Genomic DNA, 64,309 nt, shown 5'->3' with positions numbered 1-64,309 from the left:
GCATATCTCAATATTTATATCAGTATTTTCTTTCGGTCCACTCTTTCTTTACTTCCTCCACAAAAGTTAAACATTTTCCAAAAATCTGTACAACTATCTCAAATAAAAGGGGTGGAAGTAGTCGATACCGTCCAAATCTGGCACGTCGTAATAATTATGTCAGACTTGGGTCATATGCGAAATAGTAAATATTGACCCACTCCTTCGGGTAAACATTTTGAATACTTAATCAAAATATATTTTATTATCAGATAAGCAGAGGGTATATACAAAGACCAAAAATGGTAAAGACTAGACAAAATGCATTTTGAGCAAAGGGTTTGTGTCTACAATACATAGAGTAACAGCTCATGGCAGAGACATGTTAATATAAAAACCACAATAACAGAAACAGATAAAAAATAAAAATTTGAGAAATCCAACATTTTGGTTTCAAAATTCTATTTCATGGACCATTCCGAAAATTTGCACATTGCCTTAGCGGTTTAAACCAGTTAACATTGGTAACTATGTTGTTATGATATCGTAACAACAGAGTTATTTTCACAGGGTTACCATATCTTGACCCTGTCTTGTCCTATCTTTACACTTCTATGTCTTTGGTATATATCTGTCGACAAAAACCGACTGATTTTTTATCCTGTTTTTGAAAATTTCGGCTATATTCAAAACATAAACAGCTCGGATTGGTGTTTTTTCTTTCAATGTCTTTTTTGTTTTTTTTGAAATATAAAAACAGGTCGTCAATGTGCCCCCAATCTTACAATAATAGATTTTCCAAACATTATCGATTTTTGGTCGGAAATTGGTCAAGCAAATCGAAACGTTACTATCTGACTAACTAAGAAAACATTTCTCAATTCTGTACAACGACAACACTCTCTTCCCCTTTATATCATGGCTCAAACCTTTGAGACAACTTTGTTTTGGTTTCAATGTAAATAAACTATGATCGGTTACAGTCGTAGAAAAAAAGTAGCGTAAAAATGTAAAATATATTTCTACACCACGATATCAAGTGAATCAAATTGTTATACCACAAAAAATATAAGAAAATTTACAATTTATCAATTTCCATGTGTTAAATAAAGAAAGAAGTACAATGATCTTTGTTCACATATTACTACTAAGCCTCTTTACGGCGTGTATCCCCCCATCGTTTTGGGTGGGAGCAATGGAAACACCGACACACCGAACGTTAAGAGAGCTTAACAGAGAACAATCGATGCCACAATGGCATGTTAAATTTAATCCATCCAACATAACTGCTCATATGAAAACTGTTGTTAACATAGCAGTTGAAATAAGGGGTAAGTTACAAATTGAATTCTAAAAATATATATTTTTAAATTAAAATGTTCTTTTCTTTGCAGATATTGAAGTGACAGATTTGAAGGATATATCATTTCAATTTTTTGCTGACAATGAACGTTTGGCTGTGGTCAAAAAAGAGATTTCGGGGTCAGAAATTGATGTAAATTCTCGAAGCTGGAGCGGATATATAACTGTTGATTTGAAATTGTTGGGGTTTACAAAAATCTATGTTAAAATGTTGAATCACAAAAGGAATACAGCGGAATTAAGTAATGAATCCCTGCCATTGACAATTGTGAGGAAAGCCCGACTAATAGATCACATATTTACTGGATCTGTGGCATTATTGGTATCATTACTTTACATTAACTTTGGAGCTGCAATGGACTTAAAGGTCTTAAGGAAATTGCTCATAAAACCCGTGGTAAGTCCGAATAACAATAAATGAAATAATAACTAGTTAATATTATCCTTATTTTCCAGGGACCCCTAATTGGTTTTGTTACACAATTTATACTTATGCCTCTATCTAGCTATGTAATTGCAGTTTTTCTATTCCCCAATAGTATTGAAATGCAGTTGGGTCTATTTTTCACCGGAGTTTCACCCAGTGGTGGAGCATCCAATATGTGGACTGTCATCTTGGGTGGAAATATTAATTTGTCACTCCTTATGACAAGCATAAGTAATGTAGCTGCATTTGCTATGATACCCCTCTGGATATTCTCATTGGGTCGGATAATTTTTTCACGAGGTAATATGACAATACCCTATAACAAAATAGCCACATTTGCAGTGGCTCTCGTAATACCGCTAGCCTTGGGAGTGGCAATACAAAAATACTCACCCAAATGGAGCAAGGTTTTGATACGTCTTCTGGAACCGATTTCCAAATGTCTTATACTATTTATAATCATATTTGCAATGGTGACCAATTTTTATCTATTCGAATTGTTTTCGTGGAGGGTAAGGCAAAACAAAAACATTTAAGGAAATTATGAAAACTTATTTTGATTTTCTATTTTCAGATTGTTTTGGCTGGTGCACTGCTACCTTGGTTGGGTTACTGTTTGGCCTGGTATTTTGCACGCAGCCTTAAACAAGAAAATGCCGATGCCCTTACCATTGCCATTGAGACGGGCATACAAAATACGGGAATTGCAATATTTCTTCTTCGTAGCCTACCACAACCTCAGGCTGATTTAACCACAGTGGTACCCGTATCGGTGGCAATAATGACACCATTTCCTTTACTGGGATTATATTTTTACAGAAAGTACAAGGGGAAAAAGCCTATAAAGTACAGTACATTAAATGAATCTGATGAACACATACGAACTTTATAAAGTAAAAATAATGCAAAATTACAAAAAAAAAAACTTAAAAAGCATCAAACAGTTTGGCTAACAGATGTATACCCTCAGCCAATGTGCAGTCGTTTATTTAAATATATTTTGACTTACACTATGATAATTCAAACTGTTAGCTCTTAATGGGGGAATTTCCGAAGCAGTGGGCCAATGTTGTCCATTTCGTATCGGGCCTAAATAAATACGATATACAGGGTGAGATGAAAAAACTGCAACCAACTTTAGACTGCTGTCATTTCTAAGCCACTCGTCCGACAGTTGTTAAAATTATTCCAGTGACAGCTCATTCTATTGTTTACAAGCGTACAAAAGCATTTTGATGAGACTTGATAATGTGATTTCTTTATATTTGGCTGGAAAACCACAAGTAGCTATCGTTAGAGCACTCCAGTATTTAAATGTAAATAAATCTTTTGTGTCTCGTACCATCGCTCGTTACCATAGCGTAGCCAGAAATAGTTCAAAAAGTAAAGAAGCGACTTGATCGAAACCCGCGTCGCAGTGGCCGAAAATTGGCTTGTGAGCTGAACATATCGCAATATTCCATTCGGCAATTATTGAAAAATGAGCTCAGGTAAAGCCTTTGAAATTCCAAAAAGTGAAAGAAAATAGACTCAAAAGAGCTAAAGAGTAGCTTCGTTTGGCCGAAAGTGGTGAACTGTTTTCTGAGAAAACATTCGTTGTCCAGCAGTTTGTAAACAAACAAAATGATCGTCTTTACTTGCCAAAGAGGTCAGCTAAAAATGTGCACCTTCGGTTGGCCACTAGAACTCAAGCGCCAGCCGTGGTGGTGGTGTGGGTCTCGTATTAATCGACCGTGGCATCAGAATAAATGCCGAATATTATCGCGAAAATATTCTGGAGGGTGTATTAAAGCCTTGGGCACACAAACATTTTGGCCGCAGACCTTGGACATTCCAACAGGACTCAGCACCCACCACCAATGGTTACAAAATGAGGTTCCTTGCTTCATTTCTAGTGCACAATGGCCACAAAAATCTTCGGATACCAATCCGCTGAACTATTGTTTCTGGAGTATTTTGGAAAGCAAGGTTGGCACTAAAAAATACCAAAGAGTCGATCTCTTCAAGCAAGCGCTTTACCAGGAATGGTCCAAAATACCGGAGAGCAACATTCGGGCAGCGTTTGACAGTTTCATTGGCCGTTTGAAGGCCATAATTCTTGGCATTTTAACAAATCTAAACTTATTCTAAAATTTGATAATATTTCCGACATTTTTTGCTTTTATTCAATAAAATTTAAAAAAATGTCAAAATTATGGAGTTTGATTTTGTTGCAGTTTTTTTTATCTCACCCTGTACTATATATATGCGCCATGATAGAAGAATACAGGTAGATGCATCAACGCTTTGGAATATTGATATGTCAAAAAATTTCAAATGCTCTTTCAAATATAAATAGATTTTTATATGTTTTCTTATACGACGTCATTCGGAAGCTATAATAATTCGTGTTTTTCAACAATTTTTGCAAATTTAAATAATTTTTCATTCAACATTTTCAATTTCAAAATTGGTTGGACAGTTCCCAGCAGCTGTGTCGATGCGTCTACCTTTATTCTTCTACCATGATATATACCAAATGGGGTCTTCGACAAATATTTGGAAGTGTGAGAAACCGAATGAAAATTTTATATATTGTATAAAAATGAAACAAATATTTTTTGGGATAATTTATCGACTTAAGTGGCCAACAAAATGTCTACTTTTAAGGGTGACATGCTAAGAAGCTACGACTTCCACACAATTGATAGAAGCATCATTATTTTGCAATGGAAATGTTTTGCTGGGGTTTGTTTAACATTTACAATCCATAACAGAGGCATTCCGTGCGCTCAGAGAGATAATTTGTATTTTCTATACTATGTATACATGATGTTAACTTTCTCAATCTCATGTTACTCAGCCCCCCAAAGACTGATGAACAACTGATCTACTCACAAGAGACCACAGTTTAATCTCAATTGTAAAAACATTCGGTCGGGTTTTCGTTTCGTGTTTTTTTTTTTTTTTTTTTGTTTTGATGCAATAATTTGTTAATTGGAAAGTGTAATTTTAGGAATTTTATACAATTAATTTGTTATTATTTTGCAAAAATAATATTTTTTAAAATATGTGTGATAAGAATAAACCAAATTTTATGTGAAAATAATGTAACAGTAACTGAAAATAACCAAAAGAAAAGTGCAACAAAAAATATTTTAAGAAAGAGTGCTAGTCGTTCAATAACAAAAAAACGCAACAACGCACTAAACGAATATCGGCAATGCAATTTCCGAAAGATGCACTTCGCATTGTGGGGGTTATCTTGATAGCTCACTTGCCGGTATATCTGGCAAATGGAAGAGTGGGAAATGCAGAAAACGTCGGAGCCACTTTAAATGCATTGGACGCTTCGAGCGCCGTAGTGGAACCAAAATGGCATGTCAATTTCAATCCCCCCAATATGACGGCACACATGGATACGAGTGTTGAAATACAGGTTAACATAACAAGTGAGTTTCTCATTAAATTCTTCCGAAACAAACAAATGGGGAATGTACGTACGTGTATGCAGGCACAATTACTACACAATTTATCTTGGATGACTAAAGAGTTCTCGCCCTGGGCTTAGGAAATTGTAAAATAGACAATACGTCAGTCCAAAAAAGCGTTAAAATTATTTTATCGTGAAAACAAACAGATTAAAGAAAAGAGATAAAAAATATTCAGAAAAAATTGATAAAATGATGGTCCAGGCGATACTGTAGCACCGCAATGTTTTGTATGAATTGTGCATTTTGATGTTTTTGTACACAAAAATAATAAAATATGACAAAATGATGAAAAATAGATGGAGCGATTCAAATAGAGCTAAAGTTCGATCGGTACGAACTTTTATTGGCTCCACGATGGGGAAATGAAAACACCAGTTCTAAATTATTTTGCGATATTTTCATTTTTTGTTTGGTTTAAAACCCCCAGAAAGAAAAGATTGGAACATATGTTCGAATATATAAGTTCCGAATTTTTTTTATAAGATATTTTTTGGTTTTAACGGATTGGATCAAATTTTCGCACGGGTTCCGGGTTCGCACAGATCCATATACAGTTCCCTATGTCGGTGACTAATATTTCGAGGTATTCTCTAATTTTTGCCCCAATTATACTTATAATACCCCAACACATAGTGTTTTAGGGTATAATGAAACCATGAGACAACACACCTTTTGATGGAACCATTGATCATAGTTTCTTGAGTTTTCTGCTTGGTGTAGGGGAAATGAGCATTTATAAGTGCATTGTTTCTCACTTAGACAAATATTTTGTTTTGCTATTCAGGCGTGTAAAATGAACATGCACATGTTGTTACTAAATGTTATGGCCGAAAGCTTAGCTCTCGGAAGTTGTATGTAACATTAATTTTATTAAATAAAACTGAAAAACTACAAAAAATATTTTAACTACAAAAAAGTAAAAAAGCAGCTAAGTTCCAACTTTTAATAACCTCCACCACTTGGAAGGAATTTTAAAAAGTTAAAAATAATATACAAATACGAAAACATAGACCTCTACATTCACTTATATACCAGAGAAGGCTGTTGCCTATTACGAAATCAAATCACCAAGATAATTCGGTTGAAAAAAACCTAGCTAATGGTAAAAAAATTCCGAATATAGAGAGGTACAGTTATATGGGATCTATACGAAGGTGTGAACCTGTATAGACAATTTTCTCTTATAGGATGTAATTCCCATAACAAACTCCAAATACCAAATTTGAAATAATTCCGATGAAAATGTGTCACAAATCATCGAAATAGTGAATATCTAGAGGCACAGTATAATATAATAATACCAAATAATACCAAAACATGGATCTATTTAGACAAGGATGTTTCCTACATATTGGGAACAAAAACCGCCAATTTACAGCAATTTAAATAAAACTATTTAAAACAAGTAAAAAAGCTGTAAGTTCGGCCGGGCCGATCTTTGAATACCCTCCACCATTTGGAACGACTTTGGCCATTTTCAAAAACATAAAATCCGTCAAAAATTCTGTTAAAATCTTAAAAATACCGAAAGTAGCCGTTATATTATGGTCTATACGACGACGCGGACCTGCATAGGCAAATTTCGTCATAAACCATTGCAATATTTAAATGCGATATTGAAAAAAAAAATCGGTGAATAATGTAGCTAAAATCATCAAAATACCGATTATCGGGAGGTGACGTGATATGGGGGCTATACGAAGACGTGAACCTGCACAGACACTATTCTGTCATAGGCTGTATTACCCATTACGAACTTCAAATACCAAATTTGAAACAATTCCGGTGAATAATGTAGCTAAAATCATCAAAGTACCGAATATTGGGAGGTACCGTTATATGGGGGCTATATGAAGACGTGGACCTGCACAGACAATTTTCTGTCATAGGCTGCAGTATCCGTTACGAACTTCAAATACCAAATTTGAAATAATTCCGGTGAATAATGTCGCTAAAATCACCAAAATACCGAAAAAGGAGAGGTACCATTATAGGGGGGCTATACCAAAAAGGTAGACCTACATGACCCATTTTCAATACCAAAAGTCCTGCAGACATAATACACATTTGATTAAATGTTATCAACCTACTTCATTTCGTTCGGAAGCTAGAGTGATTTTCGCAGACGGATAGATGGACGGACATCGCTAAATCGACATATGCTGATCAAGAATATATATATACTTTGTGGGGTCTAAAATGTATATTTCGAGCTGTTACAAACGGAATGACAAACTTAATATAACCTCCATACTAAGATGGAGGGTATAAAAATCCTAACTCACAAAAAATTTGGTTTCTCTTTCGCCAATTTCAGATATTAATGCGGCGAACTTAGACGATGTGGTCTTTCGTTTTCACAGTGACAACAGTGATTTGGCACAAGTGGACGATGTGGTGCAGGGCTCCCAGATTGATCCTCTTACCCATACATGGCAAGGAAATATTACAATACGCACGATATTTTTGGGTTTTACAAACATCCATGTACATATGATCAACGAGAAGGAGAACACAACGGAAATCAGCAGCGAATCTTTCCCATTGATAATAATACGAAAACAACGCGTAATTGATCATGTATTTACGGGATCAGTTGCCTTGCTGGTGTCTTTGTTGTACATAAACTTTGGTGCTGCCTTGGATATGTCGGTACTAAAGGGGCTGATTGTGAAGCCAGTGGTATGATAAGATCAGTGATTTTTCTTTGGTATATGTGTTTTTATCTTTGTTTCTCTTTCTCCTTTCCAGGGTCCATCAATTGGCTTCGTTTCCCAGTTCGTGTTAATGCCGCTCATCAGCTATGCCGTGGGTTATTTTGTTTTTCCGGATAGTGTTGAAATGCAATTGGGTCTATTCTTTACCGGTGTCTCACCCAGTGGTGGTGCTTCCAACATTTGGTCCGTCATCTTGGGTGGTAACATAAATTTATCCGTCCTGATGACTACCGTTAGCAATATTGCCGCCTTTGGCATGATGCCACTGTGGATTTTTACACTGGGCCATTTGATATTTGCACGCGGTAATATGGCAATACCCTATAAAAATATTGCAACATTTGCTGTAGCCTTAGTGGTACCATTGGCCATAGGTTTGGGTATACAAAAATGTTCGCAACGTTTGACCAGAATATTGGTGCGTTTCCTTAAACCCATCTCAACGTGCCTCATATTGTTTATAATCATATTTGCAATTGTAACGAATTTGTATATGTTTAAATTGTTTTCGTGGCAGGTAAGTTAATAATATGTGTAATTTGCACTCACGTCAGAAAGTATATTTTTATACCCTCTACCATAGTATGGAGGATATATTAAGTTTGTCATTCCGTTTGTAACACCTCGAAATATTCATTTTAGACACCACAAAGTATATATATTATTGATCAGCATAAAATTCTATGTCGATTTAGCGGTGTCCGTCCCTCTGTCCGTCTGTGAATATCACTCTAGCTTCCGAACGATACAACGGTAACTCCCGATATTCGATATTTTGATGATTTTAGCGGCTTAATTCACCCGAATTGTTTCAAATTTCGTATTTCAAGTTCGTAATGGATACTACAGCCTGAGACAGAAAATGTCCGTGCAGGTCCACGTCTTCGTATAGCACCCATATAAAGGCACCTCCCGATATTCGGTATTTTGATGATTTTAGCGACATTTTTCACCGGAATTGTTTCAAATTTGGTATTTGAAGTTCGTAATGGATACTACGGCCTGTGACAGTAAACTGTCTGTGCAGATCCATGTCTTCGTATAGCCTCCATATAACGGCACCTCCCGATATTCGGTGTTTTGATAATTTTAGCCACATTATTCACCCGAATTTTTTCAAATTTGGTATTTGGAGTTCGTAATGGATATTACAGGCTATGACAGAAAGTTGTCTGTGTAGCTCCACGCCTTCGTATAGCCCCCATTTAACGGCACCTCCCAATATTCGGTATTTTGATGATTTTTGTGACAGTATTCACCGGAATGGTTTCAAATTTGGTATTGAAAGTTCGTAATGGATACTACAGAGTATGACAGAAAATTGTCTGTGAAGGTCCACGTGTTCGTATAGCCCCCCATATAACGGCACCTCCCGATATTTGGTATTTTGATGATTTTAGCGACATTATTCACCGGAATTGTTTCAAATTTCGTATTCGACGCTTGTATGGATATTACAACCTATGCCTAAGAATTTTGTATGCAGGTCAACGTCTTCCTATAGCCCCATATAACGGTATCTTTAGATATTCGGTATTTTGATGATTTTGGCGACATTATTCACCGGAATTGTTTCAAATTTCATATTCAACGCTTGTCATGGATATTACAACCTATGCCTAAGAATTTTGTATGTAGGTCAACGGTATCGGTACCTCCCGATATTTGGTATTTTGATCATTTTAGCGACATTATTAAACGGAATTGTTTCAAATTTTGTATTTGAAGTTTGTAATGGATACTACGACCAATGTCCAAAAATTTCGTCCATATCTTCGTATAGCCTCCGTATATAGCTATAACGCTAATTTTCGTAATTTTTTCCTTCCAAATGGTAGAGGGTACTCAAAAAAATTCGGCCCGGCCGATGTTTTTTTTGTTTACTTTTAAAATATTTTCAAAAAAATTGCGAAATTTACTTACAGATAATATTGGCCGGTTTATTATTACCCTGGAGTGGTTACGTGTTTGCCTGGATATTTGCGAAAACTTTAAAACAAAATCCTGCCGATGCTTTAACAATTGCCATTGAAACTGGCATACAAAATACCGGTATAGCCATATTCCTCTTACGTAGTCTGCCCCAACCGCAAGCTGATCTAACAACCGTTGTTCCCGTAGCTGTGGCAATAATGACACCATTTCCTTTGTTGGCACTGTATCTGTATAATAAATGTACTGGGTTCGATGTCAAAAACGGTACAATTCTAACTAATGAAATTCCAGAACATAGCAATGATCGAATCTCAGAAAGTAGTTGAGTACTTGTAGCACATAGTTTTGTGGTTTTACATATAAATTCATGAATATATTGTAATATATCTTCCATTGGGTTCTTCCAAAACAAAATTGTAAATTATATTTAAATTTATACATACCTTTTTAATTTGTTACTATTGTTTTGTTTTTTTTTTTTTTCTTTTAATAAATATTGTATTTATTTGTTTATTTCATTTGAGTTGAGTTCATGGATTTTTCTTTGCTTTCTTGCCTCTTGTTCTAGGCACTTGTTGCTTGTAAAATCTTCAATAGACATTGTGTGGTGCTACCCTCTAAATTAAGTTTTCTCAATTCTTTGATATAGCCCACATAATTTGTGGGTCTTTGTGCTAGACTATTTAAGAGATTTGGAGTTAGTGAATAGTAAATGACAACGGCTACCAATTTCGCCAAATCTTGTTGCGTCAGGTTGGCCACAATGTGAGATTCAAAATCTCTGGCTGTAATAAATTGCCTTAAAGGCGTTGATAACTTATGACGGCATGTTTCCATAAATGTTTGAAATTGCTCAAGAAATGATGATATAAGCTCCTTGGGAAATAATATATGAGGATGTGAATACTGTTCTAAATAGCAATTCAGCAATTTCAATTGCCAAATATCATAGAATGTGGGCTCCTTGGTGTTGAATTTCAGGACGTGCTGCAATAAACAAATAAATTTTAATTTTCTTTAAATCCGCACTAAAGTAAAACAAACTTACATTGTAGATTGCCAAATAAATGGGCAAAACATGCATTTTATCCTTTACGACGGCATTATAGAATAGCATGGTTAAATGTTGTTTCAATGCCAATTCATCATTTGTAGATTCCGGTTCATCCAGGTGCAAGAAACGATCTGTAAACCCAATAACATAGGGTTCATTGGAAAAACGTTCCAAAGTTTTTGGATCAATTTCCCAACAGATATATTGTTCTGTAGTTAATGTCTGGGAGAATAGACTTTTCAAACGATCGGGATCTTCCAGGTGGGACAGGCAACCGGAACGTTTTTTAATCTCAATACAGGCAGAATTTTCCAGGGCTTTCCTAAAAAAATATACAAAAAGGAATATGAAACTTATGCAATAATAAAAATTTAAATTATGACTTACACCAACTGATCCCAGTTACGATTCTTTTCAAACGAAACTGGCCAATAATTGGGATCATCCACAACGACTTTTTGCAATGAGCTTAACTCGGGCAACATACAAGGAGCCATGGGCAAGCGGCGCAATTCCTTGGCACCCACTTCCAAGACCGAAATATTACATAAACACAGCTTTTGGGTATCAATATCACGGGGTAAAAATAGACGTGGCTCCACGGCCAAAACATACAAATGACGGAAGGCCTGTAAATGGTATCTGAAATAAAAAATATAAAATAAATACTATCGCTATCAAATCTTTCAAAAACACTTACCTATTATCATTACTGTGCGTTGGAAACTTAGGAAACAGGGCACACACCAAAGCTGCCACCGCTTCGGGCGTTTTTGAAATGGTAAAGCGGCCAGCACCCAAAAACAGAAAGCCCAGTGACATATGTATGGCCATGTGTGAACCATAGGTGACATGTGGATGTGCCGAACCAATACGAGATCTCAAATAACGTATAATACGTAATATTTCCAAATCACCAGAACCGGAAAATACCAATGAAATGGCCAAGAGAATGACCATGAGACTATTCTCAATTGTGGTACGCCCGGCAAATTCGCCAACATATTTGCCCGGGAATCCTAAGAAAAGTTTAATGGCACGTCGTAAAGTTTTAAAGGCCACCGGATTCTCTGTGCCAGCATATTTTAAACCAATGCAAAAGGCAGCACCCGCAATGATGTTACAGTAGGCTTGGCTGAAAGGATATATCACTTAAGTTAAATATGTATTTTTAAATTTGAAATAAAGAATGAATAAATTGAGTTCAATTTAGAGTCATTTTAATCCAATTAAAAAGAAACTCTAGATTTTATTACATTAGCCTAAATGGTAATCTTCAAATAAAACAATTCGAAACGAATTTGGCAATTTTCAAATAAAATAAAATCCGTTAAATATTCTGTAAAAAACTTAAAAATGTCATTATATTAGGGTCTATAGTATTATGACGGACTACAAATACCAAATTTGAAACAAATCCGGTGAATAATGTCGCTAAAATCATCAAAATACAGAATAAAGGGAGGTACCGTTAAATGGGGGCTATACGAAGACGTGGACCTGCACAGACAATTTTCTGTCATTGGCTGTAGTATCCATTATGGACTTTAAATACCAAATTTGAAACAATTCCGATGAATAATGTCGCAAAATCAAGCACAGACAATTTTCTGCTTAAGGCTGTAGTATCCATTAGGAAATGCAAGTGCCAAATTTGAACCAATTCCCGTGGATAATGTCGCTAAAATTACCAAAATACCGAATATCGGGAGGTACCATAATATGGGGGCCATATGAAGACGTGGACCTGAATACAAAATTTTTAGGCATAGGTTGTAGTATCTATTATGAACTTCAAATACGAAATTTGAAATATTTCCGGTGAATAATGTCGCTAAAATCATCAAAATACCGAATATAGGGAGGTACCATTATAAGGGAGCTATACGAAGACGTGGACCTGCACAGACAATTTTCTGTCATAGGCTGAAGTATCCATTACGGACTTCAAATAAAAATAAAATGATGGTACAGACGATACTGTAGCACCGCAATGTTTTGTATGAATTGTGCATTTTGATGTTTTTGTACACAAAAATAATAAAATATGACAAAATGATGAAAAATAGATGGAGCGATTCAAATAGAGCTAAAGTTCGATCGGTACGAACTTTTATTGGCTCCACGATGGGGAAATGAAAACACCAGTTCTAAATTATTTTGCGATATTTTCATTTTTTGTTTGGTTTAAAACCCCCAGAAAGAAAAGATTGGAACATATGTTCGAATATATAAGTTCCGAATTTTTTTTATAAGATATTTTTTGGTTTTAACGGATTGGATCAAATTTTCGCACGGGTTCCGGGTTCGCACAGATCCATATACAGTTCCCTATGTCGGTGACTAATATTTCGAGGTATTCTCTAATTTTTGCCCCAATTATACTTATAATACCCCAACACATAGTGTTTTAGGGTATAATGAAACCATGAGACAACACACCTTTTGATGGAACCATTGATCATAGTTTCTTGAGTTTTCTGCTTGGTGTAGGTGAAATGAGCATTTATAAGTGCATTGTTTCTCACTTAGACAAATATTTTGTTTTGCTATTCAGGCGTGTAAAATGAACATGCACATGTTGTTACTAAATGTTTTTGTGCAATACATTATTCAATAATAATATAGAGTAAATATATGGCCGAAAGCTTAGCTCTCGGAAGTTGTATGTAACATTAATTTTATTAAATAAAACTGAAAAACTACAAAAAATATTTTAACTACAAAAAAGTAAAAAAGCAGCTAAGTTCCAACTTTTAATAACCTCCACCACTTGGAAGGAATTTTAAAAAGTTAAAAATAATATACAAATACGAAAACATAGACCTCTACATTCACTTATATACCAGAGAAGGCTGTTGCCTATTACGAAATCAAATCACCAAGATAATTCGGTTGAAAAAAACCTAGCTAATGGTAAAAAAATTCCGAATATAGAGAGGTACAGTTATATGGGATCTATACGAAGGTGTGAACCTGTATAGACAATTTTCTCTTATAGGATGTAATTCCCATAACAAACTCCAAATACCAAATTTGAAATAATTCCGATGAAAATGTGTCACAAATCATCGAAATAGTGAATATCTAGAGGCACAGTATAATATAATAATACCAAATAATACCAAAACATGGATCTATTTAGACAAGGATGTTTCCTACATATTGGGAACAAAAACCGCCAATTTACAGCAATTTAAATAAAACTATTTAAAACAAGTAAAAAAGCTGTAAGTTCGGCCGGGCCGATCTTTGAATACCCTCCACCATTCGGAACGAATTTGGCAATTTTCAAAAAAAATAAAATCCGTTAAAAATTCTGTAAAAAACTTAAAAATACCGTATATAGCCGTTATATTAGGGTCTGTAGTATTATGACGGACTTCAAATACTAAATTTGAAACAAATCCGGTGAATAATGTCGCTAGAATCATCAAAATACCGAATAAAGGCATGTACCGTTAAATGAGGCTATACGAAGACGTGGACCTGCACGGACAATCTTCTGTCTTAGGCTGTAGTATCCATTACGAACTTCAAATACCAAATTTGAAACAAGCACAGACAATTTTCTTGTTTAGTATCCATTATGAAATGCAAGTGCCAAATTTGAAGCAATTCCGGTGGATAATGTCGCTAAAATTACCAAAATACCAAATATCGGGAGGTACCATAATTTGGGGTCTTTACTAAAACGGGGACCTGCACATTTTTAGGCATACGTTATAGTATCCATTACGAATTTCGAATACGAAATTTGAAATATTTCCGTTGAATTATGTCGCTAAAATCATCAAAATACCGAATGTAGGGAGGTACCATTATAAGGGAGCTATACGAAGACGTGGACCTGCACAATTTTTAGTCATAGGCTGTAGTATCCATTACGAACTTCAAATACCAAATTTGAAACAAATCCGTTGAATTGTGTCACTAAAATCATCAAAATACCGAATATCGGGAGGTACCATTATATGGCTGCTTTACCATGGCATATTTTCAATACCAAAGGTCCTGCAGACATAATATACATTTGAACAAAATTTTGTCAACCTACTTCATTTCGATCGGAAGCTAGAGTGATTTCCACAGACAGATAGCCAAACAGACGGACGGACATCGCTAAATCGACATAGAATTTTATGCTGATGAAGGACATATATACTTTGTGGGGTCTAAAATGTATATTTCGAGGTATTGCAAACGGAATGACAAACTTAATGCACCCTCCATACTATGGTTGATGGTATAAAAAATCCTTAGGCCAAAAATCCTTAGTTCAATTCATTTTGAATGTAGTTCAAAATGTTTAACATTTCTAAACTAAAAACCCAACTTACGTTATAGCTTCATGATCAATATCCTCATTATCGTTGACTTGGGCACCCTTTTCAACATCGAACCGTAAATTGACCGGGAATTGATTGTGTAGCCACTCCTCATCTGGTTGTATTTCAGACCACATTATCAAACCATGAGCAATGGTGCGCAATAGCAACAAATCCGGCCTTACTAAATCCAAAAGATAACGGGTATTTGGTGGATTCATCCATTCGGCAACGGCTTTATTATCGGTATTATAGAACATTAAACCTAATGCCAGCGTAGCTCCAGGTGCTGTTACATCAATATTTACTTGATCCCCTTCTCTTACTTGAAACGAGGGCAGTTTATATTTTTCCTTTTGTGAACCGGTAAGATTTCTTTTATTACCACCCACCATGTAATAATGTAAAGTATCCGGTAATTGAAGATCTCGTAGGCCTGCCGGAGATTCTCCTTGTCCCAGGGTAACTAAACCTAATGCCAGACCAGCTGTTAAGGCATATGATTCTCTTTCCACGCTATTTTCCATTTCGGGGCCTGGAGGGCGTCCAACTTCTTGCAGCAGCACCTCAGCTATATGGCGTTTGGCAGTGCCCTGATACAACAAACCAATACCCATCAAAGATGCCACTTGTATATTTTGTGGTATATCCAATTCTAAGGCGGTGGCTGGCAGTAAAGCCTCTATGTGTACACTAAGTAATTTTGTGGTGGTATTATTCATGGTACCACGATGTGTGGCCGATATACCCAGAAGTAAGCCAACACTGGTCATTTCATCACACTTCACCAAATACTCATAGATACTCATAAACGACAAGGTTTTTAGGTGACCATTTAATCCCAACGCCATAAGAAATCCTGCATGTTCTGTTGAAATATCCGCCTGACCTTTGGGTTTATTATATACAATCCATGTTGAGTCTACATCTCGGGCATTGGGTGATATTTTTAGGCCAGCTGCAACACCATTATGAAATGTGGGCCACAAACTCATATTGGCGGGGAATTCAATTTGTTGCATTTCCACAGTGGCTCCTTTGATGGGTTCTTTGCCCGTCAGGCACAACTTGGGAATGGGCATTGATTCTGTTGGTGTGGGTATAGAAGTCCTCAGAGTAAACATTCCACGACCCATGGGCAATGTCATTGTCCTTGTACACAAAGAAAACAGCTGTTTTTCCTGCTCTTCAATAAATTCATGATCTGAGGTGCCAGGAGATTGTGTTATATCAATTATAACTGGCTCCGAAGACGATAATAGTCGACGCACCTCAGCCACACGCATATCATCGGGAAAACGTAGACTCAACAGTTTTGTATCAATATTATCCATACCATCATCCAAAGCAGCATCCATTTGAGATATCCCATTCTTAGATGGTGGACAGCGAGCTGAGAGAGAATCTTCCGTATCGATATTGACTTTTTGCAAATAACCTGAATTGGGTGTTTGGAAATTTTGATTCTGTAATTTAGCATGTGCGACTAAGTCGGAACGTAAAATCAGCTCATATGTTGTAGGCGAACAGCCAATGGGGGGTTCCAGCCGTGAATATTCCAGGCATTCGGCAATGCACAGATGAATGGCCACTGGCAAACGTTCAATATCTTTGCGGGTTATTTCTAAAAATTGTTTTAAAATTTTATATTCAACTTCAAACCGTATTCAACTAATTCTGCCTAAACATACCCATATTGATTAGCATTTGTATAACCTGCTCCGAACGTGAAACATTAACCGATATAAATCGTTTTGGTTTTTTGGGGAAATATGATTGTACCGATTCGGCAAAATCCAATGGTTTTATCCACTTCTTGATTTTGCCATGACCATGCATGATTAATGAAATAACCTGGGAAAAATTACCAAATTAAAAACTATCATTTCTTTAAATAGAAGTTTAAGTACCTGCAACACATTACGGCTCAAGTCATTGATACCATCTACATAATTGAAAGGCATATTATCCTTGTCTTTTAATATAAATTCAATTTGTTGGAATACATTTGGAGCTGGGACGGTTAACAGTTCCTTGTGTAACATTTGAGATCCATGCTGTTCAGTTAAGATACAAGCCTTGGCCGCATTGCGAACTAAACACGGGAAATCGAGGGAGTAGTGGAAAGTATAGGATTGCAATTGCATATCAAAAGCTAATTGATGTAGAAACTACAAAGAAAAACATAATACATGAAAGTTCTCATTGCGAATTGCTATTTTTTTTTAATTTACCTTTGCCAATGGTTTCAAATGCTGATGCATGGAATCATCCAATTTAAAATCTTCATAGAGCAAATGAAAACTATAGAAAATAGCTGGTATGGTATTGAACAAAATTGCAGTTGTATCTATATTATTGCAGGTTTGCTGTTGACGTTCTCCACTGCAATTTAGGCCAGTCTCTACGCCATCTAATATGTTCAACATGAATTGCCAATCTTCATCGGTACCCGAATGTATTTCATCATTTTTCTTGCGTTTCTTTGGCTCTTCGGCATTAAACGATGTGGCAGTACCACTGCTAACATCATGCATTGTTGCCGAATAACCCATTAAATCCCACAGAACATTACGAAATATGTCCCATTCCTGTTCAATACAATAATCTCGTGAACCTGGTGGATTACGTGAACCATACCATTTGGTAATCATTTGTATAAATTGGTCACGTTTCAGAACTTGTCGCAGGGCTGCAATACAACGGCTTACAAGTTTAGTTTCATTTATGAGAGGCAATGTTATGCGCAACATTTTTCCCGAGAGATAGGTGAGGGTTAGACGATTACCGGCCGGATCTCTCAGGCCTAAACATATATTATTGGACCTATAAAAAAAAAAAAAAAAAAAAAAAAAAAACAGAAAATAAAAAGCTCATTTTTTTAAAGCAAACAAAACGCCTACCTGCTTAAAAATTGAGGTTGCAAAGGATGTACTGGTGACAGCAAATGCAGCTCCTCCTCAAATGTAGAATCACTTGGTTTTTGTGCAGAAGGAAGCAAACTGCTACGTCTTGGAAATGAGGTATTGGGTGATTTATTTTGCATCGATGGTGTTATATTTTGTACACTTGTGGGCATTTTTGAGGATGGTGTATTACCGGATAGTGTATTGGGTATGTGAACTTTGGACACCAACACAGTACCCGTATAAAGTATTAACGTGCCCGAAGGATCCAAAACAGCAAGCATATTCATGCGCTAAATTAAAAAAATATAGATTTAAATATTAAAAAATGTAGAAATTTTGTTAAAAATTTTAAATTACATACCTCCAAAGCCACAGCATCCTTGGCCACAATCGAGGTACACATGGTGGCTATATTTAAGTTTTTGCTATCATAATTATTCAGTCTGACCATCTGTAGTTTACATGAGCGTGGTAGTAGATAACAGAGATACGTTTGGCCAACCAAATCGGTGTGGATGAAGGCTTTCGATGATATTTCACAGAAATCACGAGAGCTTAAACATAAAAATATTAAAATGTTAATAAAAAATGTATTTTGTTTTATATCATTTTATTACTAACTTCCCATAGGTATTTTCAGTCCAAATATGCTCCAAACACAATTCAGGAACAATGGGTTTAGATGGCTGACTTTGGCCACATTTTCGTATATCTTGCACGGATATAGAATGTTGGCCAATGGTTGATTGTAAATTACTTAAAGGTGATGCTGTATTGGAACGACTTGAAAAAGAAAAGTAGAAGTAAGGTAGGTATACATCCGTGAAAAGATTTCAATTGTGACTTACTTTAAATTACCAAAAGCTCCGCTAATGGAATGGGCACTATTCAAGAACTTACTTATATGTGTTGTGTAATTGGACGTACCTAAACTTGTGCGACCCAAATGGGCTGTGCTGTTCTTAGGTGTGACTAAAATAAAATTTGAAAACATTTACGTTTTTCTATAAAATCACATCATCACTTACCTCCACTGAACTTCATGCTACTCTGCGAGAAACTACACTGATTAACTGTTCCACCTAGATTTGGCTTATGAACACTAAACTGATTAACACTACTGCCTAAGACAGTCTCATTTTGTGCTCCGATGTATTGTACCTCTTCGGCACTTGCCTTTCGCAGACGTGATATAAAATGTTTACCCAGTTTAGTATCACACAGCAGTAATAAATCGGATTTTTCATCGGAAAATATTATTTTATAATCCGATTCGATGAGATATGAAATTACATTGGTAGAGGATTTATTGAGCACTGGACAAATTTCATCCAAAGGATGACTCAAAGAAAACAGACGAGGCATAGAAATTGAGTGATTTTGTATAATCGTATTCGATGCCACTTTTTCCAAAAGGATACCGAAACGTGTGGGCCAGACATGAGAGACAGGAAATTCAAGATTTGAAAGGAAATCTTCACCGTTACTGCAATAAACACGCAAGGAATTTTGATCTAAGGGTAAGGATAAGTTGGTTATTCATTTTTTAAAATATTGGAGTGCAAAATATTACCAATCAGGCATATAGATGTGACTTTTTGTCCCGTTTCTTCTTCAGCCAATTGCTCTTTGGGGGAACTTATGAAAGACTTGTTGCAAAAGAATGCAAATTTAATGGGAGTTTCACAAGTGAAGCACAAGCGAGGCAAAGTGCATCTTTCATCGGAAATACCTAGGGATGAATATAAATCAATATTAAAGTTTGTACTTCTTTGCCCTCGAAATATTTCCTTACCTCTGGTCCATACAGCCGTATGTTTCTTTACATACAATTCCTCTTCGGAGTTCACCAAATACTCGCACATGTACTCCGATGGACCAGTAGATGTGGGGTTATTTTCTCCATTAGATTTTGTATCATTATTCCTGTTCAAATTGTTGCCAAAACCTTGTCCCTTATTACCTCCACCCTGTGATTTCTTGTTGCCATTTCGTTTGTTTTGGGAAAAGTCTTCATAGATTTCACGTACACACCAAAACTCATTGTGTTCTTCCTTCGCTGATATATTTACATTTTGCAAACGCAACAATAATAGATTCTCGGATGGCAACTGGGGATGTTGTTTGATCTCTGTTGGCCCAGGATGTTCATCGACCGCCTGCCGACCTCGTGGAATATATTCCAGAGATTCTGATACGGCGATCATCACTTCACCAGTTTCATCCAGATTTGCAGGAATTTTTCAAATTTTCAATTGAACATTCAATTTCTAATGGGAAAATATATTACTCTTCAACTTCCAGCCCTGAACTCCTTGAAGGATCAGATATCAGAGGAATAAAGATGGAACGAATTTTTCGGCGGCAGCGGCTTTTTACAAACACATTAACAACTATTCTACAAGTATAAACCAACACACACAAATAGCAGAAAATTGCACAAAGACAAAACGCCGGATTTGTAGAATGTATAGAAAATGGAAGAGGCAACACACCGAATGCGGCGAATGTATAGAAAGTGGAAGAGACAATATGCCACAACAGCTGTTTGTTCACGTGAGGAAAAAAGGAACGAGTGTCATATATCGTTCTATATCTGTGTGCAAAATACAGGTGTTCACTGAATGAACGAAGGGACAAGTGTCAAAAGAGAAGCCATGCATTTTTCCCGCGGTTAACTGACTGAAAAATATTGAATATATGAAATCAACTTGTTTGCATGCAAATTTGACAGGAAGCGGGCATAGCCTCAGGGCAGTATTTCTTTAGTTTTTCAAAGCTGTTCTACCCCTTATTGTACCATGATCCTACCTTTTTATGATAGCCTGGACTTATATAAACATATGTTCTGTTCTAGAATTGCAAGAATATGAACAAGGTAGATGTACTAGGTAATCGCATCAGCCCAGCTGACGGCACCATTAAATGTCAAAACAAATTGTTGTAATGATGAATTCGCCCTAAATGAATGCAACAACAAATTTGTTTATGTTTTCTTCCCTAAATAATTTAATAATTAATTAAAGAGCAAGTTTAGAGTGAAACCAGTAAAAAAAAATTAAAAGAAAATGAAAAAGTGCTCGATTTGCAATAAGAAATATTGTGATGGAAATTTAACACTATTTAGTGTTCCTAAAGACGAAGGAAGGAGGTTCGAATGGAGTGCAGCTTGAGGTATTAAGTTAGCCCCAACATCTAAGATTTGTATGGACCATTTTAATCCAAAGCACATCACGGGAAGTAGTGCAAGAATTCGACTCCAATGAATTCTATCCAATTTTTTGCGATTCTGTTCCTGGATACTATGTTGTTGGCTATTGGCCAAGTTATTGAGATTTTGATATTCATATCCTGCTCTTGCTGCTATTGAATATGTGGTGAATGTATGGCCATATTTGGTACCCCGATTTTGCATAGAACGATATTGGTGCTAGGTTTTTTTTTGTCTTTAAAACCATTTTTTCTATATTTTTTATTGAATATAAATTGCGACGTTCGTTTACGACGAGAGGCACACAAAATAAAATGTAAACAAACACTTGTTTCTGATTGGTTGAAACAAATTTGCCGCAACCTTTAAATGTCATGGCGAATCTATGTTTTTCGCCTTAGATGCCAATTTTGACATTTGAGGGGACCACAAAAGTTACTTTGTTGTAGCAATTCGCCGATGCGGTTACCTGTTAGATCTACCTTGAATATGAAGATATTTACTACCATTGCACGATTAGAACAAAGCTACCTCCCATGGTAGAAGAATACAGGTAGATGCATCAACGCTTGGGAACATTGATATTTCAAACATTTTAAAAAGTTTTTTTCAAATACAAGTAAATTTTTATATGTTATCTTATACGACGTCAATCGGAGGTATGCACAATTTGTAAATATGTGTGTATTGTTTTGAATTATTAAAAAAATAATTTCAAATTTAGAATTTGATACAACAAAAATGCATGTTTACCACATTGTCGGGCAACAAAATGTATTATTTTGGGATGAAAGAACATTGTCCCCCTATTTTGGATTCAATTTTGTGGAGAATACCCAATATTTAATTCATATTTTGCGGGTTTTCCTCAAAATAGTAATTTTTTTAAAAAACCGTTATGATGTAGATTAGGTAAATGAGGTAAATTAGTAGTAGGCCGGGCCGAACTTTGAATACCCCGAATTCTGTTGAAATTATAAGCCATAATCCTCAAAATACCAAATATACGGATACCGTTTTGTGGGGGTTATACGAAGAATTGTACCTGCAAAGACAATTTAATTTTCTGTCACAGGCTGTAGTACCCATTAGGAAATTTACGAGATTTGAAACAATTCCGGTCGTTAAAATCACCAAAATACGGAATATAAGAAGGTACTGCTATATGGGTCTGTAGTAACATTAGGAACTTCAAGTACGAAATTTGAAACAATTCCGATAAATATTGTACCTAAAATCGCCAAAATGCCGATTATAGATATTTCTCTTCCAGGGAGTAAAGTGCTAAAATCATGAAAATACCGAATATCGGGGTTACCGTTATATGGGGCCAATATGATATCGTCAACCAATACAGCCCATCTTCGAACTTGATCTGCCTGCAGACAAAAGACTGATCTGTGCAAAATTTTAGCCTTCAACTCAGTTCGTTTTGACTCTAGCGTGATTCCAACAGACGGACGGTCAGGGCTAAATCGACTTAGAATTTTAAGCTGATCAAGAATATATAAACTTTTTTATGTCAAAAATTATTATTTTTATGAGTTACAAACAGATGACGAACTTAATATACTCTCCATACCATGTATGGTGGAGGGCATAAAAAATGTCATATGTAGCTGCGAAAGCAGCATTTGGACTACCTTTGTTATTATGCCGTTAACTAGCATTTCGTGCGAAATATCGATAAAATATCGATATTGACCATTGGAATGTGGTGTCGATATTGCCATCGATTGTTTGCCAGCACTACGCCACCTCAAATCAGAAGTCAATTGGAATTCAACCGGTGTTTTAGCAGCTGTTCGGAAGCTTAACAAGTTCATAATAATTTCTAATTTAGCAACTAAAAATCAATAAACATGATTAAGGTAAGTTTTTAACTCAATTTGTTTGATAACAATAATGCAGCATAGAAAATAGAAAACAAATCTTATCATAAATGAAGTTCACCAAGAATCAAAACGGTTCATGTTGCAAATAAGAGTGAAAGTACAAAGTCCATTTTGCTGGGGGGTGAGCAAAATAAATCAAGCACCACTGAACATCTTTAATATGTTAACGTCAGTGTCTTATGATAAGCATTATACAATCACTCCAGAATATGAATACAACAACAATTTTCAATTATTTGTTTTTGTTTCTACTTTGTTCTAGAACGCTGTTGCTGTAGTTACTGGTGGTGCCTCCGGCTTGGGCCGTGCCACCGTTGAACGTTTGGCCAAACAAGGTGCCCGCGTCGTTATGGCCGATTTGGGTTCCTCCAAGGGTAATGAAGTTGCCAAGGAATTGGGTGACAATGTCGTCTTTGTGCCCGTCGATGTCACCTCCGAGAAGGATGTAACCACCGCCCTTGAAACTGCCAAGGATAAATTTGGCCGTTTGGATTTGGCTGTCAACTGTGCTGGTACTGCCACCGCTGTACGTACTTACAACTTCAATAAGAATGCTGCCCACCGTTTGGATGACTTCACCCGTGTCTTGATGGTCAACACCGTTGGTACATTCAACGTCATCCGTTTGTCTGCCGGTCTTATGGGTACCAATGAACCCAATCAAGATGGCCAACGTGGTGTTATTGTCAACACTGCTTCCGTGGCTGCTTATGATGGTCAAATTGGCCAAGCCGCCTACTCTGCTTCCAAGGCCGCCGTTGTTGGCATGACTTTGCCAATTGCCCGTGACTTGAGCACTCAAGGTATTCGTATTTGCACCATTGCTCCTGGTCTCTTCAACACACCCATGTTGGCTGCTTTGCCCGAAAAGGTGCGCACCTTCTTGGCCAAATCCATTCCATTCCCTCAACGTTTGGGTGAACCATCGGAATATGCTCATTTGGTGCAGGCCATCTATGAGAACCCCTTGATGAACGGTGAAACTATCCGTATTGATGGTGCCCTCCGCATGCAACCTTAAATGTTGTAAATAGAAACAAAATTGCCGAACGTCGTGATGAGTTTAAGGAGATTTGCATTTACATTTTTATGCGTTTTTTAGAATTAAGTGGAAAAGTTATACAATTCAAAGTCTACCGAAATATTTGCCAAGCAAATCGTCATAGAATAATAACTCAATAAAATTTAAAATATTTTTGTAAAACACAAGAAAACAAAAGTTCTAGAAGACATCAATCAACTCTCAAATGCCTTTCTTATCAACATCCATATTTAAATACCATGAATTTAAAAGGGTGAGTATATTTTTGTTGCAAATGTTAATGAATTGACAATATTTTTTTTTTAAATTTTATTATTCTTTTATATATTACTTATTTTTTTTAGCTTAGAATAATTAATGATAAGCAAAATTATATCAAGAAAAGCAAGATTCAAGAATTTGGTTAAATGCAAGATATCAAGATAACATATAATAAAAAGCAATAATCACGTTATAATAATTGTGGATAAGGTAAGAAATTTATAATTCAATTTTATTTTCCACAAATTGACAGTATGCAACGATGTTGTAGTGTAGAACTTTTTTTGAAGTCAAATGGTAAATTACGATTAGCCATAAACTATGATTGTGTTTATGGCTAATCGTAATTTACCGATTTTTACACACCGATTTTTTACATTTTATATGGACATAAATTTGGTCCACTTGGTGACGTCAATATTAGCGTTTTTAAAAATGGACCCCTGCCTTCTGTTTACAGCTAACAGTAAAAAGTTTGGATTTTGTTGCAGTCGTTTGAATTTAAAGCGGCAGTCCGTTATTGATTACTTTTTGAGTATTCAATATTCAGTAGATAAACACACATATTTATCTGTTATAGATAACCACATTTGTTTAGCAATGTCTTAAATATGAAGTATAGATGGCGTCCGTTATAACATGTACTGAACAATTCTGGTAATTCAATTCAAATAGGGCACTTCAAACAATTTAACCAAAATCAATGTTGTCACGAACGTCTAATGCAGGTATGGAAATCAATAATCCTATTTAAACATTATATTCCAACTATCAGATGGAGTGAGATGAAAAGGATTATATATATATATATATATATATATATATATATATATATATATATATATATATATATATATATATATATATATATATATATATATATATATATATATATATATATAACATTAAGATGTCAGATATCTGATATTGCAGTGGTCAGTCAATATGCCCACCTCGATTCTTACATTCGACCTATTAGTTGAAAGCGAGTTATTTTTCTCAAAATTGCGATCAGATGGCCCTAGATAGCTTGCAACGAGTATCCAGGTACCATCTTGTCATCTATCAGCTGACATAATAGCTCACATATGGTTTGACAGTATCTTAGTATCTTCAATCGGTATGTCAATCAACTAGGAAGGGCGCTTGACTTGATGGCTTTTTGAGGGCCAACAGACTCGACATATATAGGGCGCATGTAACTGTACCGGCAGATTTAATGCGTTTTGGGTAACCCAGTGACAATTTCAAACTGGATTTGCTGTAAATTCTCAGTCTGTGTTCCCAGCATGTGTATCACATCTGTGCAGAGAACTGTCCATAGGTCATATAGGAAAAAATTTTGGTATTTTATTGATTGATTGATTGATATTGATTTAACTGTGCCCCTAGACTATCGGTATTTTCATGATTTGTTTTACACTTTTCACCGAAATTCTTTCAAAGTAGGTGTTTGTAGTTCGTAATGGATATTAGTTCAACTGACTGATAATTAGCTAAAGGTCCGCGTCATAGTATGGCCCCATAAAACTATATCTCCTATAACTTGATGATTTTAGCGACATTGTTCAACGGATTAATTTAAAGTTATTATTTGTTATTGGCAATGGGTTCTCTCTTCTCTTATAGAAAATTGTCTACATAACTACACATTTTCGTATAGCCCTCCTTATAACTATTTGATAATTTATGTCACATTTTTGGAGGCAATTGTTTTAAATTTGGTATATAGAGTTCGTAATGAATACTACTTCCCACAACAGAAAATTATATTTACTTATCCAAATCTTCGTATTCCCCTTACAAATATAGGAATATTACAATGTAAAATTAGACGATCAATACTTCGCCTGAATTGTTAATTTTTTACGATCATTGGTGGAAAGTTTGGACTAAAATACGGATAACTTTCACCCTATCTAAGAAAGAGCGGACCATTAGGTCCATAAACTTAGCAACGTGATACCGAGACGTTTCGGTATGTAATATTACCATGCCCGAAGTTTTAGTTTAATTTACTTTATAATTGGCACAATTGCAAGATACTTCGTTTTCGTTGGGCTTTATTGATTTCATCATTGCAGTTACTAATGCCTGTCATCACAGGCCTTATATCTTTCATATCACATCACTCCCAAACCCAAAATGAGGGACGTATTCCTGTTCATTAGGCTAAGACCAATATCCTTGCTATTAGCAATTTTCCCACATCTTGTACGAGATGCATAACTCGTACTGAGTGCAGCTTAAATCCAAAGTTATCAGAACAATGGAGTATTGAACTAGTAAACGACCATTGCTTTGTTCTTGAACCAAGTTTTTTGACCCATAACGCTGATAACGCAGCACAAAAGCGAAACAAACATCGGTTTGTAAACCAATTCCTTTGCATGCCTGAAATCTTCATAACAAACACTCAGTTATCTCTCCACACTATATGATCCATTTGTACAAGTTATTTCAACCCAGTTAGCTTACTTATATATGTTGATTTTCAACATTTAAATGACCATTTTCAGACATTAAACACTTGCACCATTTTACCAAAAAAAAAAAAAACCTTGACCTATTGCTCCTCTTCGATTGCTCCATGCGAAAGGCAATTTTCTAATACAAATGGTTTTCTGCCTTTATTTCGAGCTAGGCAGCCAGTAAAATACACATGCTTCGTAAGCATTTAAAGGATTTTATTTGCCCATTTTTGTTGCGACACAAGTTATTTATGTTGCAGCAGAGCATTAACATTTCGTTTTCGGTACAAGTTGGTCGTTTGTTTTCCTTTTTTTTTGTTTGATAAGGACAAAGAAAATTCCCTTTTATGCCATATGGTATTTACTGTGAATGGAAGGAATTTCCAAAACAAAAGGTAAGCCCCTGCGGCATCAATTTGTTATTTAATGTTAAAGGAAATGGTTTTTAAATCAAGGACGTTATTTGTAAATAAGGAAGTGTACATTGGTTAACCTTAACAAATAAAGTCATTGGTTGCTTGCTCAATTATTAAAGGCTGTACCTGAAGTTTGTTGTTCCATTTGAAGCCCATTGAATTAATGATTGTATTCATGGATGAGAAATATTTTGAAGTTTTTTTTGGTAACATTAATGCAAATATTTTATTGAAATATATCGGAGGTAGATATTTCTTTTCTTAGAATACAAATAGTGAAATTTGATTAAGAATTATTTTGCCTTTGACGTTATCATGTTAAAATGATGCATTATAGGAGTATTTGGATAAACTCACATAACCCTAAAATGTTTTTATACCGTACAACACTGTGTTGGGGGTATTATACGTTTGATTGGGCCAAAAATTATGTAACACCTCGAAATATTGGTTTCTATAAACCGCGAATATTTTTAATCCTGGCGAAATCCCAAATAGACGAAAAGGTCAATTCTGACCATTACGTAGATGTCGATAGTAACTATATCGCATATATTTAGCAAAATATATAGAATGTGTATATATAAAGGAAAGGGATGTTACCTAGAATGCTTATATCTCAAGAATGGCTGGACCGATTTTGACAATTTTTGCCAATTCAGAGTGCTTCAAATTTCGTACTTAAAGATCGTAGTAGGTACCACAGCTTATGACAAAAAATCGCGTATGCAGGTTTATGTCTTCGTATATCCCCCATATAACGGTACATCCATATATTCGGTATTTTGATGATTTTAGCTAAATTTTTCAATGGAATTTTCTTAAAATCCATACTAGAAGTTCTTTCTAAGCACTTTACCACCTGGAAGAGAAATGCCTATATATGTAGGTCCACGATATCGTAAAGCCCAAATACAACGGTACCCCCCGATATTTGATATTTTGACGATTTTAGGGACATTATTCACTGGAGTGGTTTCAAATTTCGTATTTAGAATTCGTAACGGGTACATCAGCCTATGACAAAAAATTGCGTATCCTGGTCCACGTTTTTGTATGCCTCCCATATAACAGCACCTCCCTTTATTCGGTATTTTGATGATTTTTAGCGACATATTAACACGAATTTTTTTCAAATTTCGTATTTAAAGTTCGTAATGGGTACTACAGCCCATGACAAAAAATCGAGTACACAGGTCCACGTCTTTGTATAACCCCCATATGACTATACATCCCGATATTCGGTATTTTAATGATTTTAGAGGCATTATAGACCGGAATTGTTATAAATTTTGTATTTGATGTTCAAAATGGATACCTCAATCTCTAACATAAAATTGTCTATTCAGGTCCACGACTTCGTATACTCCACCTACGGTCAGTATATCGTATCAACTCCTTCTGGTACTTCCCCCACAAAAGGTCAACATTTTGAATTTCCATGAAGCGCATAAAACCCGAAATTAACATCCGATTCTATCCAGACCCAATATTTCCGTCAACATAAGATCTGTTATAAATATGGTAGAGATCGGACCATTCCTTCTGCTACCTCCCCAATAAAGGGTCAAAGTTTTGAGTAACCAAAACTATCTTAAAATCCGAAATAGACATACGGTTCTCTTCATATTTCACACATCCCATAATTTCTACTAATACAAAACATGCTGGAAGATGGAATATGCAAATTTTGGTGCCTCCCCCACAAAGGGTCAAAATTTTGAATATCCGTGAAGCTCATAAAACATGAAATCAACATCCGATTTTACGTCGCATTATATAAATAATATTTATTTAGGTCCAATACGAAATGGACAATATTGTCCCATTCCTTTGAAACCCACTCCATAGAGGATCAACAATTTGAATAATCATAGCAGAAGTCAAATGATATTTACATAATCGAATATTGGCTGAGAGTCGGCAAAACCGACTAATACATTTTAACTTGTTGGCTCTAGTTTTATAATCTGCTGGATTGTTCCCGTAATTATTTTTTCTTTGCACAGTGTTTTTCCTTGGTCAATAGGTTGCTGGCGAAAATTTTGAGGTGCTGCAATCGGAATGACCCCATTCGAAATTTTTCCAACTTAAAGAATTGTCAATCACTTTCACGATTTAAAATTACTAAATCGATAACCACTTTTCCTCCTTATCAATTGGTTACATTGCAAATTACGCAAATCCATAGATGATTTATGCTGATGATACTTAAAAAAAAATCCTATATTTTTTGCCTTGATTAAATTCCAACAATCCATCTTCAAAAAAATGTTGTTATCGTTGCAAATGATTCATTTTGAAATTTCCATTTGTGCGCCCCTCTCGTGTGGTAACCGCAACCTAGTGAATATTGGGGGAGATGATGGCCAGTGTGGGGTGGTCCCAGCTTGTCATATTTCGTTAACAAAATTTGCATTTTCAATGATAAAATAAATTTGCATAGTTTTTGGCAGTGGTGATGCCATCTCTCATCCCGCCACTGGGTGGCAGGGGGTGTGGTGTGCAACACACCACATAGAAGGTGAAAGAGTCCAGCTGCTGTTGATGCAGTTGCTGAAGCATCAACATCATTGCTGGTTATGATGATGCTGATGTTTATGGCATGATGCTTCTAGCTTCTTGGGTGCAGTTGCAGTTCCAACAACATAGTGTGTGTATGTGTGTGGGGGCGCCATTTGGCCCGTTCAAAACAATTGCAACATTAAGTAGATGAGGGGTATTGGATAGAGAAACTAAACGACAAACACAGCAACATAATAAATTGAGATGTTGGTGTGTGTGTGTTGGATGTCTCCTGTAAATGGGTTACCAAATTTTTTCGGTGCATGATTGTTTTTTCTTTTTTGAAATTCACAGATCGTCAAATATCAGCCAGGCATCACCAACATCATTATCATCGGCATCGACATCGGCGACACCATCAACGCTGAGTAAGTGGTCATCGACTTGATTAACTGCAAATTATTCAATGAAAATACACACACACACACCGACAACAACAACAACTATTTAAGGAAATCTAAAAATAATTTTATTTTGATTTCGGCATCTTCTTCTTATTTTTGTCTCTTATTTTGTTGTTGTTTTTGTTGTTTCAGTCTAAAGTTGAATTTTATTTTCTCTCCCAACGCTTTCTAACATTGAATATTGTCATTGGTCTTTGGCTGGGTAGCTTTTATTTTTATTGATTTTTCGCTGCGTTGATTTCGGATTTCGTTTTTTTTTTTTATTGATTGGCTGACACCCTCAGCTATCCGAGCAATGCTGACTAGGCAGGCAGTTAGCATTAATTTTGTGTCATGATATTTGCGTTTGTTACACATGTTTTTTTTCGGGTCTTTATGCCGCTGCATCTCTCCGCTATAAATAACATCAATCGTATTGGCAAAATAAAAAAGAATCGATTTTATTTGATTTTGGTCTACATAATTTTTTCTTCTTGTCGGGGAGGCTATAAATTTTTGTTTTTTCTTGTCTTTGGAAGGTCAACAAATAAATACGTGATTATCGACAAAAGCCTATTAATTTTGGATATTTATTATTTTTATTTTTTAATTATTTGAAATAATTGTATCGTCGTAGTGTTGTAGGAGATTTGATGGATTAAAACAGGAGTTGCCGACAGTTGCCTCTTGTATCGGGAGATGTATTTAATACTTCATTAACCGAAAGTACTGTTTTCAATTTCAAAATTCGAAATATTTCTATGTTATTTTTATGAAATTTACAATTCAAACATTTTCCATTTAGGAGTAATCGACATATTTAGTGCATATTTGAAAATAATTATGGCTTAAGTGTGTTATATCATTTGATAGGTCAAAACCTCTCCCATGTGGAGCAAATCCGTTTCAGGACATTTGGAGTCGATCTAGGGGTGTTCGTCCATCCGTCTGTCTGTCTGGCTGGTACGCACGATAACTTGCGAAGAGAGTCCAAACTTGGTACATCGTAATATTATTGCCAAACTTGTATTGAGTTCGGAGATGGGCAATATCGGTCAACTCCTTTTGGTACCTCCCCCATAACATGTCAACATTTCACTGCCTAGAAAGAGAAATGATAATCCAATTTTGCTCCAAATTTGCATATCCTAAATTGCATTAGTGCTAGATCAGGTGCGAAAATGGACAATATCGGTCCACACCTTCTGGTACATCCCCCACAAAGGGTAAACATTTTGAATAATTATAAATCTTATAAAATTTGATGTAACAGTCAGGTGGTCTCTAAATTACACAGATCACAATATTTTTATTAACCCAAGATCTGGTGTGAAGGTGGAATATATCGGGCCACTTCTTTTGATACCTCCCCCAAGGGTCAAAATTTTGAATACCTACGAAGCTTATAAAACACGAAATTAACATCCGATTCCATTCAGACTTGGCACAGCTCAATATTTCTATCAATACAAGATCTTTTAGAAAGAAGACAGATATCGGAACAATTCTTCTGGTACCTCCCCCATATAGCGTTCAAGATTTATGAAAATCAAAACGCTCAAAGAAATAATCGAATCGAAATAAGCATCCAACTCTATTCAAATATCACACATACAAACATATTTGCTAACACAAGATCTGTCGTGAAGATGATCTAACCCATTTTGGTAGCTCACCTACAAAGGGTCACAATTTTCAAAAAAGTAGGCGATTCTTTACAACTTGCTATATCTAAATATTTCTGGTACCTCTTCCTATAAAGGTGCAAAGTTATGAATAACCAGAAAATATAAAATCAGAAATAAGCACCCGGTTCTCTTCATATTTCACACATCACCATATCTTTATTAATGCAGGGTTTGATATGAAGATGGAATATATCGGTTCAATCCTTCTGGTACCTTCCCCATAAAGGGTCATAATTTTGAATATCCATGAAGCTCATGAAACACGAAAACACATTATCTGTTATAAATATGGTAGAGATCGAATAATTTCCTCCCATAGGGTTCAAGATTTTGAAAATCAAAACGTTAAAGAAAGCGAAATAAGCACCCAACTCTCTTCAAATTCCATACATACAGGGTGAGATAAAAAATTGCAACAAAGTCAAGCGCCATAATTTTTAATTTTTTTTAAATTTGTTTTTGAATGAGAATAAGTTTATATTTGTTCGAGTTGGTCACCTTTGGCACGAATTATGGTCTTCAAACGGCCAATGAAACCACACGCCGCCCGAATGTTTTTCTGCGGTATTTTGGCCCATTCCCGATGAAGCGCTTGTTTGAGGTGATCGACACTTTGGTATTTTTTAGTGCCAACTTTGCTTTCCAAAATACTCCAGATACAATAGTCCAGCGGATTGATATCCGGAGATTTTGATGGTCATTGTGCGCTGGAAATGAAGCGAGAAACCTCATTTTGTAACCATTCTTGGGTGGCGCGTGCTGAGTGCGATGGTGCTGAGTCCTGTTGGAATGTCCAAGGTCCAAGGTCTGCGGCCAAAATGTTTGAGTGCCCAAGGCTTTAATACATCCTCCAGAGTATTTTCGCGATAATATTCGGCAATTATTCTGATTTATACGAGCGGAGAGCGACCATCGGCTGTTATGACGGTCCACATCATGGCCGGCGCTTGAGTTCTGGTGGCCAACCGAAGGTGCACATTTTCAGCTGACCTCTTTGGGAAGTAAATCCAATCATTTTGTTTGTTTACAAACTGCTGGACAACAAATGTTTTCTCATCAGAGAAAACCAAATTCGGCAGATCACCACTTTCCAAGCCAAGCGAAGCAACTCTGTAGCTCTTTTTAGTCTATTTTTTTTCTGTTGCGGTGTAAGTTCTTGCACTTTCAGGAATTTCAATGGCTTTACCCCGATCGCATTTTTCAATATTTGCTGAATGGAATATTGCGATATGTTCAGCTCACGAGCGGTGGGTTTGGATCAAGTCGCTACGATAGCCACTTGTGGTTTTCCAGCCAAATATAAAGAAATCACACTATCACGCTTGAATTCCATCACGAATAACTTTTTTTTCTGGAAAATTCTCACCAAAATGCTTTTGTACGCTTGTAAGCAATATAATGAGCTGTCATTGGAATGATTTTAACAGCTGTCGGATGAGTGGCTGTCATATCTAACAGCAGTCTGAAGTTGGTTGCAGTTTTTTTCATCTTATCCTGTAAAGTGAAGGAAGTAACCAATATAGTCGAAACCTGGCACGTCGCAATATATATAGTCATATTTATTTAGGTCGTATACGAAATGGAAAATTTTGGCCCATTCCTTCAGAACCCACTCCATAGAGGGTCAAGAATTTGAATAATTATAACAAAAGTCAAAATATATTTAAATAATCGAACATTGGTTGGGGGTATACATCTGTCGGCAAAACCGACCAATAATTTTTAACTTGTTTTTTTTTGTGGTTTGAATATAAATTTTGCCAATTTTCTTTAAAATATCTAAAAATTCATCTCAATTTAAATTACTTTTTAAATTTTAGGAAAAAAACAACTTGAATAACAATAAATTTTCAATTTTCATGCATTAAATTTAAATTGGCTTACGGAAAAACACAAACTTAAATAGCAAATCTCTGCATGTCAGACATGGTGTACAAATCTCTTCTTAATAAACTAAAGTAATAAACATATAAATTTATTGTCAAAAATATACACATGTGTTTTTGTATGTGTGTACACTCATACACATGCTCTCTTATAAGTCTATACAATACCTAATGCCACTTCATGTGGCACAAAAACTGAATATATAAATAAAGTGTTGAATTTTAATCAATACTTCCTACCTACCTATCAGCATCTATGGTAGGATATCTTCATAATAGGGATGTCAATGCAGATGTTATTGCCAAATGATATAATGAAAGCTATTCCTACACTTTTTTGCAAATTGAATACTTATCCTACACCGTAAACAACATATTCCTGAAACTATCCCATTGTCTAAATCATTCACATTGTTAGTAGATCCCTATACTAAAAGTAAAAATTCCAACTCTATCCCTACACTCTATGCCAAATGCAGCACTTTTTGTACCCTATATAGTGCGTATGTCCGGAAACACGGCATTGTCTACATTTACAGATCTTTTCCTAGCTATATACCAAATTTAATACCATTTGGTACTTTTCGTAGACGAAATGCGTACTATATTTCTAAATTTATGTTCTTATCATAACGTTGCGCACTCATAGTGATTTTAATACAAAATTGCACAATTCTAGCTCATTTCCTATACCATATGCCAAATTTAGTACCATTTAGTACTTTTCATTCCCAACTTCTAAAGCAAATCTAAATCCTACACACCCACTTTTACCCTTATACCAAAATTTATGATGCTAGCTCTATTTCTATATTCTATATCAAATTTAGTACCATTTGGTACTTTTTCTACAAATCCAACTTCTTATCTAAACGCTTCTCACTCGTAAGTATCCTTATACTGAAACTAGCAAGTGCAAGCTACTTTGATAGCGAAAAGTCACATATTTCCAAGACCACTTCCATGTCTCAATTTAAGATACCAACAGAAACCTCAATATCAAATTTGAGAATTCCAGCCCGATCCCGCCAACCAATACAATACACATTTCCAAACCAGAATACCAACAATTATCTACACATCAAATGTTCAAAGTTGTATTTTATCCCTTCAACCAAGTCCGCATTTAGTATATATATATATATATATATCACATTTCGGGGTTCCAGCCCTATTCCTTCACAATGTACCAAATTTAGTACCATTTAGTAGTTTTCATGCAAATATAGAACACATTTTCAAACCACCGCCAAATCTCAAACACAGATAGCATTAGTAATATAAATATCAACTTTCATAGTTTTATCTTTATCCCTTCACCCAATATTAAAGTTAGTACCATTTAATATTTTTCGCACAATTATTGTACACAAATATAGGACGCATTCCCAAACCACCGCCAGATCTCAAACACAGGTACCATCAGTGATCTAAGTATCAAATATCATAATTTTACCTCTATCCCTTCACCCAATTTCAAACATGGTAACATTCAGTACTTTTCGTATAATTATAGTTCATATTTCCGACAGAGACCTGAATATCAAACTTGACGATTTCAGCCCTTTACCCAATACCAAATTTAGTACCATTTCGTACAAATGTAGGCCACATTTCTATACCACCTCCAAATCTCAAACACACGTACCATCGGTAATCTAAATATCAAATTTCAGAATTTTGTCAACATTGCTGTACCCAATACCAAATTGTGTACAACTTAGTATTTTTCGTACAAATATAAGAAGCGTTTCCAAACCATCACCAAATCAAAAAAATATATATCATCAGTAATCTAAATATTAAATTTCCGAATTGTATCTTTATCCCTTCACCCAATACTAAATTCAGTACTTTTCGTACTATTATGGTACACATATCCGAAACCAACGCCATATGTCCAGACTATACATGAACCGGGATCCTAATACCAAATTTCAGATTTCAAGCTCTATATGTCCACCCAATACCGAATTGTACCAAATATAGTACTATTTAGTACTTTTCGTGCACTTGTAGTAGTTATTTCCAAAACCACCTCTTTATCATAAAAACACCACCAACAGGAACCCTAATAAAAAAATTCAAAATTCCAGCTTCATCCGCTCACTCTTAACAAAAATGTTCCAAATTTAGTACCATTTAGTACATATTTTCGCTCACTTTGTACATATTTCCAAAACCACCTTCATATATCAAACTTATTTTCGAACCTTGATTCTCATACAAAATTTTAAGTTTTTAGCTTCATCCGTTCTCATACCAAGAAGTTTAGTAACATTTATTACTTTTAACCTTAAAGTCCGAATTTCCAAAAACCCATCTATTCTGCACTCCATCAGTGATTCTCATTCCAAAATTTCAGAATTCTAGCTTATTCCGATTGTCCAATACAAAGATATTAAGTTTTTTAGTACATTTCAGTATTTTTCGTACCTTTGTTGGACGAAATTCCAAAAACGCAGCATTATTAGTCAGTCAAATGTGTATACTTTGGTACATTTACTTGGTGTACCCTCCCATCTTTGATTTTCATATACAATATAAAGATTTTAGCTCTATCTCTTCGAAGCTCGAATTTCCTAAAACCCCCTTGGTACATCTATGCCACATTCTACTAGTGATCCCTCATTTAAATTTTCGAATTACATGGTACAATATGTTGTAACTTTTAGTTCTTTACGTATCCTTTAAGTATACATTACCAAAATGTTTTTCCCTTTTGTTTATCATAGCCAAAGTTATAAACAAACACTCCGAGGTATAGCTTCTTCCAATCGCTTAATATTAACCCTACCATAATTTGTACCTTTTTGTACTTTTCGCGTCCTCATGGTTCAAAATGTCAAAAACCAGCCTTATCTGTTTTGATCCTAATGTTAAATTTGAAGATTCTAGCTTCAGCCGTTTCCCCTGGGTGATGATGAATTAGTCAGTCAGTCATCACTCTACTCTTTTATATATTAGCATATTTTTGAACTTTTGTGGGGGAGGTACGAAAACGAGCGTATCGGTAAAGTCCATTTGAAGATAATCGAACAAATTTAGAACCACTTTAAGGGAGTTAATATTATTCAACATTTTCGATTTTTTTTTTTTCATGGAGAAGGTACAGGAATTGGTGAATCAATATTTTCCATTTTCGTACCTGACTTAAATTTTATCTAAATATTGAGCTGTGCCAAATTTGAATTATTCGCACACTGCCTTCACTCAAAATGTTTATACCGCCCACCTTGAAAAGGAGGATATATTAACATTGTAATTCCTTTTGAAGCGGAAGAGCTTCAAAATTTGGTAGAACAATTTGTATTGTGTCTCGGATGGTTGGTATTTGAAAATGAAATATATCGGTCCAAGTTTTTGCATGCCCGCCATATAACGGTACATCCCGATATTCGGTGTATTGGCATTTGTGGGTCATTATGGGTTCTAGCTTCGTTGGCGAAACATTGTATGTATAGGTCCACGTTTTCGTATAGCCATATAACGGTATGTTTGATGATTTTTTTCCACATTTTTCCACGGAGTTGTGGCGGAACATAGTATGTATTGGTCCACTTTTTGGTACAGCCTCCATATAACGGAACCCCTTGATATTTGGTGTTTTGATGATTTTTGAAACAATTTTCCACGGCCTTGTCTAAAACTTGGTATTTGTAGTTCGTAATCGGTTTTAGCGTGGGTGGCGGGATTTGGTTGTATAGGTCCACGTTTTGGTATAGCCCAATATAACGTACCTTCCAATATTCGGTTTTTTATGCCTTTTCACGGATTTGTCCACAAAGTGGCATTTGTAGTTTGTAATGGGTTCTTGCTCTTGTGGCGGAGCATAATATGTATAGGTCCACGTTTTCGTATAGCGCACATGTAACGATACCCATCGATATTCGGTATTTTAACAATAATCCTAGTCACATTTACCCACGAAATTGTTTCAAATTTGGTATTTAAGAAGATTTGGTAGACTATAGACAATTTTATACTTTAAGGATTGTACATGGTAAAATGAAAGACCCTTAAGGTAACCTTATTTTAAATTAGGATTCCCAGCTCTGCATTTTATGTAATTTACCTTTGTTAAATTTCAATGCATAATAAACAATTCCCATCTCTGATTTTGTGTGTATACAATGGACTTATGAATGTATTGTATAAAATTGTCTATAGAGGTTCCCGCTTTGGTATGGCCCCCATATAACGGCCTCACCCAATTTATGGTTTTTTTGAAAAGTTTAACAGCATTATCCAAACGGAACACGCTTGAATTCAGATACTTTAGATGTTTCTTTTAGCCCATGGTGGAGGGTATTAAAAGTTCGGCGCGGTCAAACTTAACATTTTTTCTTGTTAATTTTTGTGGGGGAAGTACCAGGAGGAATTAACACGCCCATCTCCGAACTCGATATAAGTTTGGTACATATTACGAAATATCAAGTTTGTACCGAATCCGATAATCTTTTCGAGAGTTGTCATGCATAACTGCCGGCCAGACAAACAGACGGACATCGTTAGATCGACCCAAAATATACTGAAATGGATTTCGGCTAAAGATTCCTGGGGTCTAAAATCATTATTTCTATAAAACACATTTTGGCCTTATCAAATGATATTGGTACATATCATAAGGCCTTGGCAAAATAATTGAAAAATCAGGTCCTGTCCTATGGATACGAGTTGAACATGGTGGGGTATTCTATAGCCAGAAGTTATTCCATCGACATCCCTATCCCCCCATATTAAACTCTAATGTCTCTGTGTGAATATACATATAAACGATGTTGTTGTTGCTGTTCCTTGGAACAGAGAATAAAAGAATGGCATGGCTGAAATGCCAGTTCAAATGCCATTCAAAACCAATGATAAACTATTGAGTATTTTTCACACGTTTTCAGACTGAATGACTTTGTCAGTCGTAATATGGTTTTTGTACACACCGACATGCATACACACACACATACATACATGCGTATGTATATATAGAGATTCCAAATGAAAGAATAAAGGAGAAGAAGGAGAAAAAAATAGAAAGAAAGTCTGTTGCTAATAAAACGTAATTTATTGTCGTCATTCGTAATGCCATACATTTGTCAAGTTGACATAATAAATGTAACAATTAAACTTTTGGCCAACTACAACCAATGGCGGAATGGAGGCGGCATGCCGAGTAAAAAAGGACATAAAATAGATGTTCATAAAAATTGTCATTTAATAGATTTGTTAATCTACACTGTTGCAGTATATTGGCGTTGAGAATGGCTGCTTTCTTACGCATCTTGTTCAATGTCTAGCTGACCAGGATGGGTGGACTTCCTTTATTCGTGGCGAAGATTGTTTTCCTCTTGGGTTTCCCCCCTGTAATGTAATTAACTAACTGCATCTAATTGCCGCAATGAGCATTAAGTGTTTCTTTATTGCCTTTTGTGTTCTGAACTATCTTTAATGGCCCTAAGGATGGCCGTCTACTGCTGGACATTGCGTCAATTGTAAATCACTGACCGGAGGGTCTTTGGATTTATTCTAAAATTATGACTTGTTTTCCTTTTTTATTACTCGCAATAATTTTTATAGATTTAGTTTTGCTAATTTTGCCATTTGTGTTAGTAAAAGATCACACGCTGCTCGAATGTTGATCTGCGGTATTTTGGCCCACTCCGGGGAAAAGCTTACTTGAGTTGATCGACAGTTTGGTATTTTTTAGTGCTAACCTTGCTTTCCAAAATACTCCAGATACAATAGTCCAACGGATTGGTATCCGGAGATTTTGGTGGCCATTGTGCGCTGAAAATCTAGCGAGGAACATAATTTTGTAACCATTCTTGGGTGGTGCATGCTGAGTGCGATGATGCTGAGTCCTGTTGGAATGTCCAAGGTCTGCGGCCAAAATGTTTGCCTACCCAAGGCTTTAATACACCCTCCAGAATATTGTCGCGATAATATTCGACATTTATTCTGATGCCACTGTCGATTAATATGAGCAGAGAATAATTTTAACAGCTGTCGGACGAGTGGCTTAGAAATGACAGCGGTGTGAATTGGTTGCAGTTTTTTCATCTCACCCTGTCACGGAATAAATAACATTTATATTTTCGACAAATTTAGTTTTTTTTCCGAATTTTCTTAAGATTTTACTGCTCGATAGCCAGTCTGGGTTGGGGAAAATCCCAAGAGGATTTGATAATGTTCAAAATGTTCAATGTTCAAAATCTTAGACCAAACTTTTTAAAACCTTTCGATAGCTCTAACCATAGACAAGGGACCTCCAATATTTTACAACATTTAACATACAGCTTTGAAAATGTGTAGAGAACTTCTTCAAGGATCTTTATTAAAACCAGTAAGGAAAAGTCAAAAGTCGGGCGGTGCCGAATATGATTTCATTAATTTCGGGGTGTTCCGTATTTTCCAATCGATTTGGCTGAAAATGTGTATTTTCATTCCTTTGAGAGTAGAAAATCTTTTGGGAACTCATTTGCAAAACTACCACCAGATACTACAATAATGGTACAAATTTCCAAAACCACCCCCATATGTCAAGGCTTCACATGAAGAGTGACTCTAATAACAAATTTCAGATATTAAGCACTATCTGTTCACCCAAAACCATTTTGTACTATTTAGTACTTTTCGTACAATTATAGTACACATTTCCAAAACCACCACCATATCTCAATTCCAGATGCCAACAGAGACACCAAAATCATATTTCGGGATGCCAGTCCTATCCCATCACACAATACCAAATTTAGTACCATTTAGTACTCTTTGTACAAACATAGCAAACGATACCAACTGTTTTGTAAATATCAAATTTCAGCATTTTATCTCATTACTTCACCCTGTAACAAATTTACTACCATTTAGTACTTTTCGTATAAGTCAAAGCAAGTTTTTCTTTTTCCCATTTCCAAAACCACCCTAATACACAATTTCAAAATTCTAGCTTCAACCGTTCACCCTAAACCGAACTGTTCCAAATTTAGTACCATTTAGGACAGTTCGCACACATAGTACACATTTCCAAAACCACATTCTTACTTACTTATTTTCGAACCTCGAGTCCCATACTAAAATTTAAATTTTTAGCTCTAACCATTCACATAATACAGAATGTTAACATTTTAGAAGTTTAGTACCATTTTGGAACTTTTCGTAACCCTTCAAAAAACTCTTTGGTACATCAATTCTGCACTCCATTAGTGACTACAAATTTTAGAATTCTGGCTAATTCCTTACATACATACTTCCAGAACCACCTCCATATATCAAGACTACACATGATCAGTGACCCTAATACAAAATTTCAAACAGTCAAATTTCAGTCAGTCAGTTTTTTCACTTCTCTTGTATATATACAGATAGATACACATATAAACAATTTTGTAGGGGTTTTCTCCCAGGGTATTCCTTCCAATTTACATTTCAAATTAAAACAATTTCAATTTTTACTTTTCTTTTCCTATTAAAGTTGACTATTTTCCTATTTGTTTCTTGAGATTATACACTTAATCCAATTTGGTAGCACTCACACATACACATGCTGGAACCACATCTCTTTTCAAGTAAATTCCCTTCACTTCCATTAATTTTCATAGATAATATTATCGCCACAATGTACTTGGTTTGAGTGTACAAACATAATGACTTTTGATATTTTTGTTTTTTTTCCTTTTTTGTCCTTGTTTGTTTTCGTTGCTCGCTTTCCCCCAGCGTATCTTGCAGAGGGATTTAATTAGTGGCTTTCTTCTTTGCCAAAAAAAAAGTCTTCAATTTATTTTTGTAAAAGTTTTAAACTGCTCAGATATTGAGATAAGCATATAAATATGTACATATGTATCTGGGTAGAACATTGGTGTGTTACGATTGGAATTCTCTTAACAGAAAGATTATGTAATCTTTGATTTTGGGGGAAGTACAGGTGTTTGTTGTAGCCCTTCTTCTGTTCTACCGAGAAGTCCAAATGACTAAGTGAAAGACAATCGTGGACTGACGAGGCGATGTTTGGAGTCGATTTATTAAACATTTTATGAGATCCGAGGAATCTGTTGCGACCAAGTGCCCATCAGTGTTTATATTTTGCAGTCAGGGTATAGACTTGGACACCACCCAGGTAGCCAAAATAATAAATGTTCAGATCTATTTTTAAGAAATGTCGCTTGAAAATCTCATTTTTTTCGGTCGGGCCGTGAACGATCTGTGAAAGGCTCTCACTTGAAAAGGTGGATACCACGGGTCGCCCGGTGTAAGAGTGTTTCAAAGTTGATTTTGGATTAATAGAAACCATTAAATTATCCAAACGTCTGCTTGGTATTTTGATGGAGCGGATCACAACAACCGGAACGATAGTAAACTCAATTTCATTCCATGAGCTTCATTGATATTCAAAATGTTGACCCTTTGTGAGGGAGGTACTAGAAGGAGTGAACCGATACATCCCATCTTCACAGCAGACCATGTGTTAGTAGAAATAATGGGATGTGTGAAATATTAAGAGAACCGGATGCATATTTCGGATTTTATAATTGTTTTTCAAAACGTTGATCCTTTGTGGGGGAGGTACCAGAAGGAATGGTCCGATCTCTGCCATCTTTATAACAGATCTTGTGTCAATGGAAATATTGAAATGTGCCATATCTGAGAGGAATCGGATGCTAATTTCGCGTTTTATGAGATTCATGGATATTCAAAATTTTGATCTTTGGACCAGAAGGAGAAGACCAAATATTTTCCACCTTCACACCAGACTTTGTGGCAATAAAAATATCCTGATTTGTGTAATTTGACGATAATCGGGCCAGACAGACAGTTAGATCGACTTCAAATGATCTGAAACCGATTAAATCCAAAAAGACCTAGTGTCTAAAATCGTTATTTCGATGAGACACTTTTGGCCGTATCAAATGATATATACCCTCTATTGCCATATGGCCGAGGTTTAAAAAAGAGGGCTTTTAAACAGTCTTCCATAAAAGGTGGACCTGTAAAAGGTCCTCTATGAAAAAAGAACCTTAAAAAATACAGACTTTTTTTATTGACTTGACCTTTAGAAGGTCTTCTCAAGGTGCTTTCTTGGAAAATGGGCCGTTGCAGAACTCCAATAGGAAGAAGACCTCTGAAAGGTCTTCAATGAAATAGTAACTCTTTGAAGGATTTATATGGAGAGTGTTTTTTTTAAACTGTCATAACCGACATTTTTCGGGCCAACTCACATTGACTATCCATCCATCTTATCCTCACGTTAATAGGCTTAACTTTTTGTCAAATTTAAGCCATGGCAAAAAATATTGAGAGCCCAGGCAACTGCTGAGCTTTGAAGTGGGATGGATTCACTTCTGATACCCGAAAATTGTGGATGTGGGTCATTGCTGATATAAAACGTCAGTATAACAACCAAGCCTTGGTGTCCTGAAGCTTGGAACAAGACATGGAAAGTGCATGCAGGTAAATCCTAGAATAAGACGAAAATCCAGTAATTATGTTCTTCGGAGACCCAATAATGTAAATAATCATAATCAGCACAAAACGTTAGGTACATTTAACGATGATGATTTAAGAAACTGGTCTCAATATTTAAGATATATTATTGACATTCCAAATAGAACTTTGTAGTACACCTGAGATGTTTGATATTAAAAATGGGTCATATCCATACAAAGTTATCTTCTGATTTTGAAGATTCCGGCTATAATATAAAAACCTAAAAATCTGTATTTCATTATTTCGCGTTCTCGCTGTCTCCTCTTAAAATATTGTCATTATAAGTCCTCTATATTCTATAGTCCCCATATGAAGGCACTTCCCGATTTCAAGAATTTTTAAGGTTTTAAACCCTTTTTTAACCAATTCAGTTAAAATGTGAGAATGAAAACTTTTACTTAAAATTGGGCTACCTCCTGGTATTCGATATTTTTCGCTACCGCAATGTTTTTAATATTGTTTTACGTTTCGGCGTTAGACGATTTAATATATTCTGCTTCCGATCAGGTATTTGGAAAACTCAATGGTTTAGTAGGTATTTAGAAAACTCAATGGGAGGGACACATTCTCACAAAAGTTCTTAAATTTAGATCTAGTTTTTGATATTCCGCCGATTATGAATATTTTTAATTTCCTCTCCATAATAGGACAACCTATTTCTCCATAATATTAATGTTTACATGGTGGAGGTTATAAAAAGTAAATAAAAAAAGATCCAGTCGTATTTAATCTCTTTTTTACTTCTTTTCATTGGGACAGTAATGAGAAGAATTGCTGGATTGGGCCAGAGATTATTGAGCGAAGTTGTATCGTTCCGATTATAAAGATTTTTGTCCAAACATTTCGGGACCATGCCAGACCAAAGACTAATGAAAATATGGACGAAGAAATACACTCACCGTTTATCTTTGAAAAAATTGGATCAACAGATGTCGTCTGAAGCGATATTCAGGGGTTTGAGTGAGAATATTGAAGTCATTCAATTCTAAAATTTTAAAAATACTGTAGAATATTTGTCATTTAAAAATTATGCCATAATGAAAGATAAGTGAAAACTAAGTGATGTGAAATTCTTGAAAAACGTTTCGATACCGAGTAGGTCGACCGCGTAAATCAACATGTTGACTATGCAACATGGTGCTGAGAGCCACCTACATAAAAAACAAAACTAACTTTTCATTATCTATACATTCATTAGTCTATGCCAGACTCACTTCTTAATAAGATTTTAAATCACACCATAAATCATAATATACACTTCAACATATAGTAATAAATAACCTCAATTAAGAGGACCCCAATATTTATCCTCTTCACATTCCATAATTTCTTTATTTCCACTTTTTATGATTTCCACTCTTCGCCCCAATCAAAATCAAGTAATGTTTATAAGAAGAATTACATTTAAGAATCCACTTCCGTATGGACTCTTAAAAACATAAACAACAACAGCAACAGCACATTTCAAATGCCAAACGCTTAATTTTTACACTACTATTCGTATCCGTTACACTGAAATCTCACTCTCTAGCACTCGCTCACCCACACATCTACACCTACCATTGCAATTTTTGCTTAAACACAACAACATGGTTTTCGCCATTTTCCTCGTTTAAATCGTTTCACTTATGCCATACAATTTATGTTTTAGCTTAAGCTACACAACTTATGGTGTGTGTACGTATGTGTTCTGCATTGTAGCTGTAGTATTTCCGTTAAGGAAAGAGAGGAAAAAAAAACCAAAACAGAAAACAAAACTTTTAGATTTTGTTGTAAACTTTAGTTGCAACAATCGATTTAAGTGGTTATGTGTAGGAATAAAATAAAAACAAAAAACACAAACACACACCCATATGAAACATAAACACACTTATTTTCAATGGATATAAGGTTGGGTGTATTAGGATGGTTTCACTATATTTGTACCCTTAATCATTATATGTTTGGGTAAAAAAAGTTTGATTGGGCAAAAACTTATGTAACACCTCGATATATTTGTCCAAGACATAGGATCTTCCTATCCCGCCTGTCCATGTCTGTGTGCTACTAAAAATGTGAAAAGGACCAGAATATTTTTTGGAAGAAAATACGGAATATTTAGGGGTTTAAATTGCCCCAAACTCTAAAAATTGTCTAGATCGTGCAGTCGCCCTATAGTTCTAAACTGAGAACAAATGTAATTTTTGGACATGGATTTTTTTTCTGATGGTAGGGTTTTGGACAGCGCTGAAGTCTAGCATTTTTGATGGTCATCGGATAATATTTAGCTGGTGAAATAGACCAACATTTTATGTTTTTTATGAGTAAAAATAGTGCACATTCTACGAAGATTTGCATAACCTCGAAGTTTCACGATAAAACTTTTGCAGAACTATGTGGCATTGTTCTACGATCGAAATGAAAATAAAATATTCAAGATGCATGAAAAAAATGAATGTGAAATTTTTGTTCTTTCCGAAACAGCGAATTTTTTTAATGGTTCTATCTTTTTGGAGAATATTGGTTCCACATCTATGATGATTATTCGAAAAGAGGGGCAATTAGATTCGATATTTGATTTTATTTTGTTGTAGATATGGGTTGTTCCTCAGGAGAATCTTCATTGTAGTCAGTTGGGTATTTAAGTGTTGTAGAGTATCAAATGGTCGGTCCCGCCAGACTATGGCCTTTGCTTACATTTTTTTTTATATCGTTGAACCGGAGTGAATTCGAAAACTTCTATGCGAAAACCTATATAGCGAGCTAGCGCTAAATGGCTTCCGAATAAGAACTATGATTTTTTTGAAATATTCCTTTTTTTGAAATGAATGATCGGTAATAACACTGTGCGACACAAAAAATAATAAGCCAAGTAAATAATCAAAGTAGAGCTAAGAATAATAGACGCTTGTATCGTCGTTTTGAAAGTTTACATGACCCATTTTTTTCATTTATCAAAATATTCGAGTTAAAGTTCTTTGAAATCCATGCCTATAATAGATAGTGCTTCAGCAGGAATATTTTTGTAAAATAAATTAACCCTCGGTTGAGTTACCAAAGGGGTCATTTTGGTCTTTAAAATCGTTCAAACCCCCATTACATTTTTATACCCTCAGCCATATGGCTAGAGAGGGTATATATCATTTTATACGGCCATCATTTTTATTTGCCTCATTATCCTAGGTCAACTTTGGCCTAAATCCGTTTCAGAACATTTGGAGTCGATCTAGCGCGGTCCGTCCGTCTGTCTGGCTGGTGCGCACGATAACTCTCGAAGGAAGTATCCAAGTTTGGTCCAAACTTGGCACATCGTAACATTATTTTCAAACTTAGATCGAGTTCGGAGATGAGCAATAGCGGTCCACTCCTTCTGGTACCTCACCCACAAAAGGTCGAAATTTTTTTCAAAAATATTTTACTGCACGGAAAGAGAAAGGATAATCCAATTTTGTTTCAACTTTGCAAATTCCAATATTTGCATCAGTGCTAGGTCAATTGCGAAAATGGACATCGTTGGTTCACTCCATCAATTGCCTCCCACACAAAGGGTCAAATTTTTGAATAATTTTAACTCTTATAAAATGTGATGTAAAAGTCCGATTGTCTTCAAATTTCACACATCCCAATATTTTTTTGGTATGAATATAGGTCCATTCCAACTGATATCTCCCCCACAAAGGGTCAAATTTTTGAATATCTATGAAGCTCACAAATCGTGAAATTAACATCCGATTCCATTCAGACTTGGCAAATCTTAATATTTCCATCAACACAAGATGTTGTTATATAGATAGAAGAGATCGGACCATTTCTTCTGGTATCTCCCCACAAAGGTTTAACATTTTGAATAACCAAAACGCTCATAAAATCCGAAAAACGCATCCCGCTCTCTTCATATTTCACACATCCCATTATTTCTACTAATACAATATCTGCTGTGGAGATGGGATATATCGGTCCACTCCTTTTGCTACCTCCCCTACATAGTTTTTAAAATTTTGAAAAACCAAACGCTCAACAAAGAAAAAAAAAAGAAGTAATCATAAAACTCACTTCAAATTTCACACATACAAACATTTTTGCTAACACAAGATCTCTTGTGAAGATGCTATATACCTACGAACCCCTTCTTGTACCTCACCCACAAAGGGACACAATTTTAAATACTTATATCTGTCATAAATTACGAAACAAGTCAGCGATTCTGTACAATTTGTCATATCTAAATATTTCTCTCAACTAGAAATCTGATATGAATATGGAAAATATCGGAATTTATGATTTTGCATAAAATTGGATATATGTGTTCGATTTCCATCAAATTTTGCATATACCAATATTTTTATCTGTTTTAGATGAACTATAAAAATGGAATGCTTCGATCCGCTATATCCGTTAACTCACGTATATTTCCACATTTTCCAAAAATGGGTAGATATTTAATATAAAGTATAGCAAGTAGTCGACATAGTTCAAATCTGGCACTTTGTAATATTTTTATCAGTCTTAGGTCGTCAGATACGAATTGGTCAATATTGTCCAACTGCTTCGGAACATCCCACATAAAGGGTAAACAGATTGAATAATCATAACTCAAGGCTGGGGTTATACATCTCTCGGCAAAACCAACTGATAATATTTTACTTGTTAATTTAACATTTGCTATCCTCTCTCGCTTGGCTTCAATTTTGCTAAAAAATTACAAACAAATTGCTTTTGGTTTTCGAAATGCCTCATACACTTATAAAAAATCCTCTAGATGAGATTGAACTGTAATCCTTTTGGTGGAAATCATGTAAAATATTCCAAAATCAAAGAAGTTGATTTTTCCTTTACAAATAATGGGTTTCCTTTACTAAAAAAATCACTTCTCTGACACTCAAAAAGCAAAACTTTTGGCATGAATAAACAACAACATTTCCATGTTTTTTTTTGTTTTGTTTTTAAATTCCCTTTCTCATGGGCGTTTGTGCAAATGTCATTTGTAACAAACAAAAAAGCGATATTGAATTCACAATGAAATTCAATTAACAACTTTGTGGTAAATATTTCATAACACGAATGTGTTGGAGAGTCAATTTAAGGCTAACGAAGTACTTCACCTCACTCTCTCTCTCTCTCTCTCTCTTTTTTTTGTCTTCAAAGGCAACTTCTTGTTTTTGTTTGAAAGTAGTTTGTGTTGTTGTTGCTTGAGGTCTTATAGACACAACAGTAACAGCAACAAATAAACACAAACTCTGCTCTCAAACTTCCTGTTAAAAATATAAGTCTTCCGGTTGTTATTTTCTTAATTTAATAGCACGAAAAGAAGAAAGTATGGAGAAATGAAGACGAAAAAAAAAAAAAAAACAAATATAACAACAACAAGAGTTGGACAAAGAAAACCTAGAGTGTGAATGTTGTTCATTGTTGAATGCAGGGAGTTGTGGCCAGACCTAAGATAGTTGGTAATTGAATGTTGGGATGAAAAGTTTTAAGGGCAATATTTAAAAGAAGATAGGGGGTCATATTGCCGGCCTGTTTCTGCATAACATTTTGAAAATCAATGCGAAGTATATATTCTAATATTTGACACTAGCAAGTTCCCCCTACTTCGTTAGCGAAATGTCCACCTTCAAATGTTACATACGTTAATACAGTTCATGTTAGGGCTTTTTTATACCCTCTCTCCATACTATGGAGGGTATATTAAGTTTGTCATTTCGTTTGTAACTCATCAAAATATTCATTTTAGACCCAAGAAAGTATATATTTTCTTGATGAGCATACAATTCTATGTCGAAGTAGCGATATCACTTCGTGATAGAATGATAATATAATTTTTTGAGTTTTTTACAGGCAGGTTAATTTCGAAGATAAGCTACCTGGGTCAACGTTTTCATATAGACCCTATATTACTGTACCTCCCCATATTCGCCATTTTGATGATATAAGCATCAGTTTCTAGCGAATAACTTAAAAATCGCTACTTCGTCAGCGAAAAATTCACCTTAAACAAATTAGATTCGTTCCAAGAGTTAGGCCTTTTTATGCCCTACACCACACTGACGTCAGGGTATTATGGCTTTGTGTATTTGTTTGTAACATAGAGAAGGAAGCGAGATAGACCCATACTTTCAATTGATGAACTGCAGAGAATGTCATTCTGAGTCGATTTAAGCATGTCAGTCCGTCTGTCTGTCCATGTATTTTGTAAACAAATACAGGTCGCATTTATTGCCAGAACGAGGTGAAATTTTGCACAAATCATTTGTTTGGCCCAAGGATGAACCCTTTTGAAATTGGAGATAATCGGCCAAAATTTAGATATAGCTCCCATACATATTTTTGTTCGATTTGCCTTTTATTGTGCACCAAATGTGTTATATTAGTCTAAATATGTTGAAATTGAGCTTTGAAATAAGTATGTAAAATTTGATGAAAATCGGTTCAGATATAGCTATAGGACCAATATATATTCCATCCGATAAAATGCACTTCACACCAACGATATTAGGTGCCTGATATCCGAAACAACATAGAATTGTTTTTGTTAAATTTTATGGAGATCGGTTCAAATTATGTATTTGAATTTAGTACCTTTCGTACAATTATAGAACATATTTCCCAAACTATCTCCATGCCACAATCTCAGACACCAACAGAGACCTCAATATCAAATTCTGCGGTGCCAGCTTTATCGCTTCACCCAATACCAAATTTAGCACTTTTCAAACAATTTTAGTACGTGTTTTTCTAAATAACCTCCATATCTCAAACTCAGATACCAACAGTGACCTCAATATCAAATTTCACGATTTCAACTCAGTAATTTCCCCCGTTGTCAAATTTAGTACTATTACCATTTAATACAATTATAGTTAATATTTCCAAAATCATCCCCATTTCTCAACACCAGATACCAAGAGAGATACTTCTCAATATCATATTTCGGGATTCCAGCTCTATAGATTCACTCAATACCAAATATAGCACCATTCAGTACTTTTCGTACACTTATAGTACACATTTTCAAAACAATTTTAATAGCCCAATTCCAAAGAGCAACATAGGCCTCAGTCACCCAAGAATACCACCCATTTCAAATTTCAGAATTTCAGATCTATTCCTCCATCCAATTCAAAATTTAGTACTTTTTGTAAAATAGGGGTGCACATTTCGAAAATCATCATCATATCTCAATCCCAGATACAAACAAAGACCTCAATATCAAATTTCGAGATTCCAGCTCTATTTCTTCACCGAATACCTAGTTTAGTACAGTTCGCAACTTTTCGTGCACTTGTAGTACACATTTTCAAAACCACCTCCATATGTCCAGGCTACACATGAACAGCGACCCCAATACCAAATTTCAAGCACTATCTGTTCAAACAATACTAAATTGTACCAAATTTAGTAACATTAAGTATTTTTCTTACAAATTTAGAACGCATTTCCAAGCGACCGCCAAATCTCCAAAACAAATACCATCAGTAATCTAAATATCAAATTTCAGAATTTTATATCTATCCCTTCACCTAAATGTAGTACAGTTTAGTATTTTTCGTTCACTATCAGTTCACCCAATTTGCTATTGGACATTAAATATAGTACTATTTAGTACTTTTCGTGCACTTGTAGAACACATTTCCAACACCAACTTTTTATCGCAAATCTACCACCAACAGGGAGCCCAACCAGTGGTACCTCAAGAGGGAGGTACCAGTAGAAATGATCCGATCTCTACCATCTTTATAACAGATCTGGTATTGATGAAAATATTGAGGTGTACTAAGTCTGAATGGAATCGAATGTTAATTTCACGGATATTCAAAATGTTGACCTTTTGTGGGGAAGGTTCCAAAAACAGTGGACCGATATATCCCACCTTCACAGCAGATCTTGTGTTAGTAGAAATAATGGGATGTGTGAAATATGAAGAGAAGCGGATTTCTTATTTCGGATTTTATAATCGTTTTGAGGGAGATACCAGAAGGAATGGTCCGATTTCTACTATCTTCACAGCAGATCTTGTTTTGATAGAAATATTGAGATGTGCTAAGTCTGATTGGAATTAGATTTTCATTTCGCATTTATTGAGCTTCATGAATGCTTAAAACGTTGACCCTTTGTGGGGGAGGTACCTGAAGTGATCCGATATATTCCATCTTCACACCAGACCTTCTTGGGTTAATTAAAATATTGTGATGTGTGTAATTTAAAAACAATCGGACTCCTACATACATTTGATAAGAGTTACATTTATTCCCCCTTTGTGGGGGAGGTACTTGCTGAAGTGGACCGATATTGTCCATTTTCGCACCTGACCTAGGACTGCTGCAAATATTACGATTTGCAACGTCGGGGCAAAATGCGATTATCATTTATTTTTCTGTGCAGTATAATATACTTTTTTTTTTTTTAATTTGGAACTTTTGTTAGGGAGGCGCTAATAGGAGTGGATCGATTATGACCATTTCCGAACTCGATCTAAGTTTGATAATAATATTACAATGCACCAAGTTTGAAACAAATTTGATATTCCCTTCGAGAGTTATCATCTGCACCAGGCAGACAGACAGGTCGACGGACGGACACTCCTAAATCGACTCCAAATCTCCTGAAACGCATTTGGTCCAAAGAGATCTAGGGTCTAAAACGTTATGTCAACGAGGCACGTTTTGGCCGTATCAAATGATTTATGCCCACTCTAGACATATGATTGAGAATATTAAAACCATTTTTGACAATTGAGGCTCAAAATCCCATTAAGTCCTTTTGAGAATAACTTAAATATTTGTACCACCTCTCGAGCAAAATTTGTTGGATTTATCACTTCCACGAATGAACTGCGTATATATGTTTTGAGTACGTTTCTTTATTATTTTCAATTGTAACGCCATTTAGTATCTAATAATTACTTTAATTTCCACCCCTCTGACCATAGCATTTCTATGATTATTTGTATTCTAGCAACCTTTGTTCTCACATTCATAATACATTTCCTTCGAACATACCTACCTCGGTATTTAATATTCTCCCCATAATCCCCGTTATTAGTGCAATCATTCTGCTTGCTGTTATTGCATCAAATTACCATAAAAATTACCCAAAGTACTGAATTTGTCTGCAGTCTTGAATTTTATTTTCTCTCAAAACATTGCAGTTTTAAAGTTAAAAGTTTCATTTTTTTTAAATGGACCATTGTCACGCTATGCTTATTCTTTATGCAGTTGATAATATCCTTAAACGTTATGGAATTTATGAATGTTGAAAGTTTGCAAGAACATTTAGAGTACAATACACTAAGTATAGACGGAGATTTCCATAAGAAAATTAAATTTCTATTGATTTCGAGAGAGCGGGCTTAAATGTAGACAACATATGTTGAGGTGTTTCTTTTTTATACCCTACAACACTATGTGTTGGGGGTATTCTAAGTTTGATTGGGCCAAACATTATGTAACACCACGAAATATTGGTTTCCCACATAGGAAAGTATATATGGATCTTCCTATCTCGCCGAGCTGAGTCGATCTAGCTATGTATGTCCGTCCGTCCGTCTGTCCATGTTAATTTGTAATCACTCTACAGGTCGCAATTATGATCCGATCTTCACGATATTTAGAATGGAGGTGGGGTTTGGGCCAGAATAGAAACCTATTTATTTTGGAGATGATCTCATAATATTTAGGGGTTGAAATGGACCAAATACTGAAAAAATTCCTGATTTTGCTGTTGCTCTACAGGGCGCAGTTATAGACTAATCAACGCGGAAGTTAGCATGTGGCTAGAGCTTAAGGCTGGGCAGAAGTCTTCCAATTTCGATGGTAATCGGGTAATATTTAGTGGGTGAAAAGGCCATGACACCTGTGTTAAATAAAATCAAATTTTCCATTAAACCGCGAATATTTTTTATCCCTGCGAAATCACAAAAAGACGAACAGATCAATCCTGACCGTTACCGAGATGCCGATAGTAAATATATCGCATATATATAGCGAAATATGTACAATACATATATATATAAAGGAAGGGGATGTTAGCTAAAATGCTTATATCTCAAGAATGGCTGGACCGATTTTGACAAATTGTGTCAATTCAGAATGTCCTCTTGGCATAAAAGTATAAAATCTAAAAATATCACATAAAAAGATGCCAAAAATAATGTTAATATAGATTTTGTAGTATTTTGTGACATTTTTATATTTTTTCATATTTTTTATCACATGCTATTTTTTCAATTTGACTTATAATATTGAAGTGTATATTTTGTAATATTTATTCACCTTACAACACAGGTTGGGGTTATTATATACAAATTGCAATTATCGTCCGATCCTCACGAAAATTTTCACAAGGTTACGGTTACGCTCAGAAGATCTAGGCCTTTTGTTTTCAAAGATGTCCGCAATATATTTAGGGATTGAAATGGACCAACAACTAAAAATGATCCTGAAATTGCAGCCGTTATAAAGATCACAAATAGAAACCAAAGCACACGAAATCTTGCAGGAAGTTAGAGTTTAGGATAGCGAGTAGAATGGGCCACTTCGTTTGTGTGAAAAAATACCAACATTACTTACAGGCGATATCCGAAATATACAAAAGGCGAACTTCTGGCTTTTTTATGCTGATTTCTTTGACGAATATAGCCAAATATAGTAGACAAGCAAATCATACAGATGAGTCTAAATTTGGAAATACAGATTTGCTTTTGAAGATGATCGCAAAATATTTAGGGGTTCAAATAAACCAAAAACAGGAAAAAATTGGCTGATCACACAATTGAAGCTAATCGACATGCCTGAGAAGAGAGTTATGGACAGGGAAGAATTCTAGCTGTAAAATGGACCACAACAACTTACAGCACGACGGAGTGCGTATATATTGGGCAAATGTCACTGATCAGAATGCTAAGGGTAATATATCTGGCCAGTGCTCTATTACATAATTTTAAAAGCGAAATCTTCCAAAATGGATTGGACATGAGGGTGCTTCTAACAAATTGAGGTGTTGTAGGGTATCAAATGGTCAGCCCTGCACGACTATAGCCTTTGCTTACTTGTTTAAGTTTATAAATTGCAAAAAAAAGAAAGAGATAAGCTCTAACGCATACGTTGTGATTTAAAAATATCAATAAGTTTTGAACAAAACATGAAACATGACATGAATCATTTATAACTATTTTTGCAATATTTCATGTGCGTAAAATAGAACACCAACAACCTGTCATGGTTGTCATAAATGTGTCAAATTCTTATATACGTTACTACATGACGTTGCACAGTGGGTTCTACAAAAAATTTAAATATTTTGTGACTTAGCAAAAAATTAGAATTTTTCTGAGTCAATTAATGTGACCCATGTGACGAGATCATAAGCTCAAGAGAAGAGGAACCAAAGAATTAGATAAAACTAAAATTCTTTTGGAAAATCTTATAAATCTTACAACCGCACTTATAATCATTTACATCTTCCAAAAGTGCGGTTTTAAGATTTAGAAGATTTTCCAAAAGTTTTATCTAATTCTTTGATTCCTCTTCTATTGAACTTATGATCTCGTCACATGGGTCACATTAATTGACTCAGAAAAATTCTAATTTTTTGTAAATAAATAAAAAATGTTTTTTTTTTGTCATAAAATTATTTTTAAAATAACTTCTGGGGAGAATATCCCATACAAAAAATATGGGAACTGATGAGGATTGGTGGCTCTTTCCGAAACCTAGATATTCCCTGCCTTGCCACCTGGTAAACATTGCCGTCGTTCTCCACTAGTAAACAAACGTTGTTTTTATAAAAACAACAATAAAGGGATTAAGCCTGACCATTTGCAACAACATAATGGATTATATAACATTTCATTCCAAAACTTTGTGAGTTCCAGTCTCAGCGTCGGCAATCGAAGACTAACTTTAAACAACCCTACATATATGTTTGCAACAATGGCACAGTGGTTAGTGTGTTTAACTACAAAAAAAAAAAAAAAAAAAACAAAAAAAAAATCCAGCAAAAATTTTCATACCAAATAATTGGGTTATTAACTATAGTTCAAAACTCCTTATTTTAACATGGGAGCCATAGGAGGTATTCACTAAAGAATTTGAATTTGAAATTGGATTTGAATTTATTTTCACCATATATTATTTTATGCCCTCCGCTTAAATTCGAAGACAGTTTATTTCTCGGTATACGATACCAGGTAGGTATAATTTAAGCCAAAATTTATAAGATAATTTTTTACATCTCGGTCCTTAGAGTTCATAAAGGGATCTACCTTTGATGGTAAAATTTTGTCTACACAGAGTGAGATAAAAAGTCAAACGCCATAATTTGTACATTTTTTTTTTAAATTTTATGGAATGAAAGCAAAAATGTCGGGAATAGCATCAAATTTTAGAATAAGTTTAGATTCCTTCGAATTGGTCACTTATGGCCTTCAAACGGCCAATGTTGCTCTGCGGTATTTTGGCCCATTTCCGGCAAAGCACTTGCTTGAAGTGATCGACGCTTTCGTATTTTTTAGTGCCAACCTTGCTTTCCAAAATACTCCAGACACAATGATCCAACGGATTGGTATCTCGAGATTTTGGTGGCCATTGTGCGCTGGGAATGAAGCGAGGAACCTCATTTTGTAACCATTCTTGGGAGGCGCGTGCTGAGTGCGATGGTGCTGAGTCCTGTTGGAATGTCCAAGGTCTGCGGCCAAAATGTTTACGTGCCCAAGGCTTTAATACACCCTCCAGAATATTTTCGCAATAATATTCGGCATTCATTCTGGTGCCATAGTAGATTAATACGAGCGGAGAGAGACCATCGGCTGTTATGGCGACCCACAGAATATTTTCGCGATAATATTCGGCATTCATTCTGATGCCACGGTCGATTAATTCGAGCGGGCAGCACCATCGGCTGTTATAGCTGCCACACCATCACCATGGCCGGCGCTTGAGTTCTGGTGGCCAACCGAAGGTGCATATTTTCAGCTGACCTGCTTCGGCAAGTAAACAAGATCATTATATTTGTTTACAAACTGCTGGAAAAACGAATGTTTTCTCATCGGACAAAACCAAATTCGGCAGTTTATCACTTTCGACCAAGCAAAGCAACTCTTTAGCTCTTTTGAGTCTATTTTCTTTCTGTTGCGGTGTAAGTTCTTGCACTTTTTGGAATTTCAGTGGCTTCACCACGAGTTATTTTTTTATTTTTTTTTTGCCGAATGGAATATTGCGATATGTTCAGCTCACGAGCCATTTTCTGGCCACTGCGACGCGGGTTTCGATCATGTCGCTTTCTTACTTTGCGAACCATTTCTGCTGATGTTGCTCTTTTCTTTCGTCCACTTCCTTGACGTCACGGTAACGAACAATGGTACGAGACACAAAAGATTTATTCACATTTAAATGCTGGAGTACTCTGACGATAGCCACTTGTGGTTTTCCAGCCAAATATAAAGAAATCCCAATATCAAGCCTGAATTCCATCACGAATAACTTTTTTTCTGGAAAATTCTCACCAAAATGCTTTAGTACGCTTGTAAACAATATAATGAGCTGTCATTGGAATAATTTTAACAGCTGTCGGACGAGTGGCTTAGAAATGAAAGCAGTGTGAAGTTGGTTGCAGTATTTTTTTCATCTCACCCTGTATATTGGCCCATTCCTTCTGGCACCTCCCCTCACAAAGAGTGTAATTTTTGAATATCCATGAATCACATAAAACGCAAAATTAAAATCCGACTCCATTCACACTTGGCACATCTCAATATTTCTATTAATTCAAGATCTGTTACTTCTGGTACTTTTCCTTCTGGTACCTCAAATAAATCAATTAATAAATAAAATTTTTAATACATATAAAGCTCATAAAACGTGAAATAAACATCCGGTTTTCTTCATATTTCACACATATTATTATTTTTACTAACACAAGATCTGCTGCGAAGATGGTCCACTCCTTCTGGTGAATCCCTTACAAAGGGTTAATATTTTTAATTTCCATGAAGCTCATAAAACGAAAAATTAACATCCGATTCAATTCAGACTGGGCAAATCTCAATATTTCTATTAACTCAAGATCTGTTATTAAGATGGTAGAAATCTGACTTTTCCTTCTGGTATCTCTCCCACAAAGGGTCAAAATTTTGAATATCCATAAAGCTCATAAAACGCGAAATAAGCATTTGGTTCTCTTCATATTTCACACATATTATTAGTTTTACTAACACAAGATCTGCCGTGAAGATGGGATATATCGGTCTACTCCTTCTGGTGCCTCCCTCACAAAGGGTTAACTTTTTTAATTTCCATGAAGCTCGGAAATCGCGAAATTAACATCCGATTCCATTCAGACTGGGCACATCTCAATATTGCCATTAACACAAGATATGTTATAAAGATGGTAGAGATCGGACCATTTCTAATATTTGTATTGGAATACTTCGGCCGACTATATTTGATTATAAAATATCTCATATAAAGTAAAGGAAGTAGTCGATATAGTACACACCTTGCAGGTCTCAATATTTATATCATTTTTATTTAGGTCGGATACGAAATGGACAATATTGGCCTATTCCTTCGGGTCTCTATAGAGGGTCAACAATTTGAATAATTATAACAAAAGTCGAAATATATTTAAATAATCAAACATCGGCTGAGGGTATACATCTGTCGGCGACTGATACTTTTTAATTTGTTTAACTCATGGTACAATGAATACAAGGTAGGCTAACTTTTAAAAAATTGCCAGTATAGAGATCTACCAGTTTGGCTTGTAATGTCAGAATTACTATCAAAACCATAAAAAAGCAAACAAATTGTTGCATTTATTTCGAATAAATAATTTAAAACCGCAAAAACTGAATGAAAGGTCAAAATTTCTTTTCAAAATCATGTTCTATATATCTCTTATGGTTTATTTCGCGACAAAAACTGTAGATTTTGTCGATGCATACGTCGCAATAAGCATTTTGAAAACACCCGAATTTGAATATATTCTGAACAATTTTTTTTATTATTGAAAAGAATACACACACATAAACAAATGAAGTTGACATATTAAGCCAGAAAAATAAAAAAATTAATATCATATGGTAGTTCTGCCCTACCTTGAATTCATTGTACCATGGTTTAACTTATTTTTTAGTGTGAACAATATGATTACCAGTCACTGTCTCTGTTTTTGCAGTCCACACATGCATACATGGTGTATGTCTGATGGGTAAATGTGTGCGTGTGTGTGTTTGTGTATTCGTAAATACGATTTATGACACTTATTGATGGTTGCATTAAAAGTCTATTTATAATTTATTCCTGAAATGTAATATGCACTCTTGTTGTTATTTCTGTTTTTCCTTGATTCTCTTGTTGTTATTGTCGTTGGCTTGACATTATGCCTTTGAGTTTTTATGTTTACCGAAGAACAACAAAAACTACAATAACAACATCATTTTTGCATGTTAAACATTCGTGTTGTTATTGTTGGTTGAGAGTGAATATGTCAACGTCACCAGTGTTATGCAGCCAGTTAGTGGTTGCTGTTGATAAGTTTTTGTTATGCGTGGTATTTGTTGTTGTTGTTTTAATTAAAATTGTACGCACCGGAAATAACAATGATATGGCATAAATATATAAAGTCACGCAGAAGAATTTGTGTAAGAACTTACAAATACACATGTATGTTTGGTGTAACGAGAAGTTGCGTTCGCAGGGGTCGAAGAAGACACTCCCATAATTTAACTCGAAAAAGGCCGAGGAAAATTTATTAAAACATGTTAAAAAATATCAGCCGATTTTTGCCGACGGATGTATACCCTCATCTATTGTCCGTTTATCTAAACATATGTTTGCATCCGTATTTATTATTCATCAATTGAGTTGTTGAGCATTTATGGGGGAGGTCCCGAAGGAGCTGTCCAACTCCTCTCTGATATAAATCTAATCACTTGATATGAGATATGCGTTAATTTTTAATGAATGTTGAAATGTGTGTGATGTGCCAAATATGGTAGATCGAAGTAGTCTACTTCATTTAATACTAATAACAAGTAAAAAACATTAAGTTCGGCCGGGCCAAACTTTTAATACCCTCCACCTTAGGGTAAAAGAAACATTAGAAGAAATGTGGCAAAAACCATAAAAATGCCGAATATCGGGAGGTACCGTTATGTGGGGGCTATATCAAATCATGGACCCATACATGCAATGTCTCGCCACCGAAGCTGGAACCCATTATGACCAACAAATACCAATTTTCAGACAAATCCGTGAAAAAATGTGGCAAAAATCATCAAATTACCGAATATCGCGAGGTACCGTTATATGGGGGCTATACCAAAACGTGGACCTATAATTACAATGTTTCGCCAAACGAACTAGGACCCATTATGACCCACAAATACCAATTTCCAGACAAATCCGTGAAAAAATGTGGCATAAATCATCAAAATACCGAATATCGGGAGGTACCTTTATATGGGGGCTATACCACAACGTGGACCTATACATGCAATGTTTTGCCACACGCTCAGGGACCCGTTATGACCTACAAATACCAATTTCTAGACAAATCCGTGAAAAAATGTGGCATAAATCATCAAAATACCGAATATCGGGAGGTACAGTTATATGGGGACTATACCAGAACGTGGACCGATATATCTCATTTTCAATACCAACCATCCTAGACACAATGCAAATAGCTTTGCTAAATTTTGGCGCTCTACGTCAAATAATGTGGGCTGTATCGTGATTTCAACAGACAGACAGACGGACAGACAGACAGACAGACGGACAGACAGACAGACGGACATCGTTAAATCGACTTAGAATTTTATGCTGATCATGAATATATATACTTTATGGGGTCAAAGACGAATATTTAAGGATGTTACAAACGGAATGACAAAGTTAATATACCCTCCTTTCCAAGGTGGAGGGTATAAAAATATTGGGACCTGCAAAATGTAAAAAATCGAACATATAATTTCTATTTTATGCGATTATTGTAAATAAAACTTTTTACTTTTTGTGAGGGAGGAGTTATCAGAGGAAGTGGGCAGAAAAATGCATTCACATTCGATTTCTTTTTAAGGGAAATATTAAGATATACTAGGTTCGGATGGAATCGCTGACTTGTTTCGCAAGTTATGAGGGATTTAAGTATTTAAAATTGTGATAGTTTTTGGGGGTGGTACCACAAGGGATAGGCCGATATCTATCATCTTCACACGATACCTTGTATTAGAAGAAATATTAAGATGTGTGAAGTTTGAAAAGAATCCGACGCTTATTTTGCATTTTGAGGGCAGATATATTCATTCTTCACACCAGAAATATTGAGATGTGTGATGTTTGATCCCTCTGAGGAGGAGGTACCAGAAGGTGTAGATCGATATATGTCCAGATCTTGTGTTAATAGAAATATAGGGATGTGTGTAATTTTAAGAGAGTCGGATGCTTATTTCTTGTTTTATAAAAGATATAATTATTAAAAATTTTGACCGGTTATGAGGGAGGTACCAGAAGCTGTGGTCCGATATATTCATTCTTCACACCAGAAATATTGAGATGTGTGAAAAGAATCCGACGCTTATTTCGAGCGTTTTTTGAGGGCGTTTTATAATTAAAAATTTGATCCCCCTGTGGAGGAGGTACCAGAAAGTGTAGATCGATATATCTCCAGATCTTGTGTTAATAGAAATATTGGGATGTGTGTAATTTTAAGAGAGTCGGATGCTTATTTCTTATATTATAAAATATATAATTATTAAAAATTTTGTCCGGTTATGAGGGGGGTACCAGAAGCTGTGGTCCGATATATTCCATCTTCACACCAGAAATATTGAGGTGTGTGATGTTTGAAAAGAATCCGACGCTTATTTCGAGCGTTTTTGAGGGCGTTTTATTATTAAAAATTTGATCCCTCTGTGGAGGAGGTAGCAGAAGGTGTAGATCGATATATCTCATCTTCACACCAGATCCTGTGTTAATAAAAATATTGGGATGTGTGACATTTCAAGAGAGTCGGCTGCTTATTTCGCATTTTATGTGCGATTTAATTATTTAAAATTTTGACCCATTGTGGGGGAGGTACCAAAAGGTGTGTTCTGATTTCTACCATCTTTATAACAGATCTCGTGTTGATGGAAATATTGAGATGTGTCAAGTCTGAATGGAATCGGATGTTAAATTTGCCTTTTATGAGCTTCATGGATTTTCAAAATGTCAACCCATTTTGGGGGAGATGCCAGAATGTGTGGACCGATATACTAAATCTTCACACCAGACTTTGGATTAAAAGAATATTGTGATTTGTGTTAATTGAAGACAAGTGGACTCTTACATCACATTTTATAAGAGTTGAAATTATTCAAAATTTTGAACATTTGTGGAGGAGGTACTTGATGGACTGGACCAATATCCATTTTCGCACCTGACGGAGCACTGATGGAAATATTAGGATTTTACAAAGTTGAGGCAAAATTGGATCATCTTTTCTCTTTCTGTGCAGTAAAATATTTTTTTGTAGGGGAAATACCAGAAGGAGTGGACCGATATTGCCTATCTCCGACCTCGATCTAAGTTTGATAATAATATTACGATGCACCAAGTTTGAACCAAATCATATACTTCCTTCGAGAGTTATCGTGCTCACCAGCCAGACAGACAGATAGATGGACGGATGGACATCGCTAGATCGACTCCAAATGTCCTGAAACGGATTTGGTCCAAAGAGACCCAAGGTCTAAACCCATTATTTCGATGAGGAACCTTTTGGCCGTATCAATTGATATATACCCTTTCTAACCATATGGTATAAATATTAGGAAATATTTTCTGTTTATTTTTGCAACATTAAAGTTTTTGTAAATAATATTATTATCTTTGATGTCCGCCATCAAAAATTACTTATAGTTTTAAGCCAAAAATGTGTTTTCATATATATGAATTGCTGGCGTTTAGGTAAGATTTTGACTTAGATCTGGACTATAGATCTTCTTGGATCTATGGTACAATTCTATGACAAATAATTCTGTTGAATATTTTGAATTGCTACGATATTTCAGTAAAGGGGGAATTTTTATATATTTTATATATCATTTCCATGTTTCGAAAAAAAGCACCAAAAAAATTCGCTTGACGGTTAAAAAAATACAAACAGAATATTTCTCGAAGTGTCATCAATAATACTATCAAAGTCTGTAGGACTTTTTCTTTAATTATTTTTTTGTGTCGCACAGTGTTATTGACAAGTGCATACATATGTGCGAATGTATATTTTTATTTAAGTTCCATTTGTTCAGTGTACAACACAAAGCACTTGAGTATTTTTGCAATCTGTATACCCTGAAGTTTACTGAAATACATTTATTGCAAGTGCATTTGTACACACATGCTCATGTTCGGTTTGTTGTTGTGTGTGTGCGCGTTTTTTAAATTGCATATTAATTAGTTAAAGGAGGATTTAAATTGCAAAAATGTGCAAATTTAATGAACCACACAAACATTAGGCATAAAGTAATAATTAAACGATTTAAAATTTATGAATAATTGCAAAGATGTTTTGTTGATTTAAAAAAATTTCCCATTTTCGTTTTCAGAATATGCCGATTACAGATGATTTTATTGTAAGTACTCTTAATTTTATATGGAACTAGCCAGTGCTAGCTACTTTTTCAGCGAGAACTCCACTTTAAAATTTTAACTTCGTTCCAACAGTTCGTGTGAGACCTTTTTAATACTCAAAATGTAGATTTTTTTCTATTTTTTTTTCAGTTTTTTTCTATTCACAACTTAATGCATCGAACTAAATTTTAAGACCCTCAGGGTTTTATACATTATTCAAGTTTTTACATCAAAAAGTCATAAAAATTGTTCATTTTGCAGTTTACCGAGGAGGATAATAGTAAAACGATTTCACAATGGACCCACATCTAAATTTTCTGTCCAAAACTATTTCAATGTCTCCATATGTGGACCCTAAAAACCACATATGACTTTAGGCACCAACAGTGACATTCCTATTAAATTTTAGCTTTACTCAATATAAATTTTAGACTAATTTCCTTCTCCAAAACCACCTTCATATCAAATTTGAGTATTCCAGTGCTATCCCTTTACCCAATACCAAATATTTAATTTTCGTTCATATTTCCGAAACGACCTTCACGTGAACAGGCTACACGTGAACAGCGATTCTAATGTCAAATTTCAGATGTCAAGCTCTATTTGTTCGTCCAATACTAAATTGTACCAGAAATAGTACTATTTAGTATTTTTCGTGCACTTGTAGTATACATTTACAAAACCACCTCCATATCTTAACCATAGGCACCAACATTCACATTTATATCAAATTCCAGATTTTCAGCTCTATTCCTTCACCCAATATTAAATTTAGAACTTTCGTACTTCAAAACCACTTCCATATCTCAAGTTCAGATATAAACAGGGACCTGAAAATCAAATTTAAGAATACCTTCACACAATACCAAATTTAGTACCATATAGCACATTTCTTACAAATGTAGAACGCATTTCCAAACCACGGTCAAATCTTAAATATCAAATTTGAGGATTATATATTTATCCCTTCACCTAGTACCAAATATAGCACTACTTACGACTTTTCGGGCAATTAAAGTACATGTTTCCAAAACTGCCTCCACATCTTAGCCACAGACACTAAGAGTGACATCTACATCAAATTTTAGGATTTCAGGTATATTCCTTCACCCAATACTAAATTTAGTACCATTTAGTACTTGTCAAATTTGAGGATTCGAGTCCCATCCCTTTACTCAATCCAAAAAATTGTACAGTTTACTACTTTTTGTACAAAATTCCAATCGACCTCCATATCT

General features: G+C 35.3%; 4 protein-coding genes across 4 annotated transcripts; 3 read left to right on the top strand and 1 right to left on the bottom strand.

Moving 5' to 3' along the window:
* Nucleotides 1-910: 910 nt before the first annotated feature.
* LOC101894383 (P3 protein) lies at nucleotides 911-2,713 on the top strand. Its single transcript, XM_059121479.1, has 4 exons — nucleotides 911-1,310; nucleotides 1,374-1,738; nucleotides 1,798-2,280; nucleotides 2,343-2,713. Exons 1-4 carry the CDS (start codon nucleotides 1,103-1,105, stop codon nucleotides 2,658-2,660), a joined length of 1,374 nt encoding a protein of 457 aa, XP_058977462.1. The 5' UTR covers nucleotides 911-1,102; the 3' UTR covers nucleotides 2,661-2,713.
* Nucleotides 2,714-4,884: 2,171 nt separating this feature from the next.
* On the top strand, nucleotides 4,885-10,335 carry LOC101894548 (ileal sodium/bile acid cotransporter). The gene is made up of 4 exons (XM_059121946.1): nucleotides 4,885-5,199; nucleotides 7,559-7,923; nucleotides 7,993-8,475; nucleotides 9,884-10,335. Exons 1-4 carry the CDS (start codon nucleotides 4,971-4,973, stop codon nucleotides 10,217-10,219), a joined length of 1,413 nt encoding a protein of 470 aa, XP_058977929.1. The 5' UTR covers nucleotides 4,885-4,970; the 3' UTR covers nucleotides 10,220-10,335.
* Nucleotides 10,237-20,731, bottom strand: LOC101894708 (anaphase-promoting complex subunit 1). Its single transcript, XM_011294464.3, has 15 exons — nucleotides 19,980-20,731; nucleotides 19,758-19,916; nucleotides 19,213-19,698; nucleotides 19,033-19,156; nucleotides 18,806-18,967; nucleotides 18,546-18,738; nucleotides 18,179-18,474; nucleotides 17,510-18,101; nucleotides 17,186-17,446; nucleotides 16,967-17,129; nucleotides 15,288-16,899; nucleotides 11,648-12,082; nucleotides 11,335-11,589; nucleotides 10,942-11,269; nucleotides 10,237-10,880 (listed from the first exon to the last, which is right to left on the bottom strand). Exons 1-15 carry the CDS (start codon nucleotides 20,389-20,391, stop codon nucleotides 10,458-10,460), a joined length of 5,901 nt encoding a protein of 1,966 aa, XP_011292766.2. The 5' UTR covers nucleotides 20,392-20,731; the 3' UTR covers nucleotides 10,237-10,457.
* A 2,376-nt stretch (nucleotides 20,732-23,107) lies between these two features.
* LOC101893864 (3-hydroxyacyl-CoA dehydrogenase type-2) lies at nucleotides 23,108-24,530 on the top strand. Its single transcript, XM_005184090.4, has 2 exons — nucleotides 23,108-23,266; nucleotides 23,553-24,530. The coding sequence occupies exons 1-2, from the start codon at nucleotides 23,258-23,260 to the stop codon at nucleotides 24,309-24,311; spliced, it is 768 nt and encodes a 255-aa protein (XP_005184147.2). The 5' UTR covers nucleotides 23,108-23,257; the 3' UTR covers nucleotides 24,312-24,530.
* Nucleotides 24,531-64,309: the final 39,779 nt, after the last annotated feature.

Source organism: Musca domestica, unplaced genomic scaffold (assembly GCF_030504385.1).
Source record: "Musca domestica strain aabys unplaced genomic scaffold, Musca_domestica.polishedcontigs.V.1.1 2, whole genome shotgun sequence".
Classification (NCBI taxonomy): Eukaryota; Metazoa; Arthropoda; class Insecta; order Diptera; family Muscidae; genus Musca; species Musca domestica.
This window is presented reverse-complemented; position numbering and strand designations above follow the sequence as displayed.

Bases quoted from the DNA above. Each gene is read 5' to 3' on its own strand.
- LOC101894548 (XM_059121946.1), top strand. From the start codon at position 4,971: ATGCAATTTCCGAAAGATGCACTTCGCATTGTGGGGGTTATCTTGATA. The intron at 5,200-7,558 runs GTGAGTTTCTCA...CGCCAATTTCAG, and splicing joins AATACAGGTTAACATAACAA to ATATTAATGCGGCGAACTTA. The intron at 7,924-7,992 runs GTATGATAAGAT...TCTCCTTTCCAG, and splicing joins GGCTGATTGTGAAGCCAGTG to GGTCCATCAATTGGCTTCGT.
- LOC101894383 (XM_059121479.1), top strand. From the start codon at position 1,103: ATGATCTTTGTTCACATATTACTACTAAGCCTCTTTACGGCGTGTATC. The intron at 1,311-1,373 runs GTAAGTTACAAA...TTTTCTTTGCAG, and splicing joins CATAGCAGTTGAAATAAGGG to ATATTGAAGTGACAGATTTG. The intron at 2,281-2,342 runs GTAAGGCAAAAC...TTCTATTTTCAG, and splicing joins TCGAATTGTTTTCGTGGAGG to ATTGTTTTGGCTGGTGCACT.
- LOC101894708 (XM_011294464.3), bottom strand. From the start codon at position 20,391: ATGATCGCCGTATCAGAATCTCTGGAATATATTCCACGAGGTCGGCAG. The intron at 18,968-19,032 runs GTAAGTCACAAT...TTCTTTTTCAAG, and splicing joins GGAGCTTTTGGTAATTTAAA to TCGTTCCAATACAGCATCAC. The intron at 18,475-18,545 runs GTATGTAATTTA...TTTTTAATTTAG, and splicing joins AGGATGCTGTGGCTTTGGAG to CGCATGAATATGCTTGCTGT.